The sequence below is a fragment of the Myxocyprinus asiaticus genome, chromosome 34, assembly GCF_019703515.2.
Source record: "Myxocyprinus asiaticus isolate MX2 ecotype Aquarium Trade chromosome 34, UBuf_Myxa_2, whole genome shotgun sequence".
In the NCBI taxonomy this organism is placed as follows: domain Eukaryota; kingdom Metazoa; phylum Chordata; class Actinopteri; order Cypriniformes; family Catostomidae; genus Myxocyprinus; species Myxocyprinus asiaticus.
In genome coordinates this window covers 16,130,365-16,202,453 of record NC_059377.1, presented here as the reverse complement: position 1 = coordinate 16,202,453, position 72,089 = coordinate 16,130,365, and the positions used below count along the sequence as shown (strand labels likewise).

Genomic DNA, 72,089 nt, shown 5'->3' with positions numbered 1-72,089 from the left:
TTTGGGAATGCACAAATGTTTGAAATCAGATTTCACTGAAAGGGTATTTCATCCACCAATCGGACTGTAGATCAGTTGGTGGGTGCCAATAAATATGGTAATTGTACGATTGGTGAAAGGTTTAAAGTTAAGGGTGTACTATCCTTGTTCAAGTAGTCCTGTTGACTGCATTATGTTGGTGCAATTGGGCTTACTGGTGTTCCTTGAATACGGGTGTAATTTCTAGCTGCACCCAGATTGTGTACTTCCCTGAACAACAGATATGTTTAAATGCACTTTAGCAATTCCCTTTTCTAATCTATGAACTTGCCGCATCCATTGTTTTTTTTGTAAAGAATTTCTCATACCACAGAAAAGAAGTAATGTATTGCTTCAAATGAAGCGTTTTTTTAAATGGTCCATTGTTCCATATTCAAATGTGTCAAGCTTTCTCTCAGTGCTCGTGTGTTGGGGGGTGTTCATATTTATTTGTCAGAATTTGTACACTTTGAATAAATCCACAACAACACTAAACACATGTTTTGAGTCCTCATTACTACCTGTTGCATGATGAATTAATCATCATTGCTAATTATATCATTTCAAGAAAAAAAGTACTATAACTCTTTATACTGACACCATATAATTGCATGTTTATTCCGATAATGGTGTGACACACTGTTCAGATGATTCACTGGAAGTTGTTACTGTACAGAGCCATTGGCATATTTGGACATGCAAAACAGGTGACATGAAATGAACTGTTTTCATTCCGTTCTAGGCATGTGGCCGGGCAGGCTTTTCCCAGTCTGTTGTTATACAGCTGTATTAATTTAGAGGTATTGCATGAGCGCAAATATAGTGCCTACATAATAAATGCTTAAATGTACTAAAATGTTATGTAACTGCATTGTGCAGCAGTTAAACAAGGAAGACAACACACTTTTACGTTACTTTCATTTATAAAGACCCCATGAAATGGCTTGACAAGCACACTTTTCCTGTGTAGATGTATTTCCTTTTGAAACAGAAAGTTGTGGTGGGGCATATCGAAGGGCTCGTCCCTATTTTAAAATTGCCGATAGCCTTTAGTTTAAGTTTTACCAATGAACATGATGTGACACTGCTCCTGCTAATCAGAGGTTGGTGTTTTAAGGGGGCGGGACATTCTCATTCTAGGGAGCACTTTATTGGACAAAATGAGTGCTAGATTTCCTTGAAAGACAGTAATTTTTCAATTAAATTTTAAACATTTAGGAGTAGCTACAGTAGCACATAGATGCCCTCAATGCTAACAGATATGGGCCACAAAACTCAGTACTACAATTTTATTTTCATGAGGTATTTAAGTCCTTTATATTGAAAACAAAACAAAAATATAACAAATGGTTAATAATTCTTGCATAACCAGTGAGACTGACTTGGGCAGTTCAAGCTTAATCAAGCATTAATCAATTGAGACTGCATAAACACAATGTGCTCTTTACAGTGTACAGGTAAAAAGCATGAACAAATTGAGATGTGTAACTGCTCAAAGTTTTTCATCACAGCTGGATTTGCCTGGAGCTCCCACAGAGTTGCGTGTTGTGTTTGGATGCGACCTGGCACAGCCGGTACTTGGACAAGAACACTCGGAACAATGAGGCCTCAATGCGGGGAGAGGGGACTTTGGACCAGCTGACCAGTTCAAACAGGAACCCTTCACTGGACTTGTTTGCTGTGTTCTGGTGGCAGCTGGATGGCACAGACTAAAAGAAACTAAGAATAGGTCTTGTAACACTGCATCTATAGGCTTAAAAACTATCCAGGCTTCTAAGATAATAGAGGGGGAATTACCTCAATTGGTCCTCAAATCATGAAAAATGCAAATGACTATTTCAACAGCAGCCAGTGCACCAAGCACCATGGAAAACATTCTTTTTTGGTCCTTGTACAAGGAGATGTTACAAGTACCTCGCAGAGAATTCACAATAAAGCATCTTAAAGGAATATCCCAGGTTCAATACAAGCTAAACTTAATCAACAACATAATGGCATAATGTTAATTTCCATAAAAACTAAAATAATGATAATAATAATAATTAAAAAATTGACTTGTCCCTTCTTTTCTTAAAAATAAAAAATCTGTGTTACAGTGTGGCACGTACAATGAAAGTGAATGGGGCTAATCTGTAAACATTTAAATACTCACTGTTTCAAAAGTATAGCCATAAGATGTAAACAATATGTGTGTAAACATGATTTTAGTGTTATGATAAAATCACTTACTAACCTTTTCTGTGTAAAGTTATATAACATTTTACAACTGTTGCCATTGACAACTAAATGATGTAAACCCAAAATCCCTAAACTAAAATTACAGAAAACAATTTAAACAACTTTACAGCTCAAATAACAGAAGAGTTAATGTAAGTGTTTGCATAAAACTATAAGCTTCACATTTCTGCCTTTAAACCCTCCAAAAATTGACCCCACTCACTTCCATTGTAAGTGCCTCACTATAACCTCGGTTTTTGAGTCTAAATTACTTTTTTGTGGTAATCAACATTATGCCACAAATGCTGTCAATTGAGCTTAACTTTTACTGAACCTGGAATATACTTTTAAAGCATATTTATATTTTGTAGGGAAACAACATCAACACTCAATATACCAGGTTGGCTTGCCATGAGGCTTTGGAGAGATGTGAGGCTTTGGTGTGATCTGGCTGTCTGAATGCCTGCTTTAAAGTTGTTTGAGAACAGCACTCGGGAATTATACCTGACAACCCCTATTTCACAAGCCATGCCGATGAGCTGGGGAATTTTAATGAACTGTCGCTGTGTCTTTTGTCTTTGCATGAAAGTACAGCCCACTTGTTTTAGTAGTGCTGGGTCTCAGAAGCAAGCTGGCATTATGCCCAGTGGCCCGTGGTTTGTTCCACTAGAACATTATTTAAGCAGGGGCAGAGATGTAGTGGAGGTTAAGCTTGCGTGCAGATCTCATGGCCGCTTAAGGAAATAAGTGGTTTATCAGAATGAAGCTAAGGATAAAAGGTTAGCAGTTCCCATACCCCTCCCCGGCCGAGGACATCAGAAATCAGACTTCCTGTTCACTCCACCCTAGAACATGCTGACTCAGGATATGGCATGACACCCTCTCTCCACAGAGAGCCCATGCTTGTCACTGCAATACTGCTCACGGTCATAAAAGGTGCTCCACACCATCATTAACGTCTGCCGTTGGGGAATGTAGAATCAAACTAGAACACTTTATATTCACAGCAAAATTTTACTGTTATTTGGTGTTCCCATGACTTGCAGTGGAACTAAATGTTTCTAATAAGACACCTTAAGAGTTGTTGACATGAAATGCTTTTGGAAAATGACATAAAAAGTTCACATCTAATAATGGTTATGCATGCAGCTTTTATGACCTCATACTATTGACTATATGTAATATTTGAACCTTTTAGAATTCATTTGTTACAGGAAGGTTCTGTGTTCCATACAAGTTATGCTCAATCGACAGCATTTGTAGCATAATGTTAATTACAACAGACTTTGTCCCTCCTTAAAGCAAAACAAAACAAAACAGTTGCAGTTAAAGTCAGGCACTTACAATGGAAGTGAATGGGGCCAGTTCATAAACTACACACTCTGTATGTAAAATGTAAACATTATACATATTAACATAATTTTAGTGTGATATTGTTTTTACAGGGTTTACCAGTGTTGTGTCACCATGGCGACAACATTGTAATATTAGTTTCAACTTTTCACTAATAAGTTTTGTAAATGATTTTATCACACTACAACAATGTTAGCACATATAATGTTTACATCTTTTGGCTATACCTTTGAAACAATGTGCATTTTACCCTTGATGGACTGGCCATTTTTTTAAAATAAATTAGAGGCGAGTCAAAATTATTATTTTTGATAATCAACATTATGCCACAAAAACTGTTGATTGAGCTTAACTTGTATTGAAGCTGGAATATTCCTTTAAAATGAACTAGTGAAGGCAAAAAGTGATAAAAAGGGTGACCAGTCCAGTTACAGAACCTAAGATATACACTTTCTCTTATGCATATAAATTACCTAAAATGTTGATGTTGATTGATAAAAGTCCATGGTCACGTTATGTGTCAGTTTTCCAATACATTCCTCTTGATCATTGGCTACACATTGTGTTGATTAGTGAAGGTACATGGGGGACTTGAGACACAATGGAGCCACTCTGAATAATAAGGGGGAATCAATTTAATTTAAAGATTTGAAAATGATCTATCAAACAGCTACAAAGAAATCATAAAAACATTTGTTTGATCTTGTTTTTTAGATGGCAGATAAACCTGTTAATGTTTAGGGCCTTTTAATGGTTGGCTTTAAAACAAACCCACTGTCTCCTTTGCAGAGGGAGAGTCATGCTTAAATTCTGATTAACATATGTTTGAAGTTAGTCAGTTTATCTCAGATGTCTGGCTGCACTAGGTAGGTGTGAACATCTGAGCAAAGGAGAGAGTGGTGTGAACGGGTGGGATGGGCAATGATAGGCCCGGCAGAGAGGGCAAAGCAGAGTAAGATAAGTGCTCCACCACTCCCTGCCTTTCCTGAGAAGCACAGCGGCTCCCGACCGACTTAACGCTCACCATACTATGATGTCACAGATGTACTTACTTTAAATGTATTCATTTCTTTTTTCTTTTTAAGTTTTTCTATTATTTAAACACCCACTTTCTCCAGTAAACTCATTACTATATAATTTACTTTTATTGACTTTCAGAAGTAATTATGCCCTGAGCTTAATAATTCTCAGCAAATGGGGCTAGTCAATTGGAAAATGAAAGTATGATGCTTTCACATACAAATGATGGTACTGAAATATGAAACTTAGATGTATGAGTGATATAAACAAAAGTCTTTTAATATGAGCAGGAACTATTGGAAGCTTCCAGTCAGTTGTTTGAGATTTTGTTAATTAGATTTGCTTGCATTCACTTTGCTAATTTTGTGGTAGGCTTGATGCCTAAAGTCTTATTTCTTTTTTGTTTGAATGACACTCATTGTGCATTATATTACTGATGGCCAGGGTTGGGGAGTAACGGAATACATGTAACGGGATTACATATTTAAAATACAAAATATAAGTAACTGTATTCCACTACAGTTACAATGTAAATCATTGGTAATTAGAATACAGTTACATTCAAAAAGTATTTTGATTACTGAAGAGATTACTTTGCATTTTATTATCATTTGTTTCATTTAATATTTAGTCCTTTCAGATGGAAAACATTTATCCATATAAATTATACGATCCAAAGTGCATTTGAACAGTGGTGAAACACTTTCTTATGATGTGTTACATTCATACGAGCAGACAGAGAAGTAAGTTTGAAGTAAGTTTGGAGCAGAAGAAACAGAAATAAACCTTGTGTAAATTGTCAGCTTTACACTAAGCTAAAATACTATTTCTAGCCATTTTACCTGCACATGTTACCAGGCATGATCATATTTTTTTATCAAGAAAATTCACGTTGGATCATAATTTCTTTTTTTTCTAGTAAGACCTTTGATATTAAGGCAAAAATCTTATTCTTGATAATCATTTTTGTATTGTTTTCCTGTAAAAATATCTAAAAATCCTTAAAACAAGATCAGTTTGATTTATTTTGTTTTAGAAACAACACTGCATAAGATATTTAGGTTTTTCAGAGAATGTATTTTTAACATGTGTATTTTGTCTTACTGTACTGGCAGAATTTTTATAGTCAAAACAAGTGAAAAAATCTACCAGTGCTGAAGAAGTAATCCAAAGTATTTAAAATACGTTACTGACCTTGAGTAATCTAAAAGAATACGTTACAAATTACATTTTACAGCATGTATTCTGTAGTGGAATACATTTCAAAAGTAACCCTCCCAACCCTGCTGATGGCACAAATTCATGCCCTAATGATAATGTGGCAACCTTCCGGTAAGGGTGTTCTTTAAATGTTGTCATGACAAGGGCATCTCAGAAGGTTTTGTTTATGTTTAAAACACCTTACTTTGAGTTTTGAGTACATATCAATCAATTGTTTAAGCTGATACTGATTTCATTAATGCTTTTATAGTATGCCTAGAATTAGCATACAATATAAAGCAGTAGTAACATTACATACATACAAACATTCACATACACACACAAAATGTAAAAACAGTATGTTTTCATCCTTAGACTAATGAATGTGAACAGGTGTAAATTGCATATCAGAAGCCATAAAGAAAATTAATGTATATTCCACACAGAACATATTTTACATTTCACAGATTTTAAGCTCTGTAAATAAAGGTCATTTGGTCTGATTTGCCTGACAGTTTTCCAGTCCCTACATGTATATGGTGTGTTCAGTAGACTGTCAAAAATTGTTTGTGTGCTTATTTTCATAAGCTTTCCTATTCGTTAGCATCTGACTCTTATTGAGTTTAGCTTGGAGATCAAAACAGACTGGTGGAGAGATTGAGGAAGTTTGTTTGTGCTTATAATACTCTAATCTACAATCAATAAAAACAGAGGAGGGTAAGAGAGTCAGTTGATTTCAGATTCAGCATTCATATCTGTGAGAACAAAGAAGTAAAGAAATGAAGAATACTTGTGTGAGTATTCCTCAAAATGTCTGAAAGTTCAAAGCTGGGCTGCACTTTAAACAAAATCTCAGTAGAATTGTATAAGTATTCAGTTTGAAGTTGATCTTGTAATATCCTCCAAATGAGATATTGCAAACTTTGATTCCTGACAAATGCAATCATTCATTTATCCAAAGACTGGTGATGATAGGCTTGACCTGAACTATAGAGTGTATTAAGTAAGGTTGATGTAAAAGTACTTGCATATGAACCACACAGGCCTATTTAACTTGATGAATTATGCAAACATGTAATGACTGTAGTCAATTTAAATTTCAAAGTACTTCATTGGCATGATTGTAGTACATACAGTAGGCCTTCAATATAACCAAAGCATTACTACACACAATAAAAGAAGTGAAAAACATGCAGTTAAACAATTTACAGTCAAATAAAATAGAATAAAATAAACATTTAAAAAGATGTAGTCTCATTGTATAACATAGTAAATAGTGGGAATATATGAGAATCACCCATGTCTTAGCAACAAGTCGTATTATTTAGATCTTACCCAAACACTTGTGTACACTGTATATAGTTTAGAAATAAATATTACAAAATATGGAAGCAAAGTCATGAAGCTTGATAAGCCTGCCAATGCCAGTGTGATAACTTGTGGCTCCAGGCTACATCATCCAGTGTAATTCATGTAAAAATATATATTGTCTAAAGTATAAATCGAGCATTTGGATGGGGCCCAAGGACTGGAGGATTGGGGTGGGAGAGGATGACAGGGCAGTAGTAGTGCACACAGGAACTAGACTGCACTGTTTTGTCTAGAGAGCTTTTTGTTAACATAGAGGGTGGGGATCTCCAGGGCTTCCTGTCATGGTCTTGACAGGGCTGTACAGGAGCAGTTGAGATAAGGAGCTGACTTTAACTCAAACAGAAAGGTGAAGAAAATGGGTGGGAGAATTCAGTTTAGCAAATCTATGATAGATAAAAAGATTGTAATGCAGTTTGGTTACAAAATCATTCTGAATGTTGGTAGTTGACTTTTTCTTTTACCAATGTAGAGATTTTCAGCTTAAAAGTTATATGAATATATAAAGGAATAGGTCCTGTAACTGGTCACCATTTCTTTTACCGTTTTCCACCATTTGTAACCCTTCTGATTTTGGAGAAAATTCCATACTACTATTTTGTTTGGGTCACAAAAGACCTACTAGAGTAAAAGTAGAAATAAACCACAACTTACTTTTGATTTTAACTAGGGCTTTCAAAAGATTAAATGTTTTAATCGCGATTGATCGCATGTTTTTTTTAATTTTTTTTTTTTTATCGTTAATCGTGATTAAACGCAATATCTCATGAGTGGACAAAATGCTTCATTCAGATGTATTTATTGTTTTTCAGTCATTTACACACAACCTACCCGACAAACAGAGTTGGTACAACAGAAAACACAGCACAATTCAATGTAAAAAAAATATATATAGTTGTATGTGTCACAGTCTGTCTCTCTTAGGTCTTCAAGGACTCTTATTTTGAAGTTTTCCACTGGACTACATCTCACATATTTCACTGCCCTAATCACTTCCATCTGTTCATCATCATCCACACCTGCCTTCCATTCCCTCATTTGTTTTCCTGTGTATATATACCCTCGAGTTTTGTTCATCATTTGTCAGTCCTTGAAGTGTTGCATTGAGTTTATGATGATAAAATGTTTCCTTGTTTTGTTATTTAGTGAAGATAGCTCTAGCGTTTGTTCCACTCCAGTGTTTGTTCCACTCCAGCATTTATAATTAAAAGATTTAAAGATTCCACTCCTGCGTCTCCTCTCTTACTCCTAGACACCAACGTTACAGAAGGACTGACCCAGCAAATAATACAGATATACTTACCTGCTCTTCCAAACGTCTTCCTCTACTCCAGCAATCCTACTAATCCTCCTCTCCTACAAAGCCTCACCTCGATGAGCACATCACCAAGCCTGAAGCCAACAGAGTTATTCTTGGAGCTGTTCAGGCAGGATCTTCCCCTCTTGGAATACACTACCCAAGTTCCTTCACCTCGCTGCTTCGACATAAATACCGGATATATACCTCAAGCCCATTTATGGAATGGGATTAAACTTCTACAGATCCACAGCACTTCCGGAGGTGGAAGATCTTCCCTTGGCGAATTACATCCTAGCCACCCTGAATATCCATTACCCTTCACTCTCATCACGTTTAATACAGGAGTTGACTTCTTCCACGGCCCCTGTCTCCGTGCATTCCACAGCCCCTGTCTCCGCGCCTTCCATGCCCCTAATCTCCAAGGTAACTCCTCTCCATACAATTCCCTTAAATAATTTTTTTGGGGGGGCTCATCCTGTCCAGGTTCCGGTGGTCGATTCCCTGCCGCAGTCAGCGGTAGTGACCACGGAAGTTGCATTTCCCCCATAAGTTGTGAATTATGGCGGGAACCCCGGGCCACAACCCGTGCCCATGTCGGCCACGGTTAACGAGCCAGTGCCCATGCTGGCCAAGTTTAACGAGCCAGTGCCTGTAGCCTCGACCGTCCCAGAACCTGTAGCCCCATCCGTCCCAGAGCCTGCTTTCATGGAGCTTATTGATCTTGATCCTATTCCCACCCTTATGCCCACCCAATGTACTCCTCCTCTGCTGGCTCTGCCTAACAGCATGGACACCTTAGTTCCGTCCAGTACCCTGGTCCTTCCTCCTCCACTGGCCCATCTCAAGACATTTCCTCCTCCTGGTCAGCTGGCTCCTCCCACGTCACCGGCTCGACCTTCTTCCCCTATGAAACCATGGTTAAGGGGAACCTCATACCGTCCGACTCCACTGAGTCCCTCCGGGCCCTGGACTCCGTCTTGGCCCTCAGATCCCTCATTATCACCTCAGCCCTATGTTCCCTTGTCTACACCGTGGTCTTTCAGCCAATCGGCTTCTCTGGGGTCCCTCGTCCCTCCAGCTCCACCTTGGTCAGTCGGTCACCTGGCTCCGCCTCGGCTCTACGATCCTCCAGCTATTCTTCGTCCGAGCCTCTTCACCGGGTGCCTCCTTACCTACGGCTCCACCTCAGTCCTCAGTCCCACTGGCTCCGCTTCTGTCCTCAGATCTCCCAGCTCCGCCTCGGTCCTCCAAGCCTTCGGCACTACCTCGGTCCTCCAAACCTTCGGCTCCACACTGGCCCTTCAAGCCGTCAGCTTCTCTCCGGGCACCAAGTTCCCTGGCTCCACCCCTCAAGTGTCTCACGGCTCCGCCTTCCACGGCTCCACCCTCAGACTCTTCCTCAGCTCCGCCTGCTTCCCAAGAGTCTCCTTCTCCAGCGGTTCCGCCTCCTGACCAAGTCCCTGCCCTGTGGCCACCTCTCAGGCCTCCAGACCAAGTCCCTGCCCTGTGGCCGCCTCCCAGGCCTCCAGACCCAGTCCCTGTCCTGTGGCTGTCTCCCAGGCCACCGGATCCTTTCCCAGCCCTGAAGCCGCCCCCTAGGCCTCCTGATCATCCTCCTGGGATCCTTCATCTTCTGCGGCACCCTATCCTCCTCATCCATCTTTGGGCACGGAGGTGGGTGGGTGGGGGGGGGGGGGTAATGTCACAGTCTGTCTCTCTCAGGTTTTCAAGGACTCTTATTTTGAAATTTTCCACTGGACTACATCTCCCATAGTTCACTGCCCTAATCACTTCCATCTGTTCATCATCATCCACACCTGCCTTCCATTCCCTCATTCGTTTCCCTGTGTATATATATATATATATATATATATATATATATATATATATATACCCTCTAGTTTTGTTCATCATTTGTCAGTCCTTGAAGTGTTGCGTTGAGTTTGATGATAAAGTGTTTCCTTGTTTTGTTATTTAGTGAAGTTAGCTCTCGTTTGTTCCACTCCGGCATTTATAATTAAAGGATTTAAAGATTCCATTCCTGCGTCTCCTTCCTCTTCCACTCCTAGACACCAAAGTTACAGTATGTGTATTATGACAGGGCATATTTTTAACAGACATAATGTTTAGAGGAGCACAGTGGAATTAAATAGCTCTGGTTATGTGGCTATTTGCACCACTCATACGAAAAAAATAAAAGTCTGCACTGTCATTTACAATTGAAAACTATGTTTAAAATACATCAACTCCTTTTTAGACCCCTTTCACACTGTTCAGTGGGATTAAATGGGCTACTGACAATGTAGATTACCTGCAGGTTTCCAGAATATTCTGCTGTTCTACAGCGGCAAGTTCACTATCAAACGCACTATTATGCAGAGACACTGTGACAGAACCTTGGAGACTGTGTGCAGCAGGGTTTCTGTTAGCTGGAAATATCCAACAAATTAAACAACCCAATCTCATGAAAATTCATAAATAATTTACGAGTTGGCTATTTCGTATGGTCTCGCACAATGATGTTTGCATAAACTCGTACGATTTCATCACGTGCAAATTCCTGGATGTCTAATGCGGAGGTAAGAGCGAGTTCTGCGCATGAGGCATTAAGGACATACTAATATTTATGCCCTTACCCAAACCCCTTATCTAAACTTAACCAGTCAGTAGAGTGTGTAAACATGATAGGAAGCTGTTGTGTGTGACAGAAGCAAGTAATTGTCGCGTATTAGATGGAAATGATGTCCAGCGACGTCATTGGCTGTAGTGAAAGTCGTAGGAATTCAAACGAGTGCAGTCGCACAAAATCATACGAATTAGCCAAGTTTAGAAAAGTCATACGAATCCTGACGATTTTGCTGTAAGAGTGTGTTGCGTTGGTCATTCCTGTCTTGCGTGCCAGTTTAAAACTCTTCCTTTAACGCATCAATTGATTAACAGGTGAGTAGATCCCGAAATTCATGCACAAACTCAATGGGAGAGTTAATTCATGATTACATGCAAACAAAAAAAAAAAAAAAAAAGAATGGCCCACACATGTTTAGGGTGATTCATTTAGAAGATACGTGCAGAATTCTAAGTAATTTAGTGTAATACCTGATTTAATAGAGATTCAAATGTAATAAATAAATAGCGAAAATTCCCATAGACTTCCATTGAATAGATCCTTGCAACCATCTAGGGATCAGGATGATTTCTCAATGATTTCAAACGTGGCATGATTGTTGGTGCCAGATGGGCTGGTTTGAGTATTTCTGTAACTGCTGATCTCCTGGGATTTTCACGCACAACAGTCTCTAGATTTTACTCAGAGTGGTGCCAAAAACAAAATACAATAAAGTCATTGGTTCGAGCTGACAGAAATTCTACGGTAACTCAGACAACTACTGTACAATTGTAGTGAGCAGAATAGCATCTCAGAATGCACAACACGTCAACTTGAAGTGGATGGGTTTCAACAGCAGAAGACCACGTCAGACCCTTTATTACGACCATAGTGTTCCTATTAAAGTGCTCAGTGAATGTACATCTTTTTGCCTTCACTAGTTAATTGTAAATGGTCCTGTGGTGTGTACATGGAATATTAGTACTTTTTGTTTTAAAAGAACAAATATTCCATGTAGTCTCTCAATTCCCTGATAGCAAACATACAACACCCAGAGATCTATTTGATGTGTGTGTTTACATCTGAAAGACTTATTTTTTAGATTGTTTGCTCATCTGCAATACAGTACGTCTGTAAGACGTTTGCTTTCCGATGTCAAAAGGACATTCAGCAGAAGTATTTGAAACGTTTATGATTTAGAATGTTTGTAAATCTGATATTTTTAAGAAGTTTATCAGATATTAATTAAAATGTGATACTTTCCAGATGAAACACTCTTAAACATACATCTCAGAGATGTATATATGCTATATCTGGGTTAATATGAGGTCATAAAAGCTGCATGCATAATAATTACAGAAGAATGATCAAATTGCATTTTAAAATAGTTTTAGTGGTGTCACTCAGCAGAACATGTCTACTTCACATAAGTAGACATGTCCCTTATCCATATATTCACAAAGTCCTCACAAAGTTTAATTTTAGATAGTAGCAGCCATTATTAGATGATATATTCAATTATTTTTGTTTTGTGAAATAACAACTGTGGACTTATGCAGCATATGGCATACCTTTGAACAATTCTCATTTGTCTGTCCTGGAAATTAACCTCTCATGAATCCTAAAACTTACAGTACATAAACTTTATTAACCCCCTTCCATATCCCTCTGTACAGTGAGCTTCTGCCAAGTCTAGCCAGAGACATGTGCCCTGTCCTCTCTATTAAACATTCAGACACTTAAATAAACAGCCCAGCCCCTCTGTCTTAAAGCCACTCTGCCTAAGAGCATTTTAAAGGTATAGTTCACCCAAAAATTATCTCATCATTTACTCACCCTCATGCCATCCCAGATGTGTATGACTTTCTTTTTTCAGCAGAACACATTTGAAGGAAAATATAAAATATCTCAGCCCAGAAGGTCCTTATAATGGAAGTGGATGGTAACAGGATTTTTGATGCAACAAAAAGCACAGACACTCAGCATTTACGTCATCCATACGACTCCAGTGGTTAAATTAATGTGTTATAAAGCGATACGATCGCTTTTGGTGCAAAAAAGATAAATATTTAAGTACTTTTTAACGTCATGGTTACTGGTGTAACCTCCGTTCCCTGATGGAGGGAACGAGATGTTGTGTCGATGTAGTGACACTAGGGGTCACTCTTGGGAGCCCGAGACACCACTGGTCTTTGATAAAAGGCCAATGAAAATTGGTGAGTGGTATTTGCATGCCACTCCCCCGGACATACAGGAATAAAAGGAGCTGGTATGCAACCACTCATTCAGGTTTTATGCTGAGGAGCCGATATAAGGTCCGGCCATTTCAGAGGGTAGTTCAGCATTGTGGCAGGAGGGACACAACGTCTCGTTCCCTCCATCAGGGGCGCAAAAGGGCACCGCTGGAGCGCCAATCCTGCAAGAAAAAGCCCGTAGACGGTAGTCGTGGTGACGACGGTACGCACCAGGTATGTGACCCAGGGAGGAAGGAAGCCGCTCTTTTGCTGAACTGTTGGGTACCGCAGCCACTTGGGCATGCGGCGAAATCAAACAAAAAGGCAACAAAAGATTTTCCACCCGGCCCTCCACCAGGGGATGGAATGGTCTTCCTACCAGCTCCACGTGAGTGGGTTCCCTCGTCCCAGGGTTGCCCGTCTCAGAGGCGCTTCGAGGACCTGCGTGGGTTCTTCGGCGCCGGCAGTGAGACGGGTGGCGTTGCCTTCCTGCGGTGGGCGGGGGCAGCAAGGAACCGTGTCTTGTCGGCCTCACCCATCTCGACCAGGTTGAGCCAAATGTGGCGCTCCTGGACCACTAGTGTGGCCATCATCCGCTCGAGAGACCGCGCTATGACCTTCGTCACCCGGAGGGCGAGGTCGGTCGCCGAGCGCAGTTCCTGCATCAAATCTGGGGCGGAACTACCCTCATGCAGTTCTTTCAATGCCTTGGCTTGGTGGACCTGCAGGAGAGCCATGGCGTGCAGGGCAGAGGCGGCTTGTCCAGCAGCACTGTAGGCTTTAGCCGTCAGGGACAATGTGAGCCTACAGGGCTTGGACGGGAGCTTAGGGTGTCCACGCCAGGTGGCAGTGCTCTGCGGGCATAAGTGCACCGCGAGCGCCTTATCCACCGGGCGAATCGCTGTATAGCCCTTGGCCGCCCCGCCATCGAGGGTAGTGAGAGCGGGGGAACTGTGGATTCAGGGCCGGGCAGTGAAAGGTGCCTCTCATGACTTCGTCAGCTCCTCATGCACTTCCGGGAAGAATGGCACTGGAGCGGGGCGTGGCTGCTTTGAGCGGCGCCGTGAGCCTAGAAACCAATCATCAAGCCACGAGTGTTCAGGGGAGAGTGGAGGGTTCCACTCTAACCCGATGCTCGCGGCTGCCCGGGAAAGCATGTCCGTCATTTCGGCATCGGCCTGTGACTGGGCGATCGTCCCCGAAGGGGAAGACCAGCTGAGGCTTCTGCGTCCGACTGGACAAGCCCGCTCTCCGATGCTATGCTCGAGAGCTCATCATCTTCGTGAGCTCCGAACAAGAAGCCAGACTCGCCGTGAGACGAGCCGGCGAACTCATCCGGAAGCCCGATTGGGGCAGACGAGCGTGCTGGGGAATGGGAGGTCCGCGGGGGGATACCCGGCGGAGACGATTCCATTGGGGTCCCCAAATCGCCCCCAGTGCTAGCCGCGCTGGCCTCATACCCGTAGGTAGAAGGACCGAGGCGGGGAGCCGCTGGGGTTTCTTACGAAAGCAAGCTGTGACCGCAACGTTGCCATGGTCATGTTCTCGCAGTGAGAACATGAACCATTCACAAACGCTGCTTCCGTGTGGGTCGCGCCCAGACACGAAAGACAGCGATCATGACCATCCGAAGTTGAGAGATAACGACCGCTACCAGGAATAACACACAATCGGAAAGGCATCTTTAAAAAGACGCGTCTTTAAAAAGACGTTCCGTGTGTGCGCTCTTTTAGAGAAATATACACTTTTAGAGGGGAAAAATGCTCTTTCAGAAAATATACTCTCTAGTTTTTCTGCCGAAGCGCCCAGGGGCGTTCTCTGCAGTGCACCAGTGCAGAGGAGGGAGAAACCGCTGAAATGCACCATCAGATCCAGCAGAGGTGAATGAACAGTGATATTCAGCTCAATGAGCATGACCGTTCGGCTCCGAAGAGAAAATCTGAATGAGTGGTTGCATACCAGCTCCTTTTATACCCGTATGTCCGGGAGTGGCATGCAAATACCACTCGCCAATTTTCATTGGCCTTTTATCAAAGACCAGAGGTGTCTCGGGCTCCCAAGAGTGACCCCTAGTGTCACTACATCGACACAACGTCGAGTGAGTGACAGATAGGGAACTATAAATCATCGCTTCCATTAAGCAGTGGTATGCTTGTTCATGATTCATCCGAATAATATAAAAAAATATTGATTTGATTATCCAAAAAGTACAAGGATAAAGCTACATTTTAAATAAACATATCCAAAATTACAACGAATTTATGAATCTGTGCAGCCAGTATTTCTAAAGTGTAAACCTTATGAATGAAAATGCGCACAATGTGATTTCAGATCTGATGGGTGCGGTTCCCACTCTGTTTACAGTGTCTATAATTGTGTGTGTCTGGAGCTTATCAAGTGTATAATTAAGATATGACATCATGTACACTTTCCACTTCTTGAAATGTCTACAGTATGTTAATGTATCACACGATTCACACGTGATTCTCATGTATTTATTTATAGCCTAAACCTGAGCATGATGTTAAATTCCTGACCTGAAGTGATGATTTCAAGACGGAGCTCGTCTAGCCGTCTATTAAAGTTGACCATATCAACGATTAAGGTTATTAACTAGTTAAGACTTTATTCCGGAAAAAAGTTAAAATGCCCCATAAAGGTTTAAATGCTCCACAGAGTATTCATCTATTAGGAATTTTCTTCCTTATGTAAAACGAAGAAACTGAAACTCCGTCTTTTTTCTTCTTCTTCTTTAAACTGTGCTAAATTTGAAAATGTTAAGTGTTCTTGAACTCTGGTAAGGTGCTGTATAAATGTAACATTATTATTATTATTATTATTATTATTATTATTATTTAACTAAATAATGGTGTCCTATCATAAAAATGCCTGATAGACTTACGGGACTTTCACCTGTTTGTAGGCTATATTGATTTTATTTTAATTTCTTTTGTTTGAATTTGTATTTATTATTCACTGCAAAAATGTGTGCTTGACATTTCTCATTTTGCTTGACACCTCCTGCCTCCAGAATAATGTTGTTATACATGCACAGACAAATGAAAGATTTTATGCAGATATTAATATCTGAAATACCAGGAAAAACCACAACATATTCCACAGTTAATGTAGCCTACAAATTCAGCTTCATCTGAAAAAAAAAAAAAAAGAATAAAATAATATTTTACATACAGTTATACTTTAATACAGTTATAATTATTATTATCATTATTATTATTATCAGGCAATTATTATGAAAAGGCATATACAAGGCATATTTATTAATAGAAACTATAAATGTAAGAGTAACTCTTAAACTCTTAAACTCTTAAACACCCGGTTCTATCTGAATACAGAGACAGATACAGATTATTTTGTCGTATGAACAGATACAGATACAGATACAGATAATGGCTTCGCTGCACACCCCTAGTCAGCATGAAATGGAATTTGCGACCGACTTCCGTACTGTAAATTCAAGCCAGCTGACCCGTAACCAAGGAAGTTTGGGTTAAGTAACAATAGTTTTGAAGGAAAACAGACAAAAATACACCTTGCCATCTTCACCAACATGCGACTGATGCTTCATTAAACTCTACGCAAGGTTGTGGAATTTATAAGAAAGGGGCAGGGTTCAAGTGAACTAAATGATTGGAGACGTCCTGCATACGTCACCAGAAAGAAGTCTGTCGTTTCACTGGAAGATTGAGTTATGAAATTTTGATTAAAGATTACAAGGTAAAAAAAGCAAATAAATAAAATAAATAACACATATGCATGGATGAATCATTCACAATAAGATCAATAACATGCATTTAGAAAATAGAAAGGCTGAATTTTCATTTCATGCCGACTTAAATGTCCGTGCTCTCCTAATTCATCCACGCTTACTGTTCACACCCCAAACTTTTTCCAAAATACCTCAATCCACCTGCAGCAGCAGTGATCTACCCAACAACAATCGTGTCTGGAATTTATTTAACATTTGAGTTCAAATGCGCTTCAGCTGTGCTTGAATAGCCAGGAAAAACTGCAGCCTGATTTGACAGAAAATACCTTGGAGTTATGCAGTTGTTGGCACAGCGTTCGGCAGACCTCTGACAAAACACACAGTATGGAGATAACGCTAGAACCTGTGAGAGTCAGGCAGCTTTTGAGTCACTGTAAACAAACCGCTGAAACCCATCATTTCAGCTCTGCTTTCAGCTCTTGATCTAATGTAAATGGAGCGATGAATGACAGCTGTCAGGAACAGGGATCTGTGGAGAGGTGTGTTTGAGTAGGAGAGTGGCGTATGGTGGATGTTTACTTGAGGGACCCAAAGAGATTATGCTCTCAGCAGGTGAGAGTCTCAGAGTGGTGGTTCATTATCGCCCTTGATTGGTAAGAGGAAACAAGTCATTGTGAGACTGCAGAACCTTCATTTACACTGTAAAATATTTTAAGGCCAGTTTCACACCACACACTTAATCAGCACATTAGCAACACTAACTGCAACAGTAGGCTCACATTGTGCTTTTACACAGACAGCGTTGCTTGTAAAGTAAACGTAAAGTGATTTCTGGGTCACTGAATATTTCCCAACATTGTCTAATAGAATATTACTATACCTACATTTTTGCTATATGATTTTCATGGCTTGTTCAATGTATCACAGTAGATCACTGCTGAAATGAACACTAGAGGTGCTAAAACAACAATAACTTTTATCATCTTTCACACAAATCACAAGTAAAGGGCAGCATATCAGTTTATAAACACTTACTTTTCACCCTGTTCCTCACACAATGCTGTCTTATGACATCAAAAACTTTTACTATAGAATATGACATTACAAACTACATTTAGAAGCAAATGCAATCAAAATGCACAATAGCATTGAAGTGTTGTAGGTAATACTTTATATTAAGGTTCCATTTGTTAAAATTAGTTAACTACATTTGTTAACATGAACAACAATGAACAATATTTTTACAGCATTTGTTAATCTTGGTTAATGTTTCTTTCAACATTTAGTAATAATTTTTTTTAATTAAAATTTGTATATGTTAACACTAGTTAATGCAATATGAACAATGAACAATAGTTTTTATCAATTGACCAAGATTAATAAATGCTGTTTAAAATAAAACATTGTTCACTGTTAGTTGTTAGTTGTTAGTTCATAATGCATTAACTAATGTTAACAAATTTAAAATTATTATAAATTGTTACCATGTTTCACTTCCCTTACAAAAAATCTAGAGTTCTGTCAAACTAGCCACAAATTTGCCACAAATTTGCAACAAATGTTCATATGCAAATGAGCTTGTGATTCACTGCAAATTATTTAGAAAATTTAACTTGCTTTTAGAGCCACTCAGTGGACATTTCACCTCGGAACTGCCTCAATACATGAAAGGAGCCACATAATATCATTTAGCAAAAATGTCGCCTCAGTCAAGTAATTTTCATAAGATCAGGCTCATATTTCCTCTTATAAAGGCCATAATTTTTCAATTGGTTATATCGGGAATGATCTATTGAGAACTAGTGCAAACTTGCGGTTTGCATGCAACAGATGTCTTTTATGTTACTTCCTAAAAGCTTACATTATACAAGATTGCATTGATGTCGAAATTTACAGCATTTTCAAGGTGAGTACAGTGTGCTACACATGGCAAAAATAGGCTCAGTGACTAAATGCTACTTGCAGCTACATTTCTGCTATGCAATTTGCTATGCAACACCGCGCAGCTGTAATCTGTTTATATGACCGCCGGAATAAATGTGTACCACTTATGCGCTGCTTACCTGTGCAATATGAAACAGGACTACCTAATTTTGATGAGTCAGACTAAATAACAAAAAAAGATGAAAGGTATTATGCTTTTCAGGGTGCATCTTAACAATCTTTTAAAAGTCAACAGACTTACTCTATGCTTGTGAGGTAGTTGAGTGCCAACAGCTGGAAGACACAGTCTGTTTTGGTGGCGCTCCATTGATACTGACTGAAGCAATAACACTTTCTTTCTTTATATCTTTCTAAAAAATTAAACAATACAAGTTCTCTCTCTCTCTCTGTGTGGACAAATATGAGGAAGGAAGCTCAAGGTCTGCTACATTTTAGCAATTCACATCTATTTCACACAGGTTACATAAAGCTTCAACCATTTCCCTCTGTCTTGCTGTGTTGCCTAGTTTTTTACGCATATGAAAGCTTGATTTTCCTCCAGCTGAAGCCACCTGAGCTGTTGGATGACACAAAGACCATTTTGTCCTTGTTCTTTTGGCGCAGATACACCAGTAATGCATTTAAGCCCTGGGGACAGTCATCGCCTACGATAATGTTTGGAATAAATGGCTGTGAAGGTTCAGGCACAGTGACAAGACTATTAACCCAACATACAGTATATCCTAAACCCAACTGCATAAGTCAGAGACAACTGCCCTCCGTGAATGTTTGTAAAGTATGAACTACATAAAGAATATGAATAAACTGATTTAGTCCTTAAACTAATTATTAATCCCTTCCTTTCATGCATAAAAAAACAAGCATAAAAAATGAGGGGCATATCTCTCATTCCCTGACCCAATGTGTTAATATATTCCCAAAGCACTTGATATCTAAAAATAACATGCATGCAACCACAAGTTGAATGGCTAACAGCTTATGCAATGTGTGCTAGACAGCATCACACTTTGTCTAAAATAGCAACAGCCAGGTGAATTTTCCTTGATGTTAATGTCAATACACGTATGAGTTCATATTAGCATTGTTAGTGTCGGTTCATCCCATCATGCTTTGATCTTTATCCTGTGGACTAGCTCTTATCTTTGCACTTTCCCTCATATTCCATCCTCATAGCTTTTCCTCTTTTCCTTTGCCGTCATGCGCTCACCTCTCTCAACTTTTTCCACACCAAATTTCCCTCTCTTTATTCCAGTGCTTTCCATGCTCCCTTAAGTTTCCTAACAGTGTTGGGAATGTTACTCTGAAATTGTTGCTTGCTTCAAATTACACATAATTTAAAGTAGTTAAAATAGCCTAGTTACAGTGAAGGTACCTTTTTGTAAAGTAGTTCAGCTATGCTAGCTATGCTAAAGTTAGCAATGCTACAAGCTACTAATAAAAGCTAACCATTTTATATTGATTATCTTTGCAATCAGAGCAGTAGGCATTATTTGGCACAAAAACAAAGATGTAGGATCTCAGTAAGGGTGACAAGATTAATAAACAGCTTGTTAAAAGATCAATTTAAAAAGAAACTGAGTCGATAGAACTTAAAACACCATACTTAAAATTAATTATATAATCAAAAACATAGTGATGAACAGCACCATTTAACTAACACTATATTAAACATTAAACATTATATGTATTTGTAAAATTATTGTAATAAGTATTATAATATTCCTTTGTGTATCGCTACAAAAAAAAAAGAAAAAAAAAAGAAAAGTGTCCTAGGTGTCTTGGCAGCGAGTCAAAAGAATTGGTGAATTGTTTTTTGAACCTGTTCATTTAATTGTCCAATTTACTTAATTGTGTCAATTTACTTGAATCAGACAATGCTTCAAATGAGAAACAGAGTGGAAATTTTAGGCAAGCATTTTTATAGAGCACAACAGTGCCCGCCCACTTTTTCAGCCATCTTGATTCCGGAAGTATTTTTCCCATGCATTTTTTTCCATATGGATTTCATAAAAATTCTTAATAAAGTTTTAAGCCATGAACCAAATCAACCAGCTCAGAGTTGAATCACAGCATTACAAACTTTGATCTAAAGCAAAGAAGTATATAAAGGACTGCCCCCTACAGCCACATATTCGTAAAAACATCAATGTGGTACATTAAGGTTGAATTGCTCCGATAGTTGGAACATTACTTATTGCCAAATTTACGTACGGGTCGGGGGCATGATTAATTGCTTTAATAAATATTATTTTTCATAGAATTAATTGCACCAAATTAAAGCGTCAAATCAACATCCCTAGTTTATTGCAAAATGTTCAGATATATACAAGAGATATACAAAAATCAATTCTTTTATTGGTGGATCTTTCTCTAATGGATCATAGGTAGTGTAATTCTGCTTTTAAACACGATTTTAAAAAATCTATAATTGAAAGAATGCAGACTAGTGGCTTCAAAAAAGCATAAACCATCCATTAATGACCTCTGAGCTCACGGTAGGTCTGTATTTAAAGGATTGTAAGTTATCGTTAAAAATCAGTTTATATATAGGAACCAGACTGTTGTTATCTGTTACCTCAGTGCTATACAATATGTAAAAAATAGTCAAGAATTGGATAAAGTAGCTTGTTACTGGAAAAGCTATTCTATTTTGAAACAGCTGCCACTGTCATGCTACTGAAAAATGCTGATTTAGTTACTCTCTAACAACTTCCTAACATCGCTCCCTTTGCATACCCTGTCTGCACACCTCTTTCTTTCTTTCTCACTAATTTTTTAACTTGTCTATAATTCTTGCTGATATACAGTTACTTGACTGAAGGTTTAGAAACAATAGCATGTGTAAGGTCCGCTTCCCCCTGTTCAAAGGGCACAGCAGGGAAAAAATGTTGCCAGGGGGGCTTTGTGTGGTGCCAAAGGTGAAAGTCAATAGTTTAATCTGTGACTGACGACCAGCGGAGTGGCTCCTCAGTGTGAACTTGTTGCTCTTGTATTAGCAAGGGAGCTAGTGGGCACCTTTTCAAAATAAGTGATTTAACTGTTGTAAATTAGTCTGGAGGGCAGAGCAAAGCACAATATCAACAACAGTCAGAGAGTTTGACTGATCAGATTAGCTTTTTGAAACAAAACATTTGTAAGGCTTACAAAACACATTTAAGATTAAATCTGTTTAGCTTTATAGTTTCTCAGTGATTGCTTTGCTCCCTGTCAAGCCAATTCTCTCCCTCTAGCTGGAATCAGTATACTGTTTGGCTTGATCCTTTTTGTCTTTTTTATGACCAGATGAGATCGCTTGACTCCCCTAAGACCACAAACACCTGTGGTTGTGTAACCAAGCATCTGTAGTTCTAGTAAGAGTGTAAAGAACAGCTTTCCTTTACTAAAGAAAACTAAATACCCCGTCTTATACTGTAGTAACTGTGATGCATTTTCTTGATCTTGCCCAAGGCCTTACAATTTTACTGCATGCCAGCTCTAAAACAATGGAAAACTTGGTATTGAACATTAGAAAATCATTTGGAATACAGGAACATATGACATAGACCCATTTTAACACATATTAGACCCAGCGCTTTGTACAGCAGATGAAGCCACCATGTAATACTGTTTCAGTTGAGATTTAAAGGGTTAGTTCACCCCAAAATGAAAATTTTGTCATAAAATACTGCATGTATGACTTTCTTTCATGAAACACAAAAGGTTAAGTTAGCAGAATGTTAGGGACTGACAGCCTTTGTCACCATTTACACTGTATTGAAAACAGATACAATGAAATTGAATGGTGACTGAGATTAACCTTTGAAACAACATGATGGTAAATGATGACAGAATTTTCATTTTTTGGTGAACATTCCCTTTAAGATCCACAAAGTTTTATTGGCATGGTAGTAAAATCCCAGATGAAAGTGGAGACATCCCTCACACCTCCCCATAGTGATAAGAGCACGTCTCTCATCAGTCATTCCCATCAGAGCAGCAGAACATCTCCCAGCTGCTACAGGAACCACTGAGGGAGTCTAGGAGTGTGTTGAATGAGTGGAGAAGGGGAGTGTGTTTGTGTAGGAGTGCAAACAGTGCATGTACATACACAAATAGCATGTAAAGGTTCCGATAATGTGTGTTTGTTCAGGGCCTGGAATCTAAAGCATGCCTCAGAGTTGTGTAATATGAAGTTTATACTGTGAGTGATCTTTGTGATTAAATCTATAAGTAGTGTTTACGTCACACACTTAGTGCCCAAACCTCTGGAGAGGACTGGTCCCTAAACACAAACTCACATAATACTGGTGAGACTATGCATGTGGTTATAAAAGAACATCAAGAACATACATCACACACAAAACATATTCTAGTCAAATTTTGCATTTACATTTAAAATGTAAAATGACCAGGGTAGCAAGACAAAGTGCCAGCAGCCCTTTTAAGTTCAACTAGTGTGTTGTAATTGAACCTGGACTGGAGCTAAAAGTTAAATATTCTCCATTGCAGTGCTATGTATTCAGGTGGCAAGATGTTTGAAGTGGTTTCACTTGTAGGCACATCAACTACTTAACTGACCTGTTGATTTTAACAACTGCTCTGGATTTCACCTGTGGCTGAAAGGCTATTTACATCTCAATTTTCAGCTCTACCCATTTTGGATATGAACCCTCCTGAGGCGGACTTTTAGTTGAAGTTTCCCTTTTTATTCCCTATCTCAAGCTAACAGAGTCATTTTTGGCTTTGTATGCCACACCGCCTCTCAGTCTCAACAACATGTGCTTACTAGCTCCAGAGATTAGCAGCAGCTGCCTTAAGGGGAACCCAGTCTGTTTGGACCCAGAGAGAGCCATTTCTCTTGAGCCAGCAGCATTGCATAAACCCAGCATCTCAGCTTGATGTGCCAAATCTCAATCAGGGAAAATCCTGTTTAAGCCATCTCAAGAATGCAAGCACACACCTTAAATAATCACAGCCAAAATACCTTCAGTAGTTCGCAAGTTAATGTAACCCTGTATTGAGGATAGCGTAAACATGTTTATCTCGCTGTCCTGGGCGAAGGGCTCGAGGCTCGAGACTTGACCCGAGCTCGAATACCCCCCTGGACTTAAATTAGTTATTGGTGAAATAGATTGGTGCAGATGGGGAGGTGGAGGGATGCCGGAAGGCTCGACGCCACGTAGAGGTAAGCAACTGTTTTTTATTTGCTTGCTCTGGCAGTGTGATTGGTCAGATTAAATTAACTTGCTCCTCCCAAACTTTTTTAATGAAACTTCATTTATCAACATGTAGCCATAGATGCAAAAACACACTGAGTTATATTTAAACTGTAAATAAGTGTGCGCACGTGTGTGTACTTCCTTATCTATATTTTGGGGAAAATTTTGTACCCAGATGTGGGCCAAACTGGACAAAGCCTCCCTTTGGGGACATTTTAAGATGTCCTCATTTAGAAAAACCACCCATAAAGAAATTAAGTAATGATTTTAAAAAATTATAATATGGCAAAAAAAAAAAAATAAAAAATAAAATAATAAATAACAAAAAAATCTGTTATAGGGTTAGGTTTATGGTGTGGGTTAGGATTAGTTTATAGAAATTATAGTTAGCTTTATATATATATATATATAAATAAAACTCTATGGTATGTCCCCATTTAGATACAGTAGCTGGGCAAACGTGTGTGTGTGTGTGTGTGTTGTTCGTCAGTGTATGTAATTCTGCTTATAGAGTTTATGTGTTAATTTAGATCAGTCTGACTTTCTAAAATTAACTCACCATGTGAATACAAATATTTGTGGGTTTCAATATGACCCAGTAAAGAGTATCCTTCTGTCTACAAGGTAGCACCTGTGAGTTGTGGGCCTGCATCTGTTCTCGCTTGCTCCACCTCACTGAAAATTTGTCTTTAATTAACTTCATACTTAAAATATATTCTTTGCATTATTCATCTCACACACACACTAAAAGACTCCCTTTTCTGCTCTCTTTTTGTTTTTTTTGTTTTTTTGTTTTTTTTGCATATAACACCTACACCCAGAATTATATTTGGCGTAAAGTTACGCCAAAATGGCTTTAAATAACAAAGGGTAGATTTGTTTTGAATATGATATTATATGGACAAAGGGTTTGACACAAACACAAATTGTGTTTCGGCTAACTCTCACAATGGAAGTCTTGAAGGCAAGGCATTCTGGAGGATTTAAAAGTGCACTCAGTATTTTTTTCCCTCATATTTTTTTTTTATTAATTTTTTTTTTTATACCAAACAAATAAATGACTAATTTTAAAACATATGTATAAAATCATGACCAGTCACATGATATGAAGACTCCAGTCATATCAGTAACCTAATAAAAAAGCTATTTTATTGTTTATGGAGAGGGTCCCTTCATGGGGGCTGCCATGTTAAGATCACATGACCAGCTGAATACTAGTTACTTAATCTCAGTAACTGCCCTGTAATTGGACACTTTTACTCATGGAATAAATTATTCATGGCTGACTGTGAATAGTGAATTTCTACAATGACATCAGTAACTGAAAACTACTGTGTTTAAATGATGCTGCATTCACGCCCCTAGGTGTCAGTATAAGTCCTAGATGACATAAACACGAAAATGACTGAGTGCACCTTTAAAAGCTGAAATGTCCAGTTCGTATTTTTGTGATTATTAAACATTTTCCATATTAAAAAATGTGAAATGAAAAATGTGTAAAGTTGTCTAAATTGTTCTTTCAGTGGTGGAACAAATTTTCTAGGTGATGAACTTGCGAATATCATGCGAAAGTTCTCACTTTTACCAGCTTTACAAGGTCATGAATGGACTTTAGATAACTTTAGAACAGAAAAGGTGAGTAAGCAATTTTATCAAACTATATTCTCATGTGAACTTGTATATTGTTTAAAGCTAAAGTATAATTTCTGTGCCTCTAGCGCCACTGTTTTGTACATAATATGTCTGTACAGAATGTCCCAGGCTAATATATTTCTCAAATTCCCCAGGTTTTGTACATTTTTCTCATGTTTTTGGCAGCAGAATAGCAATGATGTGTTACCACAAACAGAGCTTGTTGAATGGTCTTAATTAAGATCGAATGCTTTTGGGTTTATTTTTAACCACGCAAACACAAAATCCCTCTGTGTTTCCGAGAAAGCTCCCAGCACACCCCGTTCACAGTTATCAGCTACATCTCATTAAAAGAGGTTTTTATGAGATCTAGATCAGATATCTGTCATCCACATGGTCTAATCCACATTTAAAAAGCAACACACACTGAATGTGTTTCAAATTTGTTTCAAGAGTCAGTTCTGGTGCAACAATTTTTTTTATTAACATTCTGTTAAATAATCAGCAATTTGATTATGTAATATTCTGAAAAAGAAATAAAAATAAATAATAATAATGATAATACTGTCAAGGAAATGTGTCCAGGTCACATTTCAAAATCAAAAGAAAGTATATTTTACATAAACATAATTAAGTCTTTTTCATGACCATTAAGATTCTTTGCATTGCGACATTATTTTCAATACAATTAAGCACATTTGCTCCCCAAATTCCCATTAAAGTATTGCAGTAATTACATTATTGTCAGTGATGATTGTCATTAGATTCTCATTGCTGTTTTTTCTTTTTTATTGCTTTAATACAATTATCTGTATATAAATCAACATAGAGGTAAAACAACAAATAACACCATGATGCATAAATAACTTACTGTACAATGCAAATAATATATTTATAATATTTATAATATATTATATATTCATTTATAATAATAATTATTTGTTTTCATTTTGTGCACTGAAATGACAAGTTCATATCTGGTTTCATGAGATGCAATAGTATAACGATTTTATCCTGAAGTTCATCCACTTTGAATGTAGTTGCATTTTGTTTGCAGTTTCAACTAAAACTGAGTTCGGGGCGCCCCAAACTATGTTTCAAATTCGTATGTCTTACTTTTATTTTCTTGTTCATACACCACACATTTCTCCCTTACAATGACTCATTAGTGACTCTTCAGTTGCCACATAAGTGCAAACAGACATAATTCATGTTTTAAATGTATTATACATAATATTATTTTAGAAATATGTGTAACCCAAGCAATGTACTTTATATTACAGTACATATCTAATATGTAATTAACTTAATCGAAAGTCAATTACTGTTATCTCCTTACAAAAATGTAAAATGTATTGCGTTACACTACCTTTGGACTAAAAAGTAATTTGATTACAGTAACTTATAACTTTGTAATCATATTACACCCAACACCGCTCCTAAAAAATATATTTTACAAACTTTTTTTAATTCTTCATTTATTTTAAACCAGATTATTATTTAAATTATTTTTTTTTTAAGTTGTTCTACACTGGCTCAGTGAGGTAGACTTTTAAAACTCCTCTTAAAGACCCCCTCACCCACACAAACAAGGGCAGAAGCAGTATACAGTAAACCAGAGCTGGATGCATACAGGCCTCTCCATAAATATACCACATAAAAAAAGAAGCCTTCATCTTTTGGCTATTAATGGCAGGACTGCAGCACAAAATTCCTTTTCCACGCCTGCTCCAAATCACCAGCTCGTTAATCTTCAGATGAATACATCACCCCGTTCCGTCCCCTCCGCCCTTGTTGCTCTAAGGCCCTTTTAGAGGAATGATACTCCATCATTTGGCTCATCTTTAATTTTGTTGACTGCTTCTTCACCATTTGTCCAATTAAATGTATCACACAGTTCAGAATCTGAAGACAGAGGAAGCTTTGGTTTAATTTTACTTGCCAGAGACTTTTTCTTGCTTTTCTTTCATTATCATCGAATGAAAGACCGTAGCTATTTCTCACTAATATGCATTCTCCCTTTCTTTTAGTTTACATTTACATTTACATTTATTCATTTGGCAGACGCTATTATCCAAAGCGAATTACAAGAGAGGAAAACATAAGGGAATCATCTTAGGAGACAGTGGTATGAAAAGTGCTGTATTACAAAGTATCACTAGCATCATAATAGTATTCAAAACAGAATAAAGTGCAACAGAAATTTTTTTTTTTTTTAATGACTGGTTAAGTGCTCATGGAAAAGATGTGTTTTTAGTCGTTTTTTGAAGACAGAGAGTGAGTCAGCTTCACGGATGGAGTTGGGAAGGTCGTTCCACCAACGTGGTATGATGAAGCTGAAAGTCCGGGAAAGTGTTTTGGTGCCTCTTTGTGTTGGTACAACAAGGCGATATTCCTTAGCTGACCGCAGACTTCTAGTGGGCGCATAGATCTGCATAAATGATTTTAGGTATGCTGGAGCAGACCCAGTAACTGTTCTGTATGCCAGCATCAGAGCCTTGAATTTGATACGTGTATCAACCGGTAGCCAGTGGAGAGAGACAAGGAGTGGTGTAACATGTGTTCTCTTTGGTTCATTAAAGACCAGACATGCTGCTGCATTCTGGATCATTTGGAGGGGTCTAGTTGCACATGCAGGGAGGCCTGCAATGAGAACGTTACAGTAGTCCAGTCTAGTTATGACAAGTGACTGGACAAGCAGTTGTGTGGCATGTTCAGAGAGGAAGGGTCTTATCTTCCTGATATTGTAGAGTGTAAATCTACATGATCTTGCAGTCTTTGAGATGTGGTCTGTGAAATTTAGTCTGTTGTCGATGGTTACCCCTAGATTTCTGACCGATTTGGAAGGCGTTACTGTAGTTGCACCCAGCTGCGCGGTGATGTTGTGTTCAACATCAGGGTTGGCTGGAAAGACAAGGAGTTCAGTCTTGGCTGGGTTGAGTTGCAGGTGGTGCTCCTTCATCCAGGTCGAGATGTCCGCCAGGCAGGCAGAAATTCGAGTTAACATAATTGAGCCATGCTTTTTGTATGGGTTTTGAATTCCTGAAAGGTGAAGTGTGTATTTTCTGTGGATAAATAATATCTTTTAATGCTTAATTAATGATGTTATTTGAAGAATTATTATTTTTTAAATATTTATTTATTTTTATCTAAATAAATATATATGCCATGAACACTTTTGAGCAATTTTGTACAACTTGGGACTACTTGTAGTTCTTTTTGCATATTAAATCATTTTAATTTAGAAAAAATTACACCTTTCCTTCAAATCAAAGAGTGTATTCCTTACTAATATTCAATCTACCTTCCTTTGTTTAAGTTAATGCAAACTTGAGCCATTCTGTTTATATCCTCCCAATCCATTTGGGTCAAATCGTATGCAAACACGAACTCACATCCAAACAATCAAACAGAGTTAATTCCATCACTGGCCATCTCAGTGTGATTACTGTCTATCACATCACTTTATTCACAACCGTTTGATGAAGAGGGTGAAAGACAGAGAGGGAAAGAGAGAGAAGTTGATTGAAGATAATGCATCAAAACAAAGTAATTAAAGAAGAAGGCCATGCCCCCTTATCTGTTATCACAGCCGCGTTTGAGTCACCCATTTATAGATCAAACAGAAGTTGGTGCATTTCAGCTTTCTTGAGCTCTCAAAAATCGAGACATACTGAGAAAACACCTTTTGAAGTTGAACAAAATCCTATGTGTCGCCTGGCAGATTGAACCCCCGGCAAACCCCATTCCCAACCTCATTAGCTTTTATGCTTCATTTGGATACACATGTACACCTTACCAATATTTTTTACAGTGTGTGTGTGTGTGTGTGTGGGGGGGGGGGGGGGGGGGGGCGCAATCTGTTGAGATTTATGTAGCGCAATGCAAATTGTAATTTGATGCCACTAGCACAGTTAGCTTCATGACAATTATGTAAAAGATTTTCAAAGAAAATACTAAAATTTATAAATTAATAATGACAGTACTTGTATGCAAACATGGTACTGTTGCTATGGTTACCTCCTATGGCGCAACATGAAAGTTAATGTACCATTGAATCCACCCCTTTCAGCCAAATGAATGATAAGCGGCAATCCCATCAGACATTTCTGCAACAATTCGAGTGTGAACACATTTCCCTCTAGAAACTTATCTACTGATCTATTTACTGATAGTGCAAAACACAGATCCTGGACCCGTAGTAACCAGGAAGTCTTCGAGTTCACATAAACAACTGTGAATGCAGTTTACTTAAAATGTAAATTTTTCGACCTAGTGTCACAGAATGAACGTTACTATAACTTAATTTTTGCAAACTGAGTTGTACGTGCCGCTTTCTACTTTCTAATGTTTTGCTGTGTGTTTTATTCACTTTCACACAAATCACGGGTACTGTGCCTGTCTATTACTTTATTAACACTTATCATTCGCACTATTACTCACACCCTGCTATGGGTGTCGAAACACTTTTACTATAACGCATCATTTGATAAACAATACATTTTAACGCTTGTATTAGAGACCCACCTATATTTACAAACTTATTCCAACATGATTAGTTTCCGCGGTAGCTCACCTGGTAGAGTGTTGGACTTCGGACTCTGGGACCAATCCCAGCCTATAGAAGTCCTATAGAAGCGACACGAAATGACGTGGTTGCTTCAGTAAATGTGCTTTTCATGTCGAATTTGCTTTTAAAATACTACCGTTTAGGTTTAGGTGTTGGTTTAGGGTATGGATGTCTGTTTTGTTCACCTCTCATTTATCTTTAAGGACACTATTGGCATTTTACTCATTTAAACACCCATTTAATATTCACCTTATAACCTCTTCTGATTATGACACCATTTCACTTGCTTTTGGTGCCCTCCACTGGACATTTCACTGGGAAACTGTAGTCAAACATGTAATGAAGCACATAATATTACACATATATACATGTACATTTTATGAGATCAGGCTGAAATTTATACTCCTCTGACTTAGGTTTAGGGTTGGGGTTTGGGGTAGGGGGTAGAGTTAATAAAATAAGCATTTCTGTTGACGATATTATATAATTTACAACTAAAATACAACTAGATTTTGGCACCACTCAGTAAACATTTCACAGTGAAACTGGAGCCCACGTGTGCCCATACGTGCAACAAAACATCCAGCTTCGGGCATTGGGGGAAGTGGTTTGAATTTCATTAACAATTTCAGCAGCAGAACTTTCAAACTACTTTTGCTGAATTCACAGTGTGATCGGTCTGACTGATGAACATTTGTTTGCTAACATCTATTTGACAACAGGTGAAATTACAACTTTAAGCATTTCGATATTTGGAAACTCAGAAAACTTTGTGTACTCATGTACTATGAAAGAGTATATGCACTTTTAAGAACCCCACCATCCCCAAAATGGTGGTGTCTTGATGTTGAAGCCTAAATGACTGGGGTCTGATCCCCCCCAACCTCCCCATAATTTGTACCCTGTATTTTGATCAGTGCTGTCAGAAGCAGGCTTACAGTGGAAAGTCTGATCCACTCTGATAGATTGAGGTGTGATGACATTAACACAAATCAACATGACAGCTAAAGATCTCTCTCCCCCAGTTATCCATGTCCTTTGTTTGACCTATTACCCTTTACCCTACAAAATGCTGAATTATCAGAGGTGTCAGTGGAAGGGTTGGGTATGTGTAAGTGCAGTATGTAAAAAAACAAAACAAAGACATGAGTTACAGTGTGGCCAATTCATTCTGACAATATTGACTCGACTTTTTCAGCAACCCAGTGGCCTGGATAACTTCTCTTAGTATGATGTGGAGACCTCTCCCTGAAAACATGAGTATTTTACAAGTATTTCTGCAGTGAGTCAATAATAGATCTCGAAAATGAAGAAACACAAAATTTAATGCGTTAATTTATTGCGATTAATTGTTGACTGTTTAACGCATAAAACACATGTATGCAATTAATGCAGTATCTGTTTTTTCTTTACTTCCTGAAACGTCATTAATGTATTCCCCACATCCTGTGGCTAAATTGGCATATTTAAATTGTGTGGAGCAGTGCTTGCTTGTTCATTACGTGCAAGGCATGTCCCGGGCATAATAAACATGGGAGTGGATTTACTGTATGGAAAATGGAGACTTCACCCACAAGAGGTGAACCAGGTGTGGGAAAGATATGGTCAAGCTGCTGTATCTCTTTTTATTGCCCGAAAACTCACATTTATTTGAACCAGTGTCAAAAACAAAACCGCGCGAGAGATACCCAGTGTGTGTGCGCGAGAGAGACTGAAGAGCACCCAGAGAAAATAGTAGTTTTGAGATTTTAAACTTCAGCATTCTATTTATCTACATGTATCTCTAATAATGGATTGGCAATGTAGACTTAAGTGTATCTTGCCAATAGAGCATGATATGAATTGAATCTGTGCATTTGATCCTATAAAAAGGCATACGATTTTGCCCAACTTTTAATAACAACATATCCACTGATTTAAAGGCATGCAAATATATACTTGTATCAAAGATTTATACCAGTAAAAATGTGTCTATCAGCAATCATCATGTTTATTTTTAAATAACTAAAATAAATTATGACTAATCATTTTCTTGCAAGTTCTCTGAGACAAAGTATAAAGTAAATACATTCATGACTATATTTTAATGTTTGTTTTAATGCACCATGTACCATGATTAATCGTGATTAATCACAGAAAAATGTGCGATTAGTTAGTTACAAAATTTTAATTGATTTACAGCCATAGTCAAAATAGTACAAATAAATAAACACATAAATAAAAAACAATTGTAATTATTTATCATGAGAAGAGGACCTAATTATATTCTTTTAGTTTATTGCCTCCTGATAGCTCAACTGGTAGAGAATGGCACTAGCACCACCAAGGTCATGGGTTTAATTCCCAGGTAACACATTTTCTGATAAAATAATCTGCATATGTAAATGTAAGTCTTCTTCACACACATGTAGAAATTTAAGATCAGTCAGTATGTATGCATGTGAATATCCCAATATGTGAATTCTCTCCCAAACAACTAGACTCAATTTATCACTTGCATAAGATGTAGAGACAGTAGCATCATCGTGTTTGTGTGTTCATCTATTCGTGTGTGTCTTCAGTGTTAATCAAGTCTTTAAACCACTGTTGGGGCACAATGGTCAGGCAGGTGAGGAGAAGAGCTGTTAGTTGAATGGAGGGAAGAGTGGCGTGCATGGAGACAGGAAGTCAACCAGCCTGAGGAAACTTTCTGCAATATTATCCCCTCTATGCTCACAGGGGCCTCTGTTTCGACACTGTCTTTGTGTATGAGAGAGAGAGAGAGAGAGAGGGAAGAGAAATACAAAGAAAGAGAGTAAAAGATGAAGGCAAAGCAAGGGAAAGAAAGTAGGAGAGCAAAAGATTAAGAAAGTGATAGAGGGTGTGAGAAAAGTCATTGTGTGCGAGTGTGAGAGAATTAAAAATTTCAGGATAGTTAAAAATGTGTGTGCATATGGACATGTACTCACGATATGGCTATCTGTACAAACAGTTGCACGATTTACCTGGGTGTTCACATACATTTAGAGCAACTGTAGTTCATTTATTACCATTGAATAAAACATCTGTATTCAATAATCCATGATGTTCCTTTAAAACAACTGAATACACCATATATGCATATACAGTGGCCCCACAATGTGTTTGGAAACTTAAACTTCAATAAAAAGGTATGAATTTCATTGTGTTGGATTACAAAATATCAATCCAAATGGCATTTGCAAACAAACGATCCAGCTGCTTCCAAGGTCATTTTTAGTGGATGTATGTCAGTTCCCCTCAAGTTCACATTTGCTAGGGGTCCTAGCAGAGTAACCAAGCGTAGGTAATCACATTAACTATGGATGTGTTCCACTAAGTATGTATGAAAAGTTTAGAGTTTAGAACCAAACAAGCTTCCTTAATTGAAATGTTTTGCTTAAGCGAGGAAGTGCTATCTTTCTTTAAAATTAATACTACTTAGTTTGATATTTTGTTACCTAGTGCAGTGGCATTCATACATTTTTAAGCGTGGTTTATGAATCCAGAGACTGTATTTTTTGGGAACACTGTATCTACACAAACATCAGCTGCTTTTTGGCAGAATCAATTATTCTGTTTTTTCTTACCCCTAAATGTAGCTTCTCAAGGACACTGAATGTTTACTTTCACCTCCAGTTTCGTGAGAGGAGAGGCTGCATCTGTGAAGACAGCTAGAAAATGCCTGCAGGTGCATTTGTGTTACACAACTATACAGAATCAACAAAAACCACCGCACAGACTGTCATTTCAAGGGCTTGCTTAGCTTGTGTGTGTGTGTGTGTGTGTGTGTGTGTGTGTGTGTGTGTATTGGGGAGAGACTGACACACCTCCCCAGTGACAATAATGTGGAAAAGCAATTTCCCCCACAGAGCACTTTCCATCCTTAAATTAAACAGAACTCATTCTGTTCAACAGTAACCTGTTATCATTCAACCAGAAAACTGAAAATATGAATCAAATTCCTTTTCTAGTTTAAGGATGTATATTCTAGTGCTTGGGTTGTCACTTGATGTCCAATGTAAAATCTAAGTCCTTAAGTACAACCATTTGAAAACCACTACTTTACTGAATATATAGGGGAGCAGACTGATGGTTAGACATGGATACTTAGGGATTCTGTGTGTGCACGCGTGTGTATGTGTGTGTGTGTAAATAGGTGTGTCTGAGTGGTGCAGGAAAAACAGAGTGTGTTATGCAGCTCTGTGCTTTCAGATCGCGTGTGTCTACAGCTGCTTGAATTCATTGTTCATTGTGTAGTTTGATTCAATATAATTGTAAATTGTGTATAAAAATTAAATAATTAAATAACAATTGTATTTAGAACCCCTGTGAGCAAGCTGAAGGCGACTGTGGCAAGGAGCACAAAACTCCGTAAATTGTTGGTTAATGGAGAAAAATAACCTTGGGAGAAACCAGGCTCAATGTGGGGGCCAGTTCCCCTCTGGCTAACAGCACGAATATAATGCCAATATTAGTTATTTATGTGCAGTGCAGGTCATGGTTTAAGATAAGTAAACTAAGTAAGTGGAGTGGAGTGGAGTGGTCCAGTGTTTAAATTTTATTTTTTATTTTTTTTATGAACTGTAAGATTTATGATAATGTCTTTGAAGTTCATCCTGGATTAACTGCAGAAGTTCACATAAATGCATTGTCCTTTGTTAATTGGCTGATGAAGGCTTTTGTTGGCAATTAAATGATAGTCTATGTATTCCATTTCAAGAGTGTAGTCAATCAATAGACAAAGGTGATGCAGGCAGAGATCAATGAGGTGCATCGCAGTTCAACCGGCAGGTCATTTCGGTGAGGTTCAGTGGGGTCCATCCTAAGTCCAAGGTTCAGGCAGTGGCATATTAAGTATCCGATCTTACAGTTGGAGTTGGCATCAGTTCATCCTCTGAAGTCCATCATAAAAGACTGAAGTGATGTCTGGCTAGCACCGGCTGCATTTAGTTGTCATCACTCAGAGACACATAGCAGTGGAGTCCGACACCATGCAGGAACAGAGTTGGATCTGGCCGGCTCTGCTAACCTCAGGATATGAATGGAAACAAATAGAATAATATTAGCGTAGATGTCATTCAATTTTATGCAGAGTTATAGATCATGATAGATGTTTCTGGTTCCGGCACACCAAACTAAAGCATCCTAACTGTAAGTTGATGGATAAATTGTGTATGACTGGCTAAATAGATGAGTCTTTAGTCTAGACTTAAACTGAGTGAGTGTGTCTGTGTCCCGAACAGAGCGAGGAGTTAATAATATTAAGAAGAGGCTCTGAGATTACAGGGAATACCACTTTTAAGAGCTTAGTTGGTATTGGATCTAACATACATGTTGTGGCTTTTGATGTTTCAATAAGTTTTGTTAGCTCTTCATGACCTGTGACAGCGAAGGACTGAAGTTGCACATGAAGAAAATTATGAGACACTGTTTTCTGAGGTACTGTGACAGATGATTGCATTATTCCAATTTTATTTCTGATTATTTCAATTTTATCAGTAAAGAAATTCATGAAGTCATTGCAATTGTGCTGCGACAGAATGTCTGGTTCAGCTGATGCTTTATTCCTAACCAATTTAGCCACAGTACTGAATAAACACCTAGGATTGTTGTGGTTATTTTCTATGAGTTTGCTAATATATGCTGACCTGGCAGCTTTAAGTGCCTGTCTAAAGCTACAGACAGTATCTTCCATGCATCCGCGAAATACCTCTAATTTTGTATTCTTCCACTTGCGCTCTATTTTCCGAGCTGCTCTCTTGAAAGCATGATTGTGATCATTGTACCATGGTGCGGGGCTTTTTTCTAGAATTTTCTTTAAACAAAGGGCGAATATAAATCTAATTGACATTTTCTGTTATTATATCAAGTTCTTCTAGACTTTTTGGCTTACTGAGTATGTGAGACAATTCTGGAAAATTATTTGTGAAGCTATCTTTAATGGTTGAAAGAATAGTTCTTCCTGAATGATAGTTTGAGTGACATTAACTGATTGCAGCAAACAAGACACAAGGTAATGATCTACTCTGTGGTAGAATTTCTATAGTATCAACTTCAACTCCATATGACAGAATTAAATCTAGCGTGTGATTAATGACGAAGAGTTGGTCCTGTCAAATTTTGTCTGACTCCAAGAGAGTTGAGAATATTGATAAATGCTAATGCCAATGTGTCATTTTCATTATCTATGTGAATGTTGAAGTCACCAACAATTAAAGCTCTATCTACATTAACTACTAGATCTGATTTTGAAAATTCACCGAGGAAATCTGAGTACGGCCCAGGTGATTTATATACTGTAGCAAGGGCAAAAGACGACAGAGATTTTAATTTATATCTGACAGTGTCACATTAAGCATTATTAGTTCAAATGTGCATGTGTGTCTGTCATATGCATAAGTGGAATTGAGGTGTCAGAGAAGTGTGGGCTAACAGACACACACAAACTGGAATCTTACAAGTAGCCTTTTGTGAAGGTTACTTGAAAAACACAGGCAGGGTACAAATTAGGTTAATCTCAACTGGCAGAAGCTACCAGAACCCTGTACAAATATTAGGTCACAGCTAGGTAGAATACACCAAATGTAAGAGGATGATTGCCTTCAATTTCTTATTTTTGTATACATATGGACACCGTATGTAAGTAGAGATAATGAACAGTGTCTAGCATTAAAATATCTTTAAACAATGGTAAATTAACAGCAGTATGGCCATTTAAAAACAATATTTATTCAATAATTCAAGCAAATGTTTGTTCCAATGGATTAAAACAAGGCAAACGTTTTAATTCTGTCATCATTTACTCACCCTCATGTCTTTCCAAACCCATAGGATTTTCTTTCTTGCATGGAACACAAGTATATTCACACTGCTCTTCTCCATACAATGAAAGTCGATGGTGATCAGGGGCTGTCGAGTTCCAAAAAGGTAAAACCAGCAACTCTAGCATAATATTCTAAGTCTTCTGGAGCAATACAATGTGTGAAGGACAGCCTGAAATTTAAATAGTTATTAAGTGAAAATCTTGCTGGACAGCTGTGGTCACCATTTATTTTTAGTGTATGAATAGAAGAAAGAAAGTCATCCAGGTTTTGAAAGATATGAGGTTGATTAAATAATGACAGAATTTTTGGGTGAACTATTCCTTTAAAAGGAGTTGAGAGTATTACACTCTTACTGGTTGCTGAAAGCCTAGTCAAATTAGCCAAAATATTTAGTAAACGAACATGAAAGGGACATGATGTGTAGAATATTATGAATGAAAGGTGTTCTAATTTTGCAGAAATCTGTGAATAAATAAACTATTAAACAATAAAGGTTAAAACAATAAGGTAGTAACACCTTATTTAAACTATAAGGTTTATAAAGATACTGTTATGTAAAATGTAGGCATAATTTAAAACTATTTCATTCTAATCCTGACAAAATTACATTTACTTGACTTTACATTAAGGTCAAATGACTTTTTATATAATGACAGCACTCTTCTGAACTTCAAGGTATCACGACCTGGTGACAGCACCTGTTGTCATATAATAGTGGAAATATATATGTTATGGCAGTGAAAATTGACTGTTACCATTTTAAGAAAAGATAGTTTATAGTCTGTGATGGATATTTATCTTCATTAAGTCTAGTGTTAAAACAGACATTCAATAAGTGGATCATGGGTTTTCCTTGTCGCACTTAGTTCCTGACCTATCAGCAATTTAATGGAGCGGAGCTACTATACTGTATCACTGGCTCTCTCTTATGGTACTGTAAAAACGCTTATGAATAACTCTCTCTTTCTCTCTCTTTAGGCTATTAATAGCAATGACAGCTAGTGCTCTGCCCAGTGTTGCAAACCCAGATACCTGATACAGAGTTCAATGCAGGTAAACTGCATGCTGAGAACATAACTCATTTTATATGCCTTATCAAATAAGCCCAAGCCTTAATATTACATATTAGATACAGTACATCTTGTAAAACAGATAATTTTATTTAGAAACCAAATTTGCCAGTGTTGGATAAATTACAAAAAATAGTAATCCACTACAAATGACTAATTATTTCTCTAAAATTGTATTCAGAATACTTTACTAATTGCTTCATTAAAAAAGTAATCACATTACTAATTACTTTACTTTTCAGTTACTTTCTAAAACACTTCAAACAAATTCAAAATAATGTCAGTTTTTCTTTCTTGTTCATTGTTACACACAAGTCATACACTCAGCACTTCACATTTTTCTCCTTCACAATGATTCATTATGGGGTCATAATTCATGTATTCAACATAAACAGTGTATTAGAAATAAGCATAACCCTATAATGGACTTAAAAGTAATTAATTTAGTTGAAAGTCAGTAAAGCCTAGTGTACACTACATGACTCTAACTCGTCTCCTTTGATGTTTTGAATCGGTGACTGTCCTGTGACGAGAAGTCTCGGATCTCACGATGAATGGTCTTGTTGTGTGCGCACTCATACGACAGGCTGAGACGAGTTCCAGACACTACGACAGTTTTCAAAACTGCTTGATATCTAGACGTCTTGTCTTCATGTGTGCGCACTGTCCCGACGAGCGGAAGATGGACAATGAGCCACAGCCAATGAAATACAGAGAGAGCGCAAGAGGAGGGCAAGGTATTAGGAAGCAAAAGACAAAAATAATTAGAATATAAAATAAAACTTCACCCACATCTCCCTACCCGCTGTCTTTATTATTTTTTTTATCAGGTTTTTTATTATGTTTCCTTTTGCAAATAGCAAAATGGGTGTGAGCCGTTCTTACCCGCTCTCTTCATTATTTTCAGGTGTTTTTATAATTTTTTTCCTTTGCAAATTAGCGCAAATACACATGGGCGAAAACCGTTCTTTAATGTTTGTTGAAAGTGGAGAGCAAGGTATTGGGTAGCAGGAGACAATAATAATAATAAAATAAAATAAAACCTCACCCACATCTCCCTATACTTGCTGTTTTTAATTATAATCAGCTGTTTCTATTGTTTTTTTCCTTTGCAAATGGTGCCAATAAGCACGTAATCAGGCAAGAGCCATTCTTTGTTTGCTGATATGTTATTCAAAATAAACTGAGAGAGTTTGTGAATGAATTTTGTTATCTTAATTTTAAGATGCATTTTGGTCGATCCTTTAGAAAAGCGATGATGCTAAAAGCAGCTATAACGGCCGGTTTTTCGCCGGTTACATTTAAGGGAAATAAGCATACAATGTGAAAATTTAAAAAGCGAAAGCATGAACATGCACATTAGGGACACAGACAGATATGAGCAGCACACACGTTAGAAGCTCAGTTACAGGTACTACACTAAAATAACTCTTTAGTAGAAAAATAACTTTTCTACTAAAAAATAGATTACAGTAACTAATTACTTTGTTAATGGATTACATCCAAACCTGGAATTTGCTATACCAAAAATAAATGACTTAAGTTGAGTTTCAAACTTCTCTCACTCTTATCTGTGTCAGCTTTGCATAAAGTTAAAGTATTTCTACTGAGACTCAATGAATGTTTGATATCAAACAGTATAAGATAGAAAGTGTTTGTGGAGCTGCACACTAACTGGGTTGTGGTGTGTGTTTCCCAAAATCCCTCCAAGAAAATTTCATTTGTGCCACAGTAAGGCTGAGTGTTGCTCAGGACATACAGTAGATGCTGAAAGCCAGAGATGGAGAATGGATTACCCCTGTAATCCAACACTATATGTAACTGAGCTGATATCTGTTTGTGTGTCTAGTGACAAATTTATCCATGATCTCATCCCACTCACTCGATATATGACTGTATCTGCTGTGGCTCTCTGCCAAACAAGGGATAAAGTGTAATGAAGTACTCACGCTGTTGAGAATACATAATTGGGAATGGATGAACTCTGCCACAGCATTTCAAACACTTTATAACTTACAATAATTACACAAATTAATTGTCTTGCATTCAAATCCAACTTGCACATGCCGCCTCAGTTTGAATAGGCATGACACTACTGATGTTATTCAGCTGACTTTATTGATATGGCATATTAGTCACCAAACATGTTTAATGTCAGATGATAAAAAAAAAAATGTAAAAATTTTTTTTAAAAATAATGACAGATGTCTGACATTTAATATTTGTTGATGGTTGATATTTGAAACGGTTATGGGAGAGGACAGTCATGCCAAAACCCCCCTAGAACTCCTGCTGAGAGACAGCCAAGACACACTCTCTCTCTCACACTCATCATATATCTCATCTTCCTTATCTTCCTCTCAAAGACGAGCGGGATGCAGCTTTAGAAGTAGGTCAAATCTGTGCAGGAAAACAGTGATCCTGGCAGACAGAACTGGCTCAATATTGTGAAGCGTGTGGTCTTTTTACCTCCTTGCCTTAAACAGAATATCACTAGCAAAGAGTGTCAAGATAATCACAATTTTCAGGCACTCATATGCAAACATTCAATTAAGTGGCATACAAACAATTTAATAAATTAAAGACCTACATTTAACATTTTCTGAAGAAAAGTGGTGCTTGCCAATGAAAAATCCACCACCACAAAGCTAGGGTTTGTGGGTTGTTGCCAGGGCATTGATATGAGGTTGCTATGGTGTTCTGGGTGGCAGGTAGGTGGTTGCCTACTAGGCCACCTCTGCACTCCTTCTGTGTAAGTCAGTGGGGTTTTTCTGTTCGAATTATCATCCGATAACATAGAAAAGTAATTGCACAGCTCTCCTCAACAAGCCACATAATTTCAGGTATTGTTATTGAGTTGCGTGCCAAACTTTAATACTTATGGTTTAAATCTATAACAGTAAGTATGAGCAATAAGAATAGTGATGTTTGTCTTAGCAAGCACCATTAAAACTCTCTGCTTGTCTATGAGTGATGTGTTTTGCTCTGAGATGATGACAGGGTACAGATGGTAGGTGAAATGGGAGAGCTTGCTGTCATTGATCTGTATAATAATGAGCCGGTGTCTCCTCAGAGAAAGCTATTACCCATATTTCCTCTGATTGTGACTTTCCCTTCCTCTGTCCAACTCTCTCTGCAACACCAACACAAATAGGGCCTTGACTTAGTGTGTGGGTCAGGTTTTGCATACATTATGGGCACCAGCCAACAGTCCCCATGAGGAAAATGGCTTGATAAACATACTAAATAATAGCTTAATGGAAATCTAAAAAAAAAATGCAAAAAGGTTTCTGTGAGGTTTAGGACAGAGATTATTTAGCAGAGACGGGCCACTTTTATTCAAATTAATGTGAGAAATTGAAACGCTCAACCAAGGAGCTCTGAGCGCCCAATGGTCAACGGATATAGAAAGGAAGTCCCGCCTTACAGTTAAAAGAGCCAGTCACTTTTCAGATACAGACATCACCTGTCAATCAACTCTAGAACACGATGTGCATTAGCTATACAAGCCTGGAATTTTTTTTTTTTTTTTTCATAATATGAGGTTAAGAATCACAATTTATGATTCCAGTATTGTCAGATTCTATTGCTGATTTGAAATATGTTCTTCGATCGTAATCTTGACCAACCGTTTTTGAGATTTTGGTCTTTCTCCATTCAAGTAGATTGGAGATACACTGGCATGACTGGCATCCCGAAAGCTTTCCAAAAATGGCCGACAGTGAACTGACTTGCTAGAAAGACTTTGGTTAGGATAAGGGGACAGAAAATGTCAATGGAAGTCAGTGTTAGCCTGTGTGTGTGTGTGTGTGTGTGTGTGTGTGATGTGTGTGTGTGTGTGTGTGTGTGTGTGTATGTGTGTTTGATACAGTAGAAGCAGATGACCAGAGAAATCACTGGCTCTTCTCTGCATTCATGGTCCTCCTGAGTTGTCATGGAAACTGATTGTGGTAGACCAGTCCTTGGCTTGTGTTTGTATTCTTGTGTTGTATTTAGACCAATCAGGGATTGTGATTCAGTGACTTGATTTTATTCACTTGCTTATTGTAAGTAACTCCACCACCTGCTATATTACTATTTAAATTAATGAATTGAGAAAGATCTTTTAAAATGCTCCAATACCAAGTCCCTTCACTGTTTGATATGACAATAATACAATTATAATCAAATACGTACATTCTGAACCTTTGCTTGTTTCATGACACATTTAGATGATTATGTTTTAGTCCAGCTTTGTAAATCATTTTAGACTCCAGCACAACTTTTCTGAGATTCACCTTTTGATTTTGCATGACATTATACTGTAAAGTGGTGTCCAAAAGTCTGAAAAAAATCTTCTAAATAGACAATCAAATTGTATTATCAATATAGCAATTTGAGTGAAAAGGATTACAAGAATAGCAGAATTTTATAGTATTTGGTATGGTCCCCTTTTACTTTAACCTCCTGAGACCCAAGTGTGACTGCTGTGTGCATTTTCTATTTCCCTTTTTGATTTGTAACTAGTAGCACCTAATAAACATGCAAAAAAGGTAAAAATTCTAGAGCAAATAGTTTTCCTAAAAATTGATGTCCACATATGTGGACAGCCCGACTCAGTTGTGAAATTTTAAATAATATCAAGCTTTAGAAAGTCAGATTTTTTTTTTTTTTTTTTTTTTTTTTTTTAAATCAAATTGTTTATTAAGTTTCCAGGAGTGTTGGTTTTTCATGTTTTTGAAATGTTACAGACATAACAGAAATTAGCATAAATAATTCTGATTCAAAGTAATGGTCTGCATCGTGTCACTGCCAACCATGTTAAAATAAAATTATACATTATAAATTCTGAATCTATGTACTGATTACCATTGTCCCATGTCTGCCTAACATTTTGAGTGGTCCAAACATCATCTGCAGCCTGAAACTGAACTTTTGATAGGAAGTTTGGATTTAATGCATTTAGTTGCATAGAGAGCTATAGTATGCTCCCTATTAGGTGAATGACTTTACCTCCAGTGTGCTGTCTGTCTGCACCGGTCTCAGAAAGGGGCCCGTTCTTCGTACGTGGATAACTCAGTTATCTGGATTTAACTGTTGACGATTTGCCATGATCCAGGATGGTTTGGTTTTTCAAAGCTCATCCCGGAGTTGCTGGCATAGCAACAGGTCCGTAACCTCAAACCTGCTCGGGAGCTGGCTTATTTCACGTAAATGGGATTAGATTGTGGCTTTATAAACGGAGGTGATACGAGAAGTCTGTCGCAGACATGTCCTCTCCATTTTTACGAGAGCAACCTGTTGCAGAAGGTGCATGAGTAATACGGAGAGCTTTCAGAATTCAACGCACAATGCGGGATAGACTGGATCCTTTAGCGCAGCGCGATAGTTTACTTTTAGAGCAGAGGTGTCAAACTCGATTCCTGGAGGGCCACAGTCCAGCAGAGTTTAGCTCCAACCTTAATTAAACACACCTGAAGCAGCTAATCAAGGGCTTCAGGAGTGCTTGAAGATTACAAGGAGGCATTTTAGAGCAGGGCTGGAACTAAACTCTGCAGGGCTGCTGCCCTCCGGTTACTGAGTTTGACACCCCTGTTTTAGAGAGATATTGTTTTTGTCATGAGGGAATAATGTACCTCATTAATTTGTTGGACCCTCATATTAAAAGTTAAAATCATCAGAGTCGGTCTTTAACAACAGCACAGACAGTGTGCACTGGCTTGAGATTCTTTGCGAGTGGCACTTTCTTGTACACTATTTGAGATGCAGAGAACTTAGTGAAAAGTGCTGTCTGCCGTGCCATTCGCAAAGTGTACCTGGCGCTCAAGCAAATTTTTTTTTTTTTTGGTATTTCCAAGTCACTTAAGACCCCAGGTTATAAAACTGAATTTTTTCGCCATTGCAAGTACATTATAATTCTAATCGAAGGTCATGCAATCATGACCATGCCAGTAAATATTGTTTATGTGTCCCTCAGGCTTCCCAAACGTGATTGGTGCCATAGACTGCACACACATTCCAATCAAGGCCCCATCAGGCCCCAATGAAGGTGATTTTGTGAACAGAAAAGGGGTTCACAGTATAAACGTGCAGGGAGGCTACTATTAAGATTATCTTAATATTGTTGAGCTTTCAGATTATTAATAGTATATTAAGATATTGTATTGATGGTATTGAATCAAAAAGTAAAATGCAGTTGACTGACATGGACTGAAAAAAATACCTTAGATAGTATGCGACTCGATGTGCCTTATAACCAACATAGAGGCAAAATGGCCTGGATCTATGCATGACTCAAGAATCTTCAGAGTCACATTTATGCACATTATTTGAATGTGGTAAGAGAAAATAGAAATGTCAAGCTCACTGTATTAAATGCACTTATGCTGGGCCTAATTGAACTGCATTTTTCCATTACACAGGTGATTATGATGGGATCCTGCTTGGAGACAGGGGCTATGCCTGCAGGCAGTATTTCATGATTCCATTCCCTGATCCAAACCCCGGTCCACAAACCCATTACAGTGCAGCTCTAGCCAGGACAAGGGCACGCATTGAAATGACCTTCGGGCAACTGAGGGAAGATTTCAGTGTCTGAAAAGTCTGACAGGGCCTGCGACATTATTGTTGCATGCTGTGTACTACACAACATTGCCACCATCAGAAAAGAGAGGACCCCTGTGTTGGAGGTGCAACCTGATGATGACCTCCAGACAGTGCACCTGGACCAAACTAGTTGAAGAGCAGCACGGGACAGAATTGTGGAATACCATTTTTGATTGACCTTTCTGAAAAAAAGACACAAACATGCTTAGGCCCATTTGTATTTTATTTCTGTATTTTTTATTCCTCCCAGTCAAAGGCAGCAATCAGTCATCTTTTACCTGCAATAAGAGATATTGTTATGTACAGTCAACAATATTAGTCTCTGTGAAAGTGACTTAGCACTTACTCTGAAGTTCTCTCTGTAGCAACTCTATCTCCAGTTTAACTTTTGTTTTCCTCAAGTTGTCAATTTCAGTCTCTTGTAGGAGTTTTTGCTCTTTAAGTTCCATATTTTCAATATTTGTCACAAGACTCCTTTTATATAAGGAACGGATGTCACCCTGTGCCTTTTGTGGAGAAATTAATAAATTTACTCAAGAATAAAAAGGAAGAAATAATCTGTCTAATATTTTCCTCACCTCTGTACCACTTTTCTGTGCAGACTCAGTAGCAGACGTAGGCCTCTCTGTTGATGTGGACTCTTGCAGTCTTACTCTGAGAAATATTACAGCTACATGAGTACATGCAATTTAAGATAACACTTACAGGTACTTCTTCCCAAGGACAGCCATCTGAAAGGGTTTCTTCACTGTCCTGCAATGAACATAAAATGGGTATCAAACACAGTTGCACAGTTCCCTGTTTTGATGTAAAATGTACTTGAAAAATGTACTTACTACACTTTCTTAATTTACCACTTGCTTGGGAACTGGTTGGTGTTGGTGTTGGTGTATTATCTATAACTGCACAAAAAAAAAAAAAAACTCATTATAATGACCAACTAACAAAAACATCATGGTTACTTGCGTAACCTCCATTCCCTGATGGAGGGAACGAGACGCTGTGTCGATGTAGTGACACCAGGGGTCACTCTTGGGAGCCCGAGGCACCTCTGGTCTTTGATAAAAGGCCAATGAAAATTGGCGAGTGGTATTTGCATGCCACTCCCCCGGACATACAGGTATAAAAGGAGCTGGTATGCAACCACTCATTAAGGTTTTATGCTGAGGAGCCGAGACATGGTCCGGCCATTTCAGCGGGTAGTTCAGCATTGTGGCAGGAGGGACACAATGTCTCATTCCCTCCATCAGGGAACGGAGGTTACGCAAGTAACCATGACGTTCCCTATCTGTCACTCACTCGACGTTGTGTCGATGTAGTGACAATAGGGGTCCCTATACGAAACACCACAACTGGCTGAACTGTGTTACGTGAACTGGCGGTGTGTGATGGGCCTCGTAGCCAGCACACCAGGTCGACACATAACCTCCTCCAACATAGTTATGAGTGTCGAACGGCCCTTTGGGGACAAGTCGACTACCCAAAAGATAGAAACAGGCTAACCCAGTCGTTTTCCACTCCCTAAAAAAGAAGGGGGATTATCCGACTGGGCCGCCAGGTCTAGTCGAGGGGGTGTCCCTCCCAAGGGGAGGACACCGCGGAGACCACACCTCGCCCAAAGATAGGGTGGGATATATAAGTGGAAAAATACGTCACATGTGGAGAGACTTCAAGGTAGATCCTACCCAATGGGGGAGGAGTTACTACAAACATGGAGACTGGGGCAGAGGGGCTTTGCCCAAGGAATTTGCAGTTTGCCAACAGGGAAACGAATTAGCGGAAGATATACATCGCATGGGGTTTGCCTTACAGGGAACCGCCACATGCGGAGCACCTACCCCAGAACAGGGCTCTTAGTTAGCACATGTACTGGGCTGGCAGCGAGTCTCTCTGAAAACTTGACTGCCACAGGGCTCGGAGGAAGTCAACCAGGGAACAAAGTTTGTGAACACTACTGGGAATTAATGGCACACGTCTTCATCTCAAAAGAGGTGGAAGGCACTATGTGCAAGCGATAAACCCGGCCAGCTATCCCTGGCTTATCCGCTTGTATTGTGTGCCACTACCTGGGATGAATGCCTCCTCCTGGGGCAGTGCTTGCAGGCTCACCACCTGATCCCTTAAAGGGGTCGTGGGAACCTTGGGCACATAGCCTGGTCGGGGTCTCAGGATCACGTGAGAGTAGCCCGGACCGAACTCCAGGCACGTTTCGCTGACAGAAAACGCCTGCAGGTCTCCTACCCTCTTGATGGAAGTGAGCGCAGTCAAGAGGGCAGTCTTCAAGGAGAGTGCCTTAAGCTCAGCTGACTGCAATGGCTCAAGGGGGGCTCTCTGTAGACTCTGAAGAACTACAGAGAGGTCCCATGAGGGAACGAGGTGCATTCTGGAGGGATTCAGCCTCCTGGCACCCTCAGGAGCCTGATGATCAGGTTGTGTTTTCCAAAGGACTTACCGTCGACTACGTCGTGGTATGCTGTCCTGCAGGAAGGAAAGCACTGATCCGACAACTCCACTTAGCGAACAGACGCCACTTAAAGGCATACAGGCACCTCATATAGGGAGCCCCAGCCTGAGTGATCGTGTCTACCACTGATGCCCCGTCCCTGAGAAAGAAGGTCCTTCCTCAGGGGAATTCGCCGGGGGGGGCTGTCGTGAGGAGCGTGAGGCCCAAGAACCACGTCTGGGTGGGCCAGTAGGGTGCTACAAGGATGACCTGCTCCTCGTACTCCCTGCTCCTCGTCCTCCCATAGGGTCTGTGCAAGTAGGTTCACTGGGGGAAATGCATATTTGCACAGGCCAGGGGGCCAGCTGTTTGCCAGCATGTCTATGCTGAGGGAGGCCTCGGTCAGGGCATACCAGAGTGGGCAGTGGGAGGATTCTTGGGAGGCGAACAGGTGCATGTGCTTGCCCTGGATCAATGGCCGAAACCTCCGCATGGTGAGCAGAATTGCCAACAACTCGAGGCAGTTGATGTGCCAATGCAGTCATGGGCCCGTCCACAGGCTGGCGGCTGCGTGCCCATTGCAAACAGCGCCCCAGCCCGTTTTGGAGGTGTCCGTCTTGACCACGACGTGCCTGGAGACCAGTTCTAGGGAAACACCTGCCCATAGAAATGAGAGGTCGGTCCAAGGGCTGAAGAGATGGTGACAGACCGGCATGATGACCACGCGATGTGTCCCACGGCACCATGCCCATCTCGGGACTCGAGTCTGAAGCCAGTGCTGAAGTGGTCTCATATGCATCAACCCGAGCGGGGTGGCTACCGCTGAGGATGCCATATGCCCCAGGAGCCTCTGAAAGAATTTCAGTGGAACCGCTGTTTTCTGTTTGAACACCTTCAAACAGGCCAGCACCGACTTGGCATGCTCGTTCATGAGGCACGCTGTCAAAGAGTCTGAGTCCAACTCCAAACCGAGGAAAGAGATGCTCTGAACCAGGAGGAGCTTGCTCTTTTCCCAGTTGACCCAAAGCCCTAGTCAGCTGAGGTGTGAGGGCACCAAGTCCCTGTGTGAACACAACATGTCCCGAGAGTGAGCTAGGATTAGCCAGTCATTGAGATAGTTGAGAATGCGAATGCCCACTTCTCTTAATGGGGCAAGGGCTGCCTCTGCAACCTTCGTGAAGACATGAAGAAACAAGGACAGGCCGAAAGGGAGGACCTTGTACTGGAATGCCTGACCCTCGAATGCAAACCATGCAGAGCTCAAGGTGCCACACCATGTCGTGGCCGTGCTGAGTTCAGGGACATCGAAGTACTTACCTGGCTCCTTGTGACCACCCCCGGAACAGCCTGGGATGGGGGAGGAAGAGGCCTGTCCTCGTGACCCGTGGAGACTGTCACATCAGGGGCGATGACCGCCGCTGGAGTGCCAAACCTGCCAAATAGAGTGGTGGACGGTGGTCGTGATGACGGCCGTGCATACTGGATACGTGACCCAGGGAACAAGGAAACTGCTCTTGCTGAACTCTTGGGTACTGCAGCCACTTGGGCATGCAGCGCAATTAAATGCAAAGGTAACAAAAAGATTCTCCTCCCGGCCCTCGACCGGGGGATGGAGTGGTCTGCTTACCAGCTTCAGAGCAGCGGGTTTCGTTGTCCCTGGGTCGCTCATCTCAGGGGCGCTTTGAAGCCTTTCACGGTTTCTTGGCGGCCACAAGACAGGTGGCGTCTGCTTCCTGAGGTGGGCTCTACGCCAGGGCCGGGCCGAAGGGGCGGGCTGTGGCAGAGCCGGTGCAGACACCGTAGAGGGACGCCCTTGGCAACGAGCAGACGGGGTTCGGGATCTTGAGCCACGCTGGGGCAGGATATGCCGGATAGCCTCCATTGGCTGCTCCACCGTTGAGAACTGCTGGGCAAAGTCCTTGATGGTGTCGCCGAATAGGCCAGCCTGGGAGATGGGGGCAGCAAGGAACTGTGTCCTGTCGGCCTCACCCATCTCGACCAGGTTGAGCCAAAGTTGGTGCTCCTGGACCACTAATGTGGACATCGTCCGCCTGAGAGACCGCGCCGTGACCTTCGTCGCTCGGAGAGCGAGGACGGTCACCAAGTGCAGTTCCTGCATCAATCCTGGGGCAGAACTACCCTCATGCAGTTCCTTTAGCGCCTTGGCGAACTTGCAGGAGAGCCATGGCATGCAGGATAGAGGCGGCTTGTCCAGCGGCACCATAGGCCTTGGCCATCAGAGACAACGTAAACCCACAGGCCTTGGACGGGGGCTTTGGGCACCAGGTGGCAGCACTCTGTGGGCATAGGTGCACCGCGAGCGCCTTTATCCACCGGGGGATTGCCGAATAGCCCTTGGCCACCCCACCATCGAGGGTAGTGAGGGCGGGGAAGCTGAAAAGATCGGGACCGGGCAGTAAAAAGTGCCTCCCACGACCTTGTCAGCCCTTCATGCACTTCCGGGAAGAAAGGAACGGGGGTGGGGTGTGGCTTTGAGTAGAGGGAAGAGCGGAGGGTTCCACTCTAGCCGACGCTCGAGGCTACCCGGGAAAGCATGTCGTCATCTCCGTGTCAGCCTGTGACTGGGCAATCAGCCCCAAAGAGAGGAGCCCAGCTGAGGCTTCCGCGTCCGAGTGGATGAGCCCGCTCTCCGATGCTGCGCTCGAGAGCTCATCACTTTCGCGGGCTCCGAATAAGAGGTCGAACTCGCTGTGAGACAAGCCGGCGGACTCATCCAGAAGCCCGATCGGGGCAGACGAGCATGCTGGAGAATGGGAGGTCTGTGGGGGGATACCTGGCGGAGGCGGTCCCATTGGGGTCCCCAAATTGCCTCCAGTGCTAGCCGCGCTGGCCTCATACCCATGGGTAAAAGGACCAAGGCGGGGAGCCTCTGGGGTTGCTTGCTTTCTTACGAAGGCAAGCCTTGACCGCATCGTTGCCATGGACATGTCCTCGCAATGAGTACATGACCCATCCACGAACGCTGTCTCCACGTGAGCAGTGCCCAGACACAAAAGACAGTGATCGTGACCGGCAGAAGGTGAGAGATTACGAGCGCAACCAGGAATAACACACAAAGGAAAGGCATCTTTAAAAAGAAGCGTCTTTAAAAAGACATTCTGTGTGTGCCACTCTTTTAGAGAAATATACTCTTTTAGAAAAATATACACTTATTTCTGCCAAAGCGCCCAGGGGCATTCTCTGCAGTGCACCAGTGCAGAGGAGGGAGAAGCCGCTGAAATGCACCATCAGATCCAGCAGAGGTGAATGAACAGTCGTGGGAATTCAGCTCAGTGAGCATGACCGTTCGGCTCCGAAGAGAAAATATGAATGAGTGGTTGCATACCAGCTCCTTTTATACCCGTATGTCCGGGGGAGTGGCATGCAAATACCAGTTGCCAATTTTCATTGGCCTTTTATCAAAGACCAGAGGTGTCTCGGGCTCCCAAGAGTGACCCTTAGTGTCACTACATCGACACAACGTCGAGTGAGTGACAGATAGGGAAGAAAGGATTTAAACCTCCTTTACCAGTAATGAAAGTGTTGCTGCTACTGCTCCCTGGCTGTGGGTCTGAGGAAGAGCTGCCCCCAGGGGTGCCCTGCACAATGGGTCTGGTAACATTAAGCCCTAGGGCCAGCAATTCTGCTGGGGTATAATGTGGAGGTGCAGGACCACCTGTGTTTTTTTCCTCTGCTTTTTTGTTGCTGTTTCCAAACAGACAAAAACACCATTTAACAAAATGTATTTTAAAAGGTATTTCAAGCACAGTATAAGAAGTAAAGAATTACAATTTTGTAGAATGTTCTTATATTTCACTTTTACTTGTTCCCAAGTTCTAGTGGGTCCTGAGGTGGCTTTGACATTTAGAAAATAAAATGTCAAAATACAAAACCAAAATATTAAAAGTGAACAAAAAAGTATACAAAATACTGTAAAAAGGGAAAAAAATGCAACATGGGGGAACACTCACACATTTAATTTGTCTGCAACTTTTTGCCAGCCCTCTTTCCTTGTTTTGGCAGTTTCCTGGCATTTTAATAAGGTTTTGAAATCCTTCAAGCAATAAATTCTTGCTCCGCAGCAGTGAATAACTGGACTCACTCTTTGGCTACTGTAGCAACCAGCCAATTGAAGCGTTGCCGATCATGGTTTCTAGTATAGATGTATATACCCTTTTCAAGCAATGCATGAATGCGCAGTGATCTCGGACAACTCAATCCAGCTATACTAATCTTCACATGTTTTCGAAGAACCTAATTAGCCAGAACCTAATTAGCCAGAACATAATTAGCGCGATTAGAAGATCTGGCATTTGTCATTCGATCTCGGATGTATTAAGTGACGTATGAAGAACGGGCCCCAGTTCAAAATGTACATTATTTTCATCCTAACTCTATATAAAGTCTCTGAAAGCAAAAATGTTCAGCTTTTGGATGAATTAATTCTCAATGTGATAATGCGCACAGTAAATATATGATTTCTAAGGAAAGAATGTACTAAAGTACACTTTAGTGTACATTGTGTTTAGCAGTGTAGCATTAAAGCGCTTAAAAAATAAAAAAAATTTTTTTTTTTAAAAATGGCATATCACATGAAACTAGAGACTCTAATTATTGGACTCAGTTTTAACATTGACAGGTTTCAGTGTAAAAACTTAATTAGGTTTCTTACCAGATGCAGTTTTGATGGCATTTCTCCCAAAGACAAACTCCGCTGGGATCGACGCCTTGTTTTGTCTCATGACTCCGTGCTTTGAAAGTTTAACCCTTTACTGACAGCACAGTGTCTCTTGAACTGATATCAGTTGGTTTCAGTTAATTTAAATTATGCGTTGCGTATAGTGAAGCCAAAATACAATGTCCATGCATGTGTACGCAGGGTCACACGAGGTTTATGACAGCATGCACTCAAGCTGGGACGGACTCCACAAGTTTGTGCAAAACCTGATGATCCATGTTATCCAGCATGATTTAAGAATGTTCCAAAGTGCATCTTGTGTGTTTCAATGGAAAGCAAAGACATCAGACCATTTGTTCAATGTGTTAACATGGTCAATGTCACAAATTTGCATATTGATTAGCAGGGTTGAGAGGGTTACTTTTGAAATGTATTCCACTACAGATACATGCTGTAAAATGTAATTTGTAACGTATTCTGTTAGATTACTCAAGGTCAGTAACGTATTCTAAATACTTTGGATTTCTTCTTCAGCACTGGTAGATTTTTTCACTTGTTTTGACTATAAAAACTCTGCCAGTACAATCAGACAAAATACACATGTTAAAAATACATTCTCTGAAAAACCTAAATATCTTATGCAGTGCTGTTTCTAAAATAAGATTAATCAAATTGATCTTGTTTTAAGGATTTTTAGAATCCTTTGCTGCTGCTTCTCCTAGCCAGTTCACACGATCCTCATCCCCTGAATACTAACCCCTCACTGGACTACAACCCCCATCATGCATTGCCTCCTGCCATTATCTCTCATACCTGTTAATTATTACTCATTATCTGTGTATTTAAGCCCTGGAGTTCTATCATTCTGTGCGAAGTCTTGCCAGTTCTTTCTTAGTCTGCAATTCTCAGCATTTATCTCTGTTTGCCTATTTTGGATTTTTGACCTGTGCCTGTTTATTATGGATTTTGCCTCTGTGTTTCCACTATTGGATTTGTCTGCCTCACTGGATTGCTTTCTGGTTTTTGACCTTTTTTGCCTGTTTGACCACTCTATTAAACCTGCATATGGATCCTACGTCTGCCTCTCAGTCTGATCCCTTACAGAAGACTTCGTCTCCAATGGATCCAGCAGATTTGTCTTCTTTACATAAGGCATTCAATGACCAGTTGGGTCAACTAACCTCCCACCACCATCGGCTGGAACAACTCTCTACCGCTATGGAGGAAGTATTAAGTTATCTACGGGCGGCTCCTCCCAGTAGACCTTCAGGGCTGAGTGATACTGTGGCACCGGCGGCCCCATAACCTGTATCACCTAGCACCCCTCCACAGTTGCAGTACTCTCGTGCTCCTCACCTGGCTCTTCCAGAAAAATTTAACGGCACTCCTGGTCAGTGTGAGGGTTTTCTGCTGCAATGTTCCATATATATTGCCCAGTGCCCTTCCTATTTCCCCACCAAAACCTCTAAAGTGGGTTTCATTACATCACTGCTCACTGGCAGAGCTTTAGAGTGGGCAACGGCGGTGTGGAATCAAAATCTAGAAATCCGTAATTCATTTGATTTGTTTACATCCCAATTTAGGAGTGTTTTCCAAATTCCAGTGGGAGGCGAGGATCGACTCATTTGATTCACACAAGGTGGCGCCACAGCAGCCAATTATGCCCTTACCTTCTGCACTCTTGCTGCTCCGAGTGGTTGGCCAGATGCACCTTTAAAGACTATATACTGTAAGGGATTATCTCCCCAACTACAGACTGAAATGGCCAATCGAGATGATAACCTCTCCCTGGATCAATTAATCTTACTCTCCATTAAGATTGATAATTTACTGCGAAGTCGCAGTCCCGCAGCTCTACACGCTGTTAAGACCACCCCTTCAGCCATGACTTCACCTGAACCCATGCAACTGGGCCATTCACGGCTGACTAAGGAGGAGCGACAGCGACATATTAATGCTCACTCGTGTCTAGTAAATAGAAGTTTATGTGTTGAAGTTCAAGTTAGTTCCAGTGCTAACTCTATTTCAGTCCGTGCTCTCATTGACTCAGGGGCTGCTGGAAATTTCATTGATTCTCACATTTGTGAACTACTCTCTATAGTGACAATTCCTTGTGTACCTTCGGTGTCTGTTACAGTGCTAGATGGATGACCACTTTGCACAGACACCACTCAACTCATAACCCAACCTGTCTCTCTGAAAGTAAGAAGCTTACATCAAGAACAGCTTCAATTTTTGGTCACTAACACCCCTTCCAATCCTATCGTTCTGGGTTACCCTTGGTTAGCTAAACATGATCCACAAATTTCCTGGGTAAATGGAGAGATTACCAAGTGAGGAACATCCTGTTATCCTCGTGTCTCCGAACCATCCTACCCGTAGAACTCCGCATCACTAAAGTCACCCCAGTACCTATACCAGAACCCTCATCCATTCCTGCATGCTACCACGATCTTCTCTCTGTGTTCAGCAAGACCAAAGCCACCCAATTACCACCTCATCGCTCGGCTGACTGTGCGATTGACCTCCTTCCTGGCACCTTGCCACCTAAAAGCCGCATATACCCCCTATCCAACCCTGAGACCAAGACCATGGAGGAGTATATAGAAGAAGCTCTTCTCTGTGGGCATATTCATCCTTCCACCTCTCCCGTGGCAGTGGGTTCTTCTTCTTGGAGAAGAAAGATGGAGGCCTTCGTCCTTGCATTGATTACCATGGACTAAACGCAATCACCATTAAGTTCCCCTATCCTCTTCCTTTGGTTCCCGCTGCCCTAGAACAACTACGAGAGGCTAAAGTATTCACCAATTTGGACTTGCGTCATGCCTATAACCTCATTCGTATCAAAGAGGGGGACGAATGGAAGACTGCCTTCATCACTCACTCAGGTCACTATGAATATTGTGTCATGCCTTATTGCCTTTCTAACTCGCCTTCGGTGTTTCAAGCTTTTATGAATGAAATCTTCAGAGACTTGCTGAATCATTGTGTCATAGTTTACATGGATGATAACCTCATCTATTCCCCCTCCCTGGAAGTCCATAGGAGAGATGTCCAGGAAGTCTTGCTTTGCCTCAAGAACAATCACTTGTTCGTCAAAGCTGAGAAATATGTCACCACTACTATATTCCTGGGGTACGTGATCAGTCCAGAAGGAGCACATATGGACAATGCCAAAGTTAAAGCTGTCAGGAACTGGCCCCGTCCTCACACAGTTAAGGAACTCCAAATGTTTCTGGGCTTTGCAAACTTCTATAGAAGGTTTATTTGCAACTTCAGTTCCATCACAGCCCCACTCACCTCTCTTCTCAAAGGCAAACCTAAAGCTCTTGTCTGGACTTCCCAAGCCACTTCTGCATTTTTAACACTTAAACATCACTTCACTTTGGCCCCCATACTCCGACATCCTGATCCTTCAGTCCCCTTCATTGTTGAAGTTGATGCCTCAAATATTGGCATCGGAGCGGTTCTTTCCTAGCGCCGTGGAAATCCCGCTAAAATGTATCCATGCGCCTTCTATTCACACAAACTAACTCCAGCAAAGCAAAATTACAATGTGGGCAACTGTGAACTCTTGGCATTGAAAGCTGCTCTGGAGGAATGGCGGCACTGGTTAGAGGGCGCACACCATCCCTTCACTGTTCTGACTGACCACCGCAATCTTGAGTATTTTAAGTCTGCCAAAAGGATGAAGCCAAGACAGGCCTGCTTGGCTCTTTTCTTCTCTAGATTCAACTTCTCAGTTACCTACCGCCCTGGCTCTAAAATCTCTAAAGCCGACACCCTATCGCGAATCTATCCCTCTGAGTCTGTTGAGCCTACGCAAACCATACTTCCCCATTCGATCATTGCTGCCCCAGTTCGGTGGAATATCATGAGGGATATTGAACAAGCTCCCCAGACCGAGCCATCTCTTCCCAGTTGTCCTAGGGATCGCACCTATGTGCCAACTGACCTTCGCCCCCGAGTCATTCACTGGGTTCATTCCTCGAGTTCCAGACATCCAGGTGAGAACCGCACCATTCAGTTAGTCCGAAACAAGTTCTGGTGGCCTACCCTGACCCACGATGTCGCACAATATGTAAAAGGCTGCTCTGTCTGTGCACAAACCAAGTCTTCTAGGCTTCTCCCCGCAGGACTTCTTCACCCTCTGCCTGTCCCTCGACGACCCTGGTCACACATAGCAATTGACTTCCTCACGGATTTACCTCCCTCACAAGGTAACATCACCATTATGGTGACAGTGAACCGATTCTCAAAGGCATGCTGCCTCATTCCTCTCCCAAAGTTTCCCTCAGCTCTAGAGATGGCAGAGGCCCTCTTTCATCATGTATTCAAACTCTATGGCCTGCCTGAGGACATTGTTTCTGACCAGGGGCCGCAGTTTACATCAAGGGTGTGGAGAGAATTCTGCAGACTCCTCAATGTCAACGTTAGCCTCTCTTCCGGATATCATCCTCAATCTAATGGCCTTAAACCTGAATATGGATCCTATGTCTGCCTCTCAGTCTGATCCCTTACAAACATTAATTTTCTTGATGAAAAAATATGATCATGCCTTGTAACATGTGCATGTAAAATGGCTAGAAATAGCATTTTAGCTTAGTGTAAAGCTGACAATTTACACAAGGTTTATTTCTATTTCTTCTGCTCCGAACTTACTTCTCTGTCTGCTCTTATGACTGTAACACATCATAAGAAAGTGTTTCACCGCTGTTCAAATGCACTTTGAATCACATAATTGATATGTATAAATGTTTTCCATCTGAAAGGACTAAATATTAAATAAAACAAATGACAATAAAATGCAAAGTAATCTCTTCAGTAATCAAAATACTTTTTGAATGTAACTGTATTCTAATTACCAATGATTTAAATTGAAACTGTAGTGGAATACAGTTACTTATATTTTGTATTTTAAATACGAAATCCCATTACATGTATTCCGTTACTCCCCAACCCTGTTGATTAGTGACCAAAAATAGTGCAGAATCTAAAATATTTCTAATTCATGTCAGAACTTTTTTTTTTTTCAGGTTCAAATTAGATTCTGAATAATAGATTTTCAATGTGGTCTCAGACTTTTAGACCCCATTGTATTTTTTTTTTTTTTTTGTAAGTGAAGCTTCATTTTAATATTGTCACAGTCTGTCTCCATCTTCTTCAAGGACTCTTATTTTAAAGTTTCCCCCCAGACTTCATTTCGCATAGTGCACTGCCCTCATCACTTCCATCTGTTTCTTATTATCCTCACCTTTATTCCATTCCCTTATTAGTTCCTTTTGTATAAATATCCTCTAGTTTTACCCACTCCTTTGTCAGTCCTTGAAGTGTTACGTTGAGTTTATGAAGTGTTACATTGTGCTTAGATTTGATGTTAAGATTTAGTGTTTGTTCCAGCATTTGTTCCACTCCAGCGATTACTATTGTTGAGCCTTTTTGTTTTTTCCACTCCAGCGTGTATAATTAAAGGATTTAAAGATTCCACTCCTGTGTCTCCTCTCTTCCACTCCTAGACGCCAACATTACAGAAGGACTGACCCACAACAAAGAATACGGATATACTTACCTGTTCTTTCCAACATCCACCTCTACTCCAGCGATCCCTCTAATCCTCGTCCAGACCCACATGAGCATGGAGCCAACAGGATTATTCATGGAACTTTTCAGGCAGGATCTTCCCCTCTTGGAATACTCAACCAAGTTCCTTCACCTCGCTGCTTCTACATCAATACCTGACATTTACCTCAAGCCCATTTATGGAATGGGATTAAACTATCACAGACCCACAGCACTTCCTGAGGCGGAAAATATTTCCTTGGCAAATTACATCCTAGCCACCTTGAATAAAAAAAAAAATCAAAATCAAATCACTTTTATTGTCACAAAGCCATATACACAAGTGCAATGGGGTGTGAAATTCTTGGGTGCAGTTCCGATCAACATAGCAGCCGTGACAGTGATGAGACATATACCAATTTACAATAAACATCAAATTTACACAACACAATTTAAAGTCTAATATACACATTATTACAACACAATATACAAATAATAACATACACTGTACAGTATACAATACACACAATATAGATACTCATTATTCCTTAAAAAAAAAAGTATATATAGTATATATAGAATGTACAGTAGGTTGTATTGTACTGTATTGACATTCAGGCTGTCAGTTGATAGTAAGTTGTTAAGAGAGAATATAACATAATAATAATATAATTTATGACAGTCCGGTGTGAGATATAAGAGTAAGAGTAATAAGGTGCAGTGCTGATGTATTTTGATCGTGGGAGATCAAGTGTTCAAAAGTCTGATTGCTTGGGGGAAGAAGTTGTCATGAAGTCGGGTGGTGCGGGTCCTGATGCTGCGATACCGCCTGCCTGATGGTAGCAGTGAGAACAGCCCATGGCTTGGGTGGCTGGAGTCTCTGATGATCCTCTGAGCTTTTTTCACACACCGCCTAGTATATATGTCCTGGAGGGAGGGAAGCTCACCTCCGATGATGTGTCTGGCAGTGTACACCACCCTTTGCAGTGCTTTGCGGTTGTGGGCCATGCTATTGCCGTACCAGGCGGAGATGCAGCCAGTCAGGATGCTATCTACAGTGCTGGTGTAGAACCGTGTGAGGATGTGGCGGTTCATTCCAAACTTCCTCAGCCGTCTCAGGAAGAAGAGGCGCTGATGAGCCTTCTTCACAACGACTTCAGTGTGGATGGACCATGTGAGTTCCTCAGTGATGTGGACACCCAGGAACTTGAAGCTGCTGACTCTCTCCACTGGTGCTCCATTGATGGTGATGGGACTGTGTTCTCTGTCTTTTCTTCTGAAGTCCACCACAAGCTCCTTTGTCTTACTGACGTTGAGGGAGAGGTTGTGCTCCTGATACCAGTGTGTCAGAGTGTGCACCTCCTCTCTGTAAGCTGTTTCATCATTGTCAGTGATCAGACCTACCACCGTCATGTCATCAGCAAACTTAATGATGGCATTGGAGCTATGTGTTGTCACACAGTCATGTGTGTACAAGGAATACAAGAGTTGGCTGAGAACACAGCCCTGTGGGGCTCCAGTGTTGAAGGTCAGTGATGAGATGATGTTGCTGCCTATTCTAACCACCTGGCGTCTCTTGACAGGAAGTCCATGATCCAGCTGCACAGCGAGCTGTTTAAGCCCAGAGCCCGGAGTTTCTCATCAAGCTTGGAGGGCACTATGGTGTTGAATGCTGAGCTGTAGTCTACAAACAACATTCTCATATAAGTGTTCTTTTTTTCCAGGTGGGAGAGAGCAGTGTGTACTGTAGATGCAATGGCATCATCAGTGGAGCGGTTGTTGCGGAATATCCATTACCCTTCACTTTCATCATGATTGTTAGAGTTGTTGACTCCTCCTTCCATGCCCCCTATCTCCAAGGTAACTCCTCCATTCAATTCCCCTAAATTCTTTTTTTTTGGGGGGGGGGGGGTTCATCCTCTTCAAACTCTGGTCAATTCCCCACCGCAGTCAGCGGTAGTGACCACGGAGGTTGCATTTCTCCCGTATTCTGTGAAATATGGCGGTAACCCCAGGCCACAACCAGTGCCCAAGCCTGCCATGGTTAACAAGCCAGTGCCTGTAGCCTCGACTGTCCCTGTATCTATGCTCCCTGCTGCTCAGAAGGAAAAGGACTCCTCCCCCAGTCTCTACCCAAGCTCTTGACCGCGGAGGTCAATCCCCAGTCTCGGCCTGTACTCTTCCACGGCTCTCAGCCCCGAGCCTTCCACAGCTCCACCCTCAGTCTCTTCCACGGCTCCGCCTGCTTCCCCAGTGGTTCTGCCTCCTGACCCATTCCTAGCCCTATGGCTGCCTCCCAGGCCTCCTGATCCATTCCCAGCCCTGAAGCCGCCCCCTAGGCCTCCTGATCATCCTCCTTCGATCCTTCATCTTCTGCGTCACCCTACCCTCATCCATTTTTGGGCACCACAAGTCGCCCTTTGAGGGGGGAGTGGGGGGGTAGTAATGTCACAGTCTGTCTCCATCTTCAAGGACTCTTATTTTGAAGTTTCCCCCCGGACTTCATTTCCCATAGTTTCCCATAGGGGGCAGTGGTGGCTCAGCGGCTAAGGCTCTGGGTTACTGATCAGAAGGTCGGGGGTTCAAGCCCCAGCACTGCCAAGTTGCCACTGTTGGGCCCTTGAGCAAGGCCCTTGACCCTATCTGCTCCAGGGGTGCCGTATCATGGCTGACCCTGCACTCTGACCCCAGCTTAGCTGGGATATGTGAAAAAAAGAATTTCACTGTATATGTGCAAATGTGTGATAAATAAATATAATTATAAAAAATTATAATTATAATTATAGTGCACTGCCCTCATCACTTCCATCTGTTTCTTATCCTCACCTGTATTCCATTCCCTCAGTCCTTTTGGTATAAATATCCTCTAGTTTTACCCACTTCTTTGTCAGTCATTTAAGTGTTACATTGTGCTTAGTTTGATGTTAAGATTTAGTGTTTGTTCCACTCCAGCGTGTATAATTAAAGGATTTAAAGATTCCACTCCTGTGTCTCCTCTCTTCCACTCCTAGACACCATTACAAACATTTTCAAATCTGTCACCTTTTTTTCAACATCTGTCTATAGCAACTGAGTCTGTGCCTTGAAATAAGAATGAATGCGTTAGTAAGGGAAAAAATTAACTGAAAGATTGAAATAAAGTATTCTCTAGCGACTAAACATAAGGGCAGAAGTTCTTCTGTCAAAGTTCAAAAGAATAATAAAATAATACACACACTGCTTGATCTTGTGAGATCAAAGAAAAAGTATGTCCTTGTTTTATTGAAATAGTTCAGTCCTTGCTTGAGGCACTGTCTGATCCACAGCCAGAACGCTGTTATTTTTCGTACACCAGGAGGGTCACTTGGGGTTGCTGGACCTTAAGCTGAACTTCACACTTGCTTAGTGATGTACTCTTACAAACAGGAAACAGACTGACATCTCCACATGTGTCAGACAGCTTTTCAGGGATTGGAAATAAATCCACTCTTCACCTATATGAAAATCCATTGTCCAAAAAACATTTTAAAGTCAAGATAAAATCAAAATTGGCCCTATTTACTTAGAGGGCCAGCAAAGCCTTTTCTTTGCTGATGTATCAGACAGAACGTATAAAAATAGATACATAATTCCCTCCCCACCCCCCATTTGGTTTTATCTGCCTATGTATTTTCGATCACTTTCACTCCTGTCTGTTTGCAGACAATATAGTTTTGCCATTAAATATTATTTTTCACTTGGAAATATGTCATAGAACTGAAGTTAAATGGGCTGTGAATTATGTTTCATGTTGACTATAAATGTTGCAATTCGGCAGCAATCTGATCATAGAACAAATGAAAGATGTTGTGAAGTGTTTTTTCTTGGTTCCCTCAAAGTTCTGTGAGGAACTTTAAAATAATCTCAGTTAAAACATTTTGACTGTGACAGACGGTGTTAGCTGAAGTATGATAGAGAGGAGTCTCTTATGGCTTTAAGGCTGGAATGACTTGCAGGTTGTCTCAGGAATGAGGCAGTATATGGTGACTAAGTGACTAAGGTGGGTGCATACATTAGACTGATTGCTGTAGGATGCAGAGAGAATGGCATTAGGTCTGCCCTAACTCTTCTTTTATTGTTCATGGCCTCCAGGGCACTGGTTAGAGTTTAACTGCAATTACTGCTGAAGGTGGCACAGTTCAAGGCTTGTTTTCAGCCCTAAAAATGTAAATGTAACACTGTTCAATGGAAAGGAGTAGGCGAGAACCAGCTTAACAATATAAATAATATTTTAATAATAAACTGAACCAAAAAGACAAACACACACACAGGTGTCGGACAGCTGTCCGTAACTCTCTCTGTTGCACTGCTATCTCCGGTCTGCCTTATCCCTCTCAGGCTTAATTAGCCTAATTAGGGGCCGGGTGTGCGGCATCACGACCTAGCCCCACCCTCCACCCTGCCACATTCCTTTCTCATTCTCTCAGGCCGGGGAGCCTGACATACACCCCCCCCCCCTTCCCTGGGGGGAGGCGTGCCCTTCTGGCCCCATCTGCCAGGTCATCCCTGCTTTCCTGGAACTGGGACAGTGACAAGGGGAGGGAAACAACAATAAAAAAAAACACAGTACATACACACCGTAACGGCCGATGATACCAACTTAATGTAATAATATTTAAAAAGAGAGGGAAAGGCCAACACAGAGCGGCAGCGGGAGAGAGAGAGGAAAAAAACATACTCGCCGGTTCTCCGATATGCCGTAGCCTGGTCCTCGGCCACTCCTCCACCATCTAGTGGACGACAGCCGCGCCTCCCCGGGTGGATCGGAGGCAGTCCACCGGCCCCTGGCGGACGGAACGCCCCGCCGCATTTTTGGTGGACGGAAGGGGTCTCCCCTGCACCTGACAGCGGTTCTCCCGCTCCAGGCAGTCGGCCAGGAGCCCCTCCCTGCTCGCGGTCGGCAGTCTCAGACCCCGCCGCGTTTCAGCAGCTGGTAGGGGTCTCCTCCACCCCTGGCAGCGGCCCTGACTGCTCCAGGCGTTCTGTTAGGAGCCCCTCCTCCCCTCGTGGTCGGTGGCCATTCCTCCGCTTTAAAGGCGGCCAAGCTCCTCCGTCCCATTTTACATTTAATATTAATGTGAAACAAACATAATCTATTGTTTTTTTTTTACTTTGTACTTTAAAATCCTCTCATTCTCAATCAAAAGTTTAAAAACTGCAGCCATAAGTCCCATCCCAGCCATTTTGCTTTAAGTAAAGTGCACACTACACGACTTGCAGTCGGTGCCCTGCAACTAACAGTCTTGTTTTCAGTTGTGATGGTGTGTACACTACGTGACAGATCGCAGACTGGGTGTATCAACTACACGACCATTCGTCCCCGACTGAGGCCATGTGTACACCTGGTATTAAGATGCGTTTTGGGTGATCCGATCACATGTGTACAAGTGAGACATAACTGTTACACCTGGTCGCCTCTTTTGACCATTTGTGTTTGGATTTTGAGGAGAGAGTCTCTGATTTCATGAGGTCAAACATCAGTCATCACATCAATGTTTATTACCGAATGATAATAAAACACAAAAAATGTACAAATGTATTGTGTATGTTCATGCATTCGCTTTTTATAAAATTTTCCGATCGTACAGTTTTTTCATTTAATCCTCACGTAACTAGCGAAAAACATCTGTTACAGCTGACACTAGGCTTAATTAACCGCTAATCCACCTCAAAGCATCATAAGTACATCATGATCAGCCACCTTCAACAAGATAATAAACAGTTTTGTGTTTAAAAGTGAGTTAATGGGTATTTTTTACCACATTTTTTTTTTGTTTTGCTTAAATCTCTTCAACTTCAAAGCGACACATTATGAATTGGAGTTCCAATGGCGCCTTTTGTGATAAAGAAATCTGAAATATGGCAAAACAAGTGTCGAATGCAGGCTGCACAGAAGCAAGGACACATTTAATGGCCTTGTATAAAATATGAAAACCATCATAAGGTGTCTATGCAACACCACCCCCTCTTGCAACGTTTGAAAGCGCTCTGTGCAGACCACAGGCCCACACCAGTGTGTGTAAAGTAAAAGTGTCTACTGAAATGTTGTTTGCCAGGCCTCCCACACTGGCTGTGGCTTCCCTGTATCATTTCCAGCACTGCAACAACAGTCATGATCAGTCACATCACGCTTATGTCAGCCAGCACACACAGTTATGTGTATAGGTTTACTGAGTAAACAAAAAGATTACACTTCAGCTGTGTGTACTGTGTGAATAGGTGGGAACTTTCTATACAAATAAATTCAACCACTTCACAAACAAATATAGACTACTCCCACTATTCCTTGCAATCAGCCCTGACTGCTCTTTGTTTATCATCCTCTGTGTTCATTTTTTTCTAAAGCCCGTGATGGCCTGTCTTGCTGACATTCTCCATCACAAACAGCTGTGTTTACTAGGGGTGTGCAGCGGAGCCATTATCTGTATTTGTATCTGTATCTGTTCATATGACAAAATTGTCTGTATCTGTCTCTGTATTCGGATAGAACCATGTGTGGGTGGGGCTTCAACCAGAAGTGTGTCAAAACTAAATAAAATACCAATTTTTAAGAGTTGCTCTTACATTTATAGTTTCTATTAATAAAATATGCCTTGTATATGCCTTTTCATAATAATAGCCTAATAATAATAATAATAATAATAATAATAATAATAATAAAAATAATAATAATTATTATTATTATACAATTATAATTTAAAACAATATTATTTTATTCTTCCTTTTTTCTTACAAGATGAAGCTGAATTTGTAGGCTACATTAACTTTGGAATATGTTGTGGTTTCTCCTGGTATTTCAGATATTAATATCTGCATGAAACAGAATTTTCATTTGTCTGTGCATGTATAACAACATTATTCTGAAGGCAGGAGGTGTCAAGAAAAATGTGAAATGTTAAGCACACATTTTTGAAGTGAATAATAAATACAAATTCAAACATAATAATAAAAAAATAAAAAATAAATAAAAAATAAAAAAATAAAATCAATATAGCCTACAAACAGGTGAAAGTCCCGTAAATCTACCAGGAATTTTTATGATAGGACACCATTATTTAGTTAAATAATAATTATAATAATAATAAAGTTACATTTATACAGCACCTTACCAGAGTTCAAGAACACTTAACATTTTCAAATTTTCAAGAAGTGGAAAGTGTTTATGATGTCATATCTTAATTAATGTTACACTTGATAAGCTCCAGACACGAACAATTTACAGAGACCGCACCGCACCCATCCAATCTGAAATCACATCGTGCACATTTTCATTCATAAGGTTTACAATTTAGAAATATTGGCTGCACAGATTAATAAATTCATTGAAATTTTGGATATGTTTGTTTAAAATGTCGCTTTATCCTTGTGCCTCTTGGATAATCAGTCATACGAATATTTTTTATATTATTCGGATGAATCCTTTATTCGTTTTGAAGTCATTATTCCTTCCTTTCCGAATAAGGTATTTGGCTTCGGGCACATCCCTAGTATTTACAGTATATGATGATATCTCGAGGGGGAACAACTTAAAGGTGACTTAGTAATGTTTTGTTTATGTTGTGAACTTATGCTGGCCGGTATGGCAGTGTAGACTTGGACTTATACTGACACCTAGTGGCGTGGATGTTGCATGTAGTAATGATATTGCACTATTCACAGTCAGCCTTGATTTGTTTTTTCTGTAAGCTAAAATTTTTGATAATAGCGGGGCTTCTGAGATAAAGTGAGTAGTATTAGGCTGGTTATGTGATCTCAGCACGGTGACCCCATGATGCAGCCTAGCTCCATATAAAATAAAACAGCTGTAATTGGCTACTGATATGACATGATTTTAAACTCTTTTTTTTTTTTTTTTTTCAAAAGTGCTATTAATTCCTTAAATGTTTTTAATGAAAAAACACTGAGTGCACTTTTAAGTCCTTTGTGCTTTAAGATTTGTTACTAGTTACTCCACATTAGTTCTCCAAACAGTTGATTAAATAAAGTCTGTTTAGAATTAGAGTGCTAAGTACAGTTGGACAATTCAATGTAAAGAAAAGAGCAGCTATGTGTATTCTCTCAGGCCCTCAGTAAGGTTCTGTTCTGTCTTGTGTTACAGTCACTGTACTTGCTGTTCAGGGTCTGATTTGAGCTGGTACTGTTAAATAGGTATCTGTGTGCTGCAGTCAAAACCAATCTGAGTCATAACAATCCTTATGAAGTTCACAAGTGCTTTGTTTAGTCTACAATCTATTTGTGGCAAATCAGGTTCTCAATTGGAAAGAAGGAAGTGGGGGTGAACAATCCACATCAGACACTTAATAAACACTTTTCAGTGTATAAAAAAACAAAAATGAGCACTGCTTTTCAGCCAGCTACGTATAAATATAAAGACACACAGAGACAGGCTTCGTGCATCTCTCTCTCTCTCGAACTGCAGCTCCGGCTCCACCTTATCCCTCATCCGGCTGATTGCGATCATTCTCCCCCAGCTGGCCTACACTATTATTTACCCACACACACAGTCACTCCTACTCTTGAATTCAGTGTGAAAAGATTTGATATGGACCCTAGTTGCTCCCCTCCTCTATCAAACAACACTTAAGAAAGGAACATACATACAAATTCAAAACTTCCTGTACTGCACACATAAAGATGCACAGATGCATCACTGATGTGTGTCAGCCCTGTTTCTGAAGCTATGATGCCTCCAAAAAAAAGAGAAATGTAAATGTGTAAATGTAGAACCATGTTAATATCTGAGTCAATGTGATTGTGCTGACATGTTTGAAGATAAATGCATGCAAATGATTAAATGTCAATGACCCATACATCCCAGATATAAAGTATAATAGTAGCATTAACAAATATTATGCTGTATCCACCTTATTTTGCAATGCAGAGGTAAGCATGCAGTTTCATTTCTGGAAAGTTGTCATTAGCTAGGGTGACTACATCTTCTTTTTCATGATGGAACAAACATAAAACAAACAAACAAACAAAAACACTTACAAATATATATATATATATATAACAGACAGAAGTTAGACTCTAAACATCCTCAGTGCAAAACATACACACACACACACACACACACACACACACACACACACACACACACACACAGCCACACACACTCTTAAAAATAAATTTTTACTATAGAAAGTCTGACATTGCAAAATGTTTACTTTGATTCTTTTTATCAAATTCATTTTATACTCTAATTGAAATTTTACAAATGTTCAGTTCATTTCTGTTTCTTATGTTCATTTTCTTGACATTATTATGAATTTACTTTAAGTTTTTACATTTTTATATTTAAAATAATTTATTGGTAGAAAAATGCTTCTTCTGTGTCTTCTCTTTGTAACACCATGGTCAGGTTTGTTAACAAGCATAATGACATAAATGTTCAAATTTGACAAATAATAGTTTTATAATGTCTAAATATATATTGTCTAAATATATATCCAAATGCATATCTTGTGGTAAAATATAAAGTTAGGTTACAACAAGCCATCAGACTACACAGTAGGTGGCTACAGCCATCTACTGGCTGTTACTGGCATGACATGGGTTTTAAGTCATGTTATTTATATTTTGTTCACCAGATGGCAGCAATCTGCCTCCAATTTATATCACATTCTCATATTTTTTTTTTTTTTTCATGTTTCAACTCACAGAAGTGTAGCTTCTGAATTTTATTTTATTTGTATTTATTTTTGTCAAAATTTTGCTTATTTGTATATGCAAATTAATGGTAACATTTAGAAATGTACATGTAAATAAGATCAAAATAGCATAAAATCCCAAAAGAAATGCATAATTTCATAGTTATTCAGGGAAGAAGAAACTGTATCATCATCATCACCATAAAAAAAAAAAAAAGTGTTACACATCTGACCCTTCCAGTCAAAAATGACTGCGAATACTAAAGGGAGGTGCCATTTTTCAATATCATAGGAGGGCTAATTTGGAAAGTCTAAACTAGCAATAACTATACATAAAAGGCATATTAAAAGAACCAAAAATTATTGACGAAGGCCTGGTACAAATTTTCCAAGTCAGTTTTACTGTAGCCTTCATATAACAAAAAGAAAAAAGTTTAAATCTGTTTGTTTTGATAAAAATTTAATCCTGGTATAAAAAAAACAAAAAACAAATAAATAAATAAATAAAATAAATAAAAATTGCCTGAAGTTGGAGAAAGCCATTTAAAAAGTAAATCTTATCAGATATTCTTAAAAAGATCTTAAAGAGTTTTAAAACAATAACACCATTACACAGTCATGATAAAAAACATTATTTACTGTAATGATGTTTTCATGATTCTTTGAATCTGTATACACATAAAGTTTATGAGCAATCTCAGGCTGTGCTAACTCTGCAAATAGGAAATGGATGTTATTCCTTCGACATTCCAGAGATTTTCCCTTAAGGGATCTACAATGCTTATAATTCTGTACACTAATCTCAGGTAGCATTCTTTTCTTAAATGAAAAATGAAAGAGAAAAAAAAATGGTGTATGTCTATCTCTTTCTCAGACACAAACAGTTAATTTGTAATGTTTTAAGGTTGCATAACTGTTTATACACTGGCAGATACCTGACATATTTATGGTTAAAAGGTGAACCCCCTTTGAAGGTGCAAGAATGTATTTTCAACCCTTCTCCCAGTCAGAAACAGGCTGACACACTGAGTGGAACATTTATCTAACCTCTGCCCCTCCATAATGTTCCTATAATCTTCAGAGCTCGCTAGCAACAATCCATTGTGTTTATGTGTGAATGGCTCAGTGGAGTGTGTGAGGAGGAACTGGGTTTAAGGGTCTCCAGGGGAGCAGATGTGCCCTTATCTCAACATCAAAACACACTGGAAGCGACAAGGCTTATAAAGATTAGAGGTGTAAAAAACAAGAAGAGACCTTTTTTCCCCAATGGAGTCCTCATCGCACATCTCACTGTGACTGTGTTGGTGACATATGGTGATGTGTCTTGGGCCACATTCGCACAGCAGAAAAATACAGCTCTCAGTCCTGTTTTGGTGTGCTACAGTTTGGTTATCGTGCCTCTATAGGACTCAATTATTACATAACATCATGCCGATTGTAATAAGACACCGGAGTGTTATGTATGTGGGCATCTTTGATATTGACTTTTGTCACTGTAACTAAGGTTGCAGATATTATAAGCGGATATTACGAGAATAGAAAAGGGTCTTAACATCGGTTACTCATTTACATACTTTATTTAATCCGCTACTGTAAGCTGTTGTACATTACGAACAGAACAATTCAAGTGTCACACATACTACTACACAGTTGTCAATCCCAAACTATGATTGTGTGAATATAGTCAATGTTTGTTTGAGTCCTGTGTGTGTCTGTTGTGTTTCTTTTAATCTTGTTGTTTTTCAGTTCTGCAGGCTGCAAGCATGAAACACACAAGCACAAGGGTGAATGTTTATCTGTTTCCTCAAAACCACACAGCACAAGGGAATAGAAGCATGAATCTTTACCGTGAGATTTCCTTCAGTCATCTGTGCAATCCCAACACTCTGAACATCAAAAAAGCCCTGGAGACTCCATATGATGCTTGAGAAGATCCCATGATGATCTTATGTGCTCTGAATCTATTCTGTTTTCTGCACTGCTGTGTTCTCCTTCACTGGCTCGTTGCCTGCTCAAACACTCTTGAGTATTGCTCATGCAGTATATATGATATACCCTGCCTTCTGACACATATGGTTTTGGATATACATCAAACATCAAAACTGTCTGTTTCCTGCCTATATATATATAAAAAAAGGAAAAAACAAAGTGGATGGTAATCTTTTTTTTTTTTTTCTCCCCTTTTCTGCCCAGCTTTGGCATACCCGATTCCTAATGCACTCTAAATCCTCGTGGTGGCGTAGTGACACCTCAGTCAAGGTGGTGGAGGATGAATCTCAGTTGCCTCCATGTCTGAGACCATCAATCTGCGCATTTTATCACGTGGCTTGTTGAGCATGTTACTGCAGATGTGTAGCACGTGAGGCTTCACACTATTCTCCGAGGCATCCACGCACAACTTACCACAATATCAATGTATGGATATCAATGTAGCAATTTGCTATGTTGCTATTTTGTTTGGCAACCTCAAACTACAGTTAAAATAATTATTTAAATACCTTGTTTATTCAGATTATGTTCAATGATAAATTTAACTGTTCATTGAACATTGGTGTCTATTATCATATTTTTGTTGCCATCATTTTATCCCTGCTGAAATGACCAGCATTGCTGGTCACCAGCTTATGTTGTGTTTTGGGTGCTGATTCCACAGTATGGAATGCTGGTGTGCTGGTGTCCCTACCAGGCTTTCTAACTTGCTTAACCAGCTTCATCAGAAAGACCATGCAAGGTTTAGCTGGTGAAAAGCATGGCTATGCTGGTCCACCAGCTAGACCAGCACCAAGCCAGCACTAACCAGCATAAACCAGCCTAGACCAGCATGGAACTCAGCAGGGATAGAAGCAATAAACTATTTTTTGTATGAAATGTATTATATTTAAGCAATATTTAAGGGTGCTGTAAGTGATTTTTTTCATGAAAAAGTATGCAAAAAAAGGTTCCTACTCCATTAAAGATATTAATGAAATAAGAGTCCTGAAATATCTCACCGGTCTCTGTGACAGCTGTAGACTTTGTAAACAGCAAACAAAAATGTGTCTGTGGACCGCTGACATTGACGCTTTTCACTTGTCAATCATTTTGCTAGTTCTCATAGTGTTGTTTTTGAAGCGGATCATTGAGGCTATGATTCATAATGTTTGTCAGCTGAGGGTGCTATTGTGCCACTGTTGAATTTGATAGCCACAGGAACTAACAATGCTGCTCTTTTTCTTGGTTTTGGTCTCAAAATTATCTTTGGAGGGCCGGGTTTTGGAATGAGCGGGCATGGCTAATTCAACAGCTCAGTCACGTGAAAGCTTCAGAATGCTAAAATCGTACAGCACCTTTAATTAGTGTTCAAGTTCAACTTGTGAGTGCTTTTTTCGATCCACCTAAGAAGCCTACCTGTTCTAGAAACACATTACTGCACAAATGTCGCCACAGTCCCTTTTTTTTCATGAGATCAGGCTCTGCAACTCTTTAATATCATTTTAATAATCTTGAATGTATTATTATATATACTTGAGTTGTACTGCTACTAAAATGTATGAGCTTTTTCTTCAGTTCTTGATATACACTTAAACGTTTGGAAGATCTAAAGCAACTTACATTAAATTTAAGGTATACATTTAATCAGTATGTGTGTTACCTTGGAATAACTGATGACCTTGCCATTGTTAGCATCATGTTTTACTAGTTGAGCTACAGGAACTCGACATGTTGATTCTCAACTTAGTTGTACTGCAACTAAAATGTACTTCAATGTAACTAACTCTCCCCTGTGCTCTTTTTATTTATTTTGTTACCATTTTGGTCCTATTGTACCTTTTCTAGAACATTCTCACTAAATAAGTGCTTTTAATTATTTTTCCATGATCAACACAGCTCTACCTGTATAGTGTATCCCTTATAAGACCTCAGAACACACAAACACCAAGTGTGAAAAGCTGAACATGTGGTCACACATTTTTAGATAAGAATGAACAGTATTATATGGTTCCAAAAAAAGACAATTAGTCTTTTCTTTGTAAGTTTAAAATTTTCACATACAGGATGAGTGTGCTCTTACACATGCTGCTGTTCTTGTAAATAATGTTGACCTTGGAATATGCTCTTCAGCACATGCTGCAGATGTCCTTATATTAATTTCTTTAATATGGTAAGTATGGTAATATGGTAGTTGAGACATGCTCATAGCCATTTGGTGATGTCATCTTTTGCTGATAACCTCGTCTCATTAATTTTTTCTTGTACCATTTCTCCCGAATGCAGCTTCGTCAACCCAACCTCTTCCATTCTACCCTACAAACCTGGCATCCTGCAGGGATCGTTCATACATCCTCCAGATATTCAAAGTGGCTCAAGTACAGAGAAATGGAGAGGAGAGGAAAAGAGAGGAAACAAAGTAATAAAAGAACTGATATTGGTTGTAAATCAGTGTTTAACATTCAATGTGTCAGCCTGTATTAACTAAAACTATCCATGACTTGCTACTCTATAACATATATTTTTTGATTTAACTAAATTTTCTAACCTTTATTAAATTCTCTCTTTGAAAGGATAAAATTCCAGCTCTCACTTATCCAAATATGATGTAAATACAGATATTGAATAAGAAATAAGAAACACCAATACCAATATGGGCTGAGGCACCCAAGAAAGTTTAATTATTCACTTAGTTCATGACTAAATTAATGAATCCACAGCTTCTGTAGTGTTTTACTCTGCCGTATCTGAATCCACACAAGTTCTCCAGATCTCCAGATCTCTGACACTCAAACAGAACACAGATTAAGGGATATCATATGTCATATGTTTGTGCTCTTAATCAGTGGCGTCTCAGGCTCATTATTTCTGGAAGGGCACAATCACTTTATCCAACATGTCAAAA

The 72,089-nt window shown here is 39.9% G+C and overlaps 1 protein-coding gene and 2 long non-coding RNA genes across 5 annotated transcripts in view; 2 read left to right on the top strand and 1 right to left on the bottom strand.

Moving 5' to 3' along the window:
• Window positions 1–513, top strand: part of LOC127425187 (ADP-ribosylation factor-like protein 4A) — a 2,646-nt gene extending 2,133 nt beyond the window's left edge. Inside the window, exon 2 of the mRNA XM_051670900.1 lies at window positions 1–513. This exon is cut by the window's left edge and continues 1,312 nt beyond it. The gene's annotated coding sequence lies outside the window, so the exon portion shown is untranslated.
• A 23,313-nt stretch (window positions 514–23,826) lies between these two features.
• On the top strand, window positions 23,827–44,832 carry LOC127425194 (uncharacterized). 2 transcript variants are annotated; one of them, XR_007894585.1, is made up of 4 exons: window positions 23,827–24,153; window positions 25,711–25,822; window positions 44,240–44,311; window positions 44,685–44,812. It is a non-coding gene; the product is annotated as an uncharacterized LOC127425194 (long non-coding RNA). The 2 variants fall into 2 exon arrangements; XR_007894584.1 differs by lacking the exon at window positions 44,240–44,311 and having other exon boundaries at window positions 44,685–44,832.
• LOC127425192 (uncharacterized) lies at window positions 44,706–52,043 on the bottom strand. Of its 2 annotated transcripts, XR_007894581.1 has the most exons (6): window positions 51,984–52,043; window positions 50,841–51,016; window positions 45,705–45,770; window positions 45,447–45,621; window positions 45,215–45,374; window positions 44,708–45,146 (listed from the first exon to the last, which is right to left on the bottom strand). It is a non-coding gene; the product is annotated as an uncharacterized LOC127425192 (long non-coding RNA). The 2 variants fall into 2 exon arrangements; XR_007894580.1 differs by having other exon boundaries at window positions 44,706–45,374.
• Window positions 52,044–72,089: the final 20,046 nt, after the last annotated feature.